Raw genomic sequence first — 72089 nt, forward strand, 5'->3', positions numbered from 1 at the left:
TATACACTTCAATTATCTTAGGCTTATTCTTTTTAAAAGATACATTTATTTGCTACCTTATTACAAAATAGGATGACTTATTCAAAATACAAATCTTCCTAGAGGAATCATTTAGACTCTCACCAAAACCTATATGCCTATGCTCTGAAACCAAAATGAAGCAAACTTTCAGTGGAAAATTATGTTGGAGAAATTACCTTAGTAATGACATAGTACAGTGCAGGGGTACACTAGCTGATATCAGAGGATGTGGGTTCAGATCTCACCTCTAACATTTACCATTCGTGTGATTTTTTAGTAAATCACTTTACCTCCTTAAGACAGTTCCCTCATTTTACAGATGAGGAGTTTGGATTTAATGTTCTCAGAGGTCCCTCCTACTTCTAATATGATAATCCTATAGTCCAAGGTATACCAGATGCATATTTTTGTGTGGCACAAATGTTTTATTTATGTATTTATTCTTACTATTCCTGATAGAAATTCTTGTAAATTGCATATTTAATAAAGTTTACCCACTTCGGGACTTTATTCAGTAGAAGGCACTAGAAGATACCACCTACCCCTTTCCTAACAGCTATCCTCATTAGGAAGAGCATCATGCTATCCTATATCTCAGTAACACCTGTAGGTTCCACTGCTTTCAGGGCTGTTTCTTTTAGTTGTTCTTGCTAGTTGTGACTTTTTACTGCTGTCACTCTGGCTGACTGACATTTCTCACTCCATCCCACTCCCACTCTCTGAAATTTTATTTCCTTTTTAATTTGCTGTTAAGAGTCTTCTACAGTCTGAGAAAAAACATCACCAAATTTATCAGAACTGTCTTCTAAAACATGAGCAAATTGGTTTTAATGAATGGCTTTTGAAGGGCTCTGAATAAAATGCACAAATCTAACAATGGTTTTGGCTGCTCAGAGACCCTTATTTCTTGTATTAGACTCCTGAGTTTCCCCTTTCTAGTCTATTTCTTCCTACTTAAAAAATAACAAGTCTCCAAGGAAAAGAGACAATATTGAAATTCAAACTATTTCAGGAGGCCTGAGTTTTCTGGCAAGTCCATAACAACAGAATCTGAACACTTGCCAGAACCTAAAGAATGTTATACTGAATCAGTAATCCTACACGGTCAAAACCAACCAAACAAGAAATCAATAACTATGTGGTCTTGGGCAATCACTTCCTCTGTCTGGGCCTCAATTTTCACATTTATACAAAATGAGAGAATTGGACTATACACTTGTCAGGGTCCATCCAGCTGACACATGCCTTCATTCCAAATATTTTTATTATATAACTGACATTAACTTTTTTTAAGAGGTGAGAGAACTCCCTCTGCTGGACATATATATATATATATATATATATATATATATATATATATATATATATATATATAAAAATAGCTTTTCAAGATTAAAATGAACTCCATTACAAAGGACACATTAAGAAAAATATATTTTACTAAAAAATGATAGATATAACAATTTAAAATACATCTTGAACCATTCATCTTTGCTTTCTCCTACTGTATCCTCTTTGCTTCCCTTTGTATATCTGAACAATTCCAGGATATTGTCTAAAAAGGTCAAAGGTGTCAAGGTGCTGAAAAGTTTCTTTTTAGAGTCCATTGAAAAAAATCAGTGTAGCCTTCAAAGTCAAAAAGTACATCCTAATTATCCCTCTAAAGGGAAAGTTTATTATCTTGGATTAAGAGGCTAATTGCCCAGCAAACAATTTTGTACAGACTCACTATGAATGAATCTGCTGACAGTCACCTAACAACTGGAACTTTGCTCAGAGATTCTGAGGCAGAAGCTGGTTTCCCTGACGCTGTTTTGGCAGAAGCTCCGTACCTAGGTGCCCGCTACACTTGCTCACAAGGATTGCTGGTGCTAGCTCCTACTGCTTTGCTTGAAGCCTGAGCTTCTGATGTTCGTGGAGTTTGTTTTGGAACCCGGATAGGGACATAAATGTTTGAAGCACTGTGCTCTTTAAGATATTCTCCCCCTTTTTCTTCATAATCTTTCCTGGTTATCCAGCCTTCTTCACGATTCATATGTTCAAGGGCCCAATCTCGAGCTCCATACCAGGCATCCAATATAGGATTAGAAGCAACCTGGACCTAAAATAGAAAAACATTCAATGTGAAAACTTCATTAATTAGCATTCTATCAGTGTAGAATATGTGATACAGTAAGTTTCATAATAATACATCTTATTATATATAACCAGATATATCACAAATAATGTCCCATGAAACTAACAATTACATAGTGAAATCTTGATTTAAAAAAAGAAAAAACAATCTCTCTCCCCCTCCCCCTTTCTATAGGTATACGCACACACCCCCTTACACCAACATTATAAAAGGAATCCACATTTGAAATAAATTTAGACCATATCTGAGGTAAAATTTATCTTAGCAAACTCTATGCAAATTAATAGAACAAAATAATTAATAAGCAAAGCTCATGCTTATATTTATATATATTTATGGCAACAGTTCTCAAACTTTTTGGTTTCAGGATCCCTTTACACTCTTAAAAAAAATACAAATGACCCCAAAGAGCTTTTGTTTATGTGGGTTCCATTTATTGATATTAACCATATTATAAATTAAAACTGATAAATTTTAAAATACTAATTTATTTTAATATAACAACAAACCCATTATATTTTAACATAAATATATCTTGTGAAAAATAACTGTTTTCTCAAAAAAAAAAAACTAACAAGAAGAATAGTACTGTTTTAGATATATTTACAAATCTTTTATGTATGGCTTAATTATAAGATAGTTGTAGTCTCATATCTGCTTCAGCATGCAATCTATTGGGATATATTATTTTGGATGAAATACAGGAAGAAAATTCAACCTCACACCGACATGTAGCTAGAAAAGGGAAGAATATTTTACTAAGCAAATATTACTATTATTATGAAAATAGTTCTGACTTTATGCACTTCTAAAAGGCTTTTGTGTAGTCAGAGATCATAGGACCATACTTTGAGGAACTGGTAACTAGGGAATAGAGTTTCAAAATACAGGAATACAAGGTTTGCCATTCTATCAATCCCATATCTCGTGTAGCTCAGTATTCTAATTAGTGTCATCATATATTTGCACACAAAAAATATCCCAAATGAGTGAGAAATCTGAGAAGACTTCTATGAAAAGATGCAGAGGGAAGTAAATAGAAGCAGGAGTACACCTGATACTATAACATCAATACTATAATAAATGAACAATTCTGAAAGACTTAAGAACTCTTAATTCACACTAACATCAACCAGAGGACCAATAATGAAAAATGTTGCCTCCTTCATAATAGAGAAGATAACAGGGGGAAAAAAACGCATTTTTGCATGTGGCCAATGTAAAAATTTGTATTGCCTGATTATATAATTTTTTAATACTGGAGTTTTGTAATTTTCCTCTTTCCTAAACTACAAGTGAGGAATGAAAATAAGAAGAATAATTGAGAATTGAAAAAATTAAAAATGTAATTTTTAAAAAAATGAATAGCTCCTACCAGGTTAACCTCACTTTTTTTTTACAGGATTATTATTACATTGATAATTCAGGGGTATGCTATAGATAAGTTGATCCAGATTTCAGCAATATGTTTGACAAAGTCTAACCTGAAATGGAGAGGAGTGAGTTAAAAAATAGTGCAATTAAGTGAATTCATCTGTAAAAAGGGGTCTATATTTGTACTGATCTCATAGAATTGCTGTAAAGATTGAGATAATATATAAAGAGCTTTGCAAGCCTTAAACTACTATAGAAAAGAGACACATGCAGACAGAAATCTATAATGTTTCCACACACACAAAAAAAGGTACCAATGGCCTTGTGCCTACATAATTCTTCTTTAGGGGAATGAGATAAAGTTAGGAACAATGAAAATTGAGGAAAGCATCAAAAGGCAATGTTTTGATTTTACCTTTATGCACCAACATAAAACTTTTTTTTTAACTAAAACTTTTTATTTTCAAATCATATGCATAGATAATCTTCAACATTCACCCCTGCAAAACCCTGTGCTCCAAATTTTCTCCCTCCTTTCACCCTACTCTCTCCCCCAGACAGCAAATAATCCAATATATTAACATAAAATTTTCCTAGTTTAAAGGTTTAGGTGTAGTTTTTGAAAATTATTATTATTTTAGAGACACATGTATATACTAATGATGACACTAGACTAAGAATCATTATATCTGGATTCTAATACTAGTTCTGATTTCAACAGATATATTCAAGAGAAAAAAATTATGCAATCTCAATTCTCCTAGTTTTACTGGGCCAATCACATATCCCTGCCTGTTTCTTCTTTCCACATGAATTCCAAACCCACCAGTCCCAGATGCTTAAGTTCAGCCAAGATCTTGATAATGGTAACCACAGAAATTTCAGAAAAGGAAGACAAAGATAATTTAGGCATGAATGAAATAGTTGGGTATAAAATAACATTTAAAAATGCATTTGTAAAAGTTATTTATAATTTCCCATCCAACCCTTAAGAGAATGTGGCAGATAAGGCAATCACAAAATCTGGCCATTCAGCAAAAAAGTATGATACACAGAATAACAAAACTAGAACAAGAATATAAGTGGGAGAGCAAAAGACTGGAGCGAAACAAGATTCAAATAAGATATCAACTGACAAGAATTGTGTTGGCATAATATTGACAACAGCAATATGTTTATAGTAATACTTATATACTCATAGGAAAAACTCATCAAGATCTTTAAAAAAGTAGAGAGATCTTAAAAATCAAAATCAATGAGCAGAAATGCAATGAGTTTTTCAACATAATTGCAATAATACAGGCTCAAAAATATTTTTTAACCATGTAATTGATACCTGAAAAGAAGACTGGAAGGGTCTCATTTCAAGCAATTCTTTCTCAATCCTGGATTTCATTCCAGGATACATCACATTTCCACCAGTGAGGAAAACATTTTGGACAAGGGCTTCCTGTATTTCTTTAGGATACCTGAAAACAAAGAGTGTGTTAATTCAGAAGTTCAAATACAATTCCTCCTAAATATATGAATACATTGATGTTCATACAATGCTAAAATATCAGAATGAAAAGTGAAAAATTTCACCACTCATATTTCATATACCTTGACTAAAACAATTTTCATCAACCAGACATTTTCATCCATCTTTATTAATGGAACTGTGTAGAGAATGTAAAATCCTTGAGAACAGGGATTGTCTCATTCTTTGTGCTTGTATTCCAGTGCCTGACACATAACACAAGCTTATTGAAAGTGATGCCTTGAGTATCACTGCAAAGTCATTTCAATCAATATTTGAGGGTCTACCATGTGTATTTAAATCAATTAATACAATTAGAAAAGGAGGACTCTTAAGTATTAATGTCATTAAATACTACAATTCTGCTGTAGTCATAAAGTAGAGTTTTAGATAAATTAAACCATGAGTACTTTGTTACTTCTATGCTAAAATGATTTCATTAAAATACTGTCCCCTATTATGGAGGCTTAGAACAGTGAAGGTCTAGTTAGTTTCTTTTTTTTTTAATATATTAAATTTAAAACAGAAAAAAATTCAGAATAGACTTGACTATTCTTGTTAATAGACTACTAATGATAGTGCCTATATTGCCATTAAAACTTTCCATATCTGTATTCCCTTCCTTTTCTAATCCCAGATAAATTTTTTTCCTAAAATCTTCATATTGCATTTCATTTAATTTTTTTTAAAAAGCTAAACAAATTATAAATGCATAAAAGATGTGAAAAATGTTTTAAAAATACTCATGATCCATCATTGCACACTATTCTTTTCTCAATTAAGTTGCAGATTTCTAAATTCAAACTCCCCTACACCCCTTCATATCTAATGTGTTTTTCTTCAAGATTTCAATATTTTCAAAGAATGACTCTCATAAACATCAAGAATTAAACATCTGAATAATATACACATTCCCAAATACAACACAGAGCATTAGCTATACTTTAACCTACTTCTTTATTCCCACAACTATTCTAAATTATTCATAGGGGCTTCTGGACAGAGCCTGTATAGTATGATAAATTGGTTGTGCACTTTAAAGATTTCAAAAATATTTTATATTTAAAATAAAATTTCAACAAAATCTTAAGGCAAATATGCTCATATCTAAAATTAATGTTTCAACAAAATGTTTTATAAGCTACACTCCACCAACATTAAAGATTTAAAAAATATGTCATCTCAGGAACAAATAATGATGAATGTTGGAGGGGATGTGGGGAAACTGGGACACTAATACATTGCTGGTGGAGTTGCGAAAGAATCCAGCCATTCTGGAGAGCAATCTGGAATTATGCCCAAAAGGTTATCAAACTGTGCATACCCTTTGACCCAGCAGCGCTACTACTGGGATTATATCCCAAAGAAATACTAAAGAGCGGAAAGAGACATATATGTGCCAAAATGTTTGTGGCAGCTCTTTTTGTTGTAGCTAGAAACTGGAAGATGAATGGATGTCCATCAGTTGGAGAATGGTTGGGTAAATTATGGTATATGAAGGTTATGGAATATTATTGCTCTGTAAGAAATGACCAGCAGGAGGAATACAGAGAGGCCTGGAGAGACTTAAATCAACTGATGCTGAGTGAAATGAGCAGAACCAGAAGATCACTGTACACTTCAACAACAATACTGTATGAGGATGTATTCTGATGGAAGTGGAAATCTTCAACATAAAGAAAAACCAACTCACTTCCAGTTGATCAATGATGGACAGAGGTAGCTACACCCAGAGAAGAAACACTGGCAAGTGAATGTAAATTGTTAGCACTAATATCTGTCTGCCCAGGTTACATGTACCTTCGGAATCTAATGTTTATTGTGCAACAAGAAAATGATATTCACACACATGTATTGTACCTAGACTATATTGTAACACATGTAAAATGTATGGGATTGCCTGTCATCGGGGGGAGGGAATAGAGGGAGGGGGGGATAATTTGGAAAAATGAATACAAGGGATAATATTATAAAAAATATATATATAATAAAAAATTATTAAGTTAAAAAAAAATAAAAAATAAAAAATATGTCATCTAATGTCATCATAAAAAAAGTGACATGTGTTGTATTGCATGCGGAAATGGTTTTGGATGTGAAACCAGAAGAAATGGATTTAAGTCTTGGCTTTGCTCTTTACTACCTGTGCAACTTTAAACAAATTGTAACATCTCTGACTTAAGTTTCCTCATTTATAAAAATTAGGGGATAAGACCAGATGATCTCAGAAGTTTTTTGGTTTTTTTTTAATTTTTTTAATCAGACTTAAATTTGAGCTGCCTTAAGTACTTCAAATTTTTATTGTGATTTCAACCACTATTCTACAATTATTTCTTTGTTGTTTTTTAGTCATTTCAATCATGTCTGAATCTTTATAACCTCATATGGTTATGGTTGGCAAAAACTCTAGAGTAGTTTGCCATTTCCTTCTCCATTTAGTTTTATCGATGAGGAACTGAGGCAAAGAGAGTTAAGTGACTTACCCAAAGTCACCAACTATCTCAGACACCCTAAGTGCCTCAGACTAGATTTGTACTCAAGAAAACAAGTCATCCTGACTCCAGACCCTGTATTCTATCCACTGTGCCACCTAGTTGGCTTACAATCATTCCTAAAAGGTAGCAAATTAATATTTATTAATGCAATAGATGGAAAACTGAGGCACAGAGAAGTTAGTACCTATCTTGGCCTTAAAACAAGTAAATGGTATATTAACAATATTCCTCAGATGGAATATTAATAATAATTTTGTCAAGTTTCTGTTTTAATACATACTCTTTTGTTGTACTTTGACATAAACAAGACCTCTATTAACAAAGAATTTTTATTATAAAACAGTTATTCCTCTAGCCCCAAAGTAAATGTGATCTGGATGTTACAATAAATGATATTCCTCACATGGGGAAAGAATGGAAGTTCTTATTAATCAAATATTCTGGTTGATATATTATAATATATAACAATCATTAATATCCCCTTTCAACCACATAGAATACAACAAAATACATTTAATAGCAAAATTACCCAGAGTCTAATTTGGTCATCTTTTGACACTTCCAAGACACTTGAAAATCTTGACAGTAGTTCCAAAGTCATCATTCCAACGTCACTTCTTACTGACAATGCTCAAAAATGCCAGGTAACAAAAGTTTTTGACTGGGATTGTGACAGATACCAGATTTTACTATATTTATCGCTATACTACAGGGAAAGTGCAAATCAGCAATATAAGAAAAAGAGAGAGCAGAGATAACTTTGATCTGGTATTTTTCCATCAGTTTCAGGAATGATAAGATCAAATTCTACCTGGGTTAGGGAGCAGAGAAAGAGGAAGAGAGGAAAGACAGTCTTATAGCAGTCAATTTCTCTCAGTTTGTTTTTTTTGGTTTCATTTATTTCAAAAGTTCTATGAATTCCCAGGTTGACCCTACCAATGTACAAACCAAAATAACAAGAGCAAATGAAATTGAATTTTGTATTATCTGTTGTTTTGAACGCCACATAAGAAATATTGTTGAACAAAGAAAATCAATGAAAAAGTCATCATGAGGTATATTTTAGAAGTTTCCCATATTTAGATCTATGTTTAACTAAATATATCTTAAAATATAGGCCTCTGGTAAATGGGACATGAAAAGGAAGACAAACAAAAATAGTTATCTCACCTGTCTAAAACATACTGAATAGTTTCTGCTATCCCAGCCTGTTCTTCTCCAATGAGAGATGGCTGGAAAATGATTTCTGGAGCTCGAATTCTTTCTGTACCAAGAAATAGCTGATGATATTCTGCTAAGTTAAACATGGGCTTTAAAGACAAAATATGACAAAGCGTGTTATGACAGATGCTTTTTCCAACTTTTCTTCACCCAAGAAATACTTTCTATGTATCTATAACACATAAGGCACCCCATTATCAGGAGTTCAAGAACAAGAATATTCATAAAAGTTCAAGAAAAAGTGAGACTTGAGTTAACTAACCTTTAAAGAACATAAGATATGGACACTTGGGGAACAAGGAACATTCAAAAGATAACCTGTTAGGAAGCAATTAGAACACTCCAGCAGAGTGATTAGCTTGAATTATAGCAATGGCAGAGGAAATAGAAAGGAAAGAATATATACAACAGACATTTTGAAAGAAAAAATAACAGTAATTACATTCCATGAATCTAATGAAATGGTAAAACCCAGCATGATTCTTAAATTTTGAGCCTGAATGACTAGAAGAATGGTCTCCACTGAGAGAAAGTGGAAAAACTAAAACTAGGAAGATTAAAAGGTTTATAATCATTAACTCATTCAAAAGAACTACTTGGGTGGCAGAGGCTGGATTTTCACCTTTTAAACTCAGGAGTTCTGAGCTGCAATGAGCTAAACAATTAACTAGATTAAACCTGACACCAAAGTGGTGGTGGCTGAGGGGTAAAGAGGAAACTAAGATACCTAAAAGGAACAAGCTTTCCTAGTCAGAAACAGAACAGGTCAAAGCTCCTTTGCTTGAGCAAGAGACAGGAAATAGCTTGTTACCAATGGGGGGGGGGGGGGGTGACTTCTGAATCAGTTATCTGTGTACTATCAAATTACTGCCTTACTCTAGAGCAAAGATTGTAACCAACGCCAGATAAAAAGATACTATCTTTTCTCTAGGGCCAAGATTGGTTATTACAGTTACTAAGCATACAGTTTTATTTTAATTTTCTTTTTATTTACATTACCAAATTGTTGTGTATATTGTTCTCCTAAATCTATTTACTTTACTCTGGGCCATTTCAAAAAGGATTCCCCACATTTCTTTGGAATCTTCGTGTTTAGTGTTTGTTTCAGGGCAATATTTGATTTCATTTGTAAGGTGAAATCCATTTTGCCATTTTCTAATCATAATGCATGCACTTTGTTTCAGTTTCTCAAAATCTTCTATGTGACAAGTCCTAGGGGAAAGGGATGGCAGAGAATGGAGGGAAAGGGAAGATTAAGAGGGGTCTATATCCCTCACCATTGCAAGATACCTACTGAAGCCTAATGCTGTCTGCTATCCCTACCTAACTAGTCCATCTACTTTTATGGTCACAGGCCTCTTTCTAATAACTGATATGCCATGTCGCTTGTGCAATTTTTCCTTGATAACATTGTAATACTCTTATGCCCACTATGAACCTCTCTCCCCATTCCCTCTTAGGTGACCCATAACTTGAAACTTCCTGCATAAAAACTCAGGTCAAATTCTCAAGGGCTTATGATTGTCATTTAGAAAGGAGAGTAATGTTCATAAGTTTGAAGCAACCAAACTCCATTATGATGCACTAGCTTAATGAAAACACATCAGGTAGACCTTGTTAACAAGCAATCTTTTCATTTGAGGTCCTGTGTTGTACATTATGACAAATACCTTTGGCAAGCCCTTTTATATGTATCACTTAATAAAATAATCATGTGGCCAAAATAATTTTGATTGTTAAATTTTTTCAAGGACTCCTTTATAATTTTACTACACACAAATACACATACACATACACACACACATTTAATGTGTGTATCTTATTAAGAGAAGTTCTAATTTTTTCCTATTGAATCAAATGCTTTTTTAAATCAATAGATATGAACAATAATAAAACAAAAAATTTTATATTCTCTATACCTTTCTGTCAGTTGAGTAGCTTCAAGGATATGATGTGCTATAGAATATCATTTGTAAAAACTCAACTATCTACTTCTGAACCTTTGATCAAAGATTCCTTTGATAGATGGATTGACTAATCTCATAAAAATTCTGCACAGATGAGAAAGTGAGAATATGGGCCAGAAGTAACTGATATCTTCTTGGTCAATTTGTGGTAAAAATACCTTATTTTCCAAAAATTAGGTATAGAGTCTTCTTTTAGATTTCTTGTAATTTGTTGCTTCATTATAAAAACTATCACCTCCAATACTTGGTCTAGTCCAAAAATACTTTCCATCTATGGTTTTTTATTGTTATTTTTACTTTCTAAAACAAAAAATATAGGGACTATGATGTCAGAACACAAATGTGAAAGTTCCATTTTCATTAATGAAATCTGTTACTAAAATGTTGATAAATCTTTGCCATCTTTCATCTATTCACTGTCCTCTAAGTTACATCCTTAAATACTCTCAGCATATTTGGTTTAATTAGGTTTTCTGTGAAGCTTTCCACAAAAATTTTTTTCCTTCTATTGCATCTATTTTATGAGGTGACACTACTTGAATTTTTCACCATCCTCCACTGTAAGATTTTACAAATGAGTTTATATTTTAAACTACTGGCTACATATCTCTTCACTTGGCAAGAAGATCAAATATCTCTTGGCTAAAATAATTTGCAGCCCACTCTTTTGGTCTCTTTCTTGTGGCAATAAATTTACACCAGTTAAAACTTAGTCAGGAAATGGTAATACTCCATGTCAATATCTGTTCTTTCATCCATTTCCAATTTTTTGGCAATAACAATTTAACCAGATCAAGTTCGAGTTGCCTCAGTTACAAAGCATACCTTTTTGTTTATATTATCTTTTAACCTGGCATTTATTACATTCCCTGCTCTAGAGTAAATCAATAATCCGATAATATACAGACAGCAAATTCAAAAGTGACTATCATATTGGTAATAAGCTATTTCTTGTCTGTCAAAGAACAATCATTTCATTTTGTGGAATGTCATTTGATGCTTACTATCTGCATGTTTACCATGAATCCCCATTCTTATTCTCTTAAGTCTTTCTCAAAAATACACATAACATTTTTATATAGTTTAGAAGTCTTTGGCATCTCCATCTCTTAGTCTTGAACCACATTTTCCAACACTTTTTTTTTTTTTTACCATCCTCCTAAAAGACTACTTAGGCATTTAAGTAAACAAATATTAAAATACATATTCATTTAATCTGAAGAGTTCTATCAAGTTCTTCTTAGAATTTCTCTAGTTCCTTAAACTGTAAATTATTAGAACTAAAGTTAGTTATCTTTGTGGCAGTCTCTTTATAAATGCTAATAATGAAGGGTGTAATAAGAGATGACCAATTTCCTATGAAATATCTGTTACCTCAGTCACACCAACTCAAGACAACTCATTTATTTGACTCTCCAAGGGAAGTCAGTAAGACATCTTTTCTTAGTGGGAACTTCTTTTTGTCGTCCAGGTTAACTTATAGTAAAAATGCCAAAGATCCCAACTTAGTTTCTTGGGTAATATAACATGTATATAACTCATATAACAATTTCATATTCAAAATACTACAGTTAAGTTTTATTTAGAAACAATCTAAAAACTATTTAATGTTTAGCCTTAATTCTCTTTTCCACTAACCTATTACAAATACAAAACCAGAAAAAAAGTCATGGGACTAAGGGCCATTTCTTGGTTGCCTCAGGGAACTAAGGATTCAAACTGTTGAGAACACTTTCTCAAGGATTAAGTACATAGCAGTCTGAGAGGGAGAGGGAAGTTTGCCTGGTGGATCATAATGGATAATACAAACAATGGGACTCTGCTTAACTGAAAGGTGTCCTCAATGTATATAGCCTTAATGAATATCCTTCTCTTACTCTGGCTAAGATTATCTTTTGTTAACTGTTAAATGACTTCTCATTTTGTTCCAATACTAAATCTAAACCACTAGGGGACTTACATGAGTAAGGCCCAGCCCAGCACAACTGGTACTCAAATAGTATAAAAGACATTGGAGACAAGTGTGCTTGGAAAAGGAGTAGGATTAGTCAAAAAGTAATAATGGAAAGGCTAAATATTCCATTGCTGCCCACAAAACAAACAAAAGTGAGTCAAAGAAAGTTCTCCATTGTAAGGATATCCACCTATAAAGGATTTATGGGAAGACAGACATGTAGAATAACACAGAATGAGTGCATAAAGATATAAGCTTTACTACTGGAAAGTACTACTTTGTACATGTTGATGTAATTATAGATTCATTACAGTATTGAAAACATATCCCATAAAATGACAATGGTTAGTAGAGTCAAACCTGCACAGTAGTAACTGGCTTCTCTACTTCAGGTGTTTCCTCAGAAAAAAGAGGTTCAAATTCATTCATGCTTTCAACATCTTCTAGAGTTTGTTCAAGCTGCTCCAAGTCAGGCGTCTAAAATGAAAGAGATTCTGTAACTTCTGTGAACAGCAAAGGTGTCAACTATAATTCCAGATGCACTTTTCAAAGTAAGAAATTTAATCCAATCTGAAGGTTTAAAAATTTACATAAATAATGTGGAAAAACTGCCCAGGCTTATAAAATGATCACACACTAATGGCTATCATAACAAAGGAATTTCAAGACTAAAAAATATGTCATAAAATTGTCTTGGTTTCAATCTCAGTTTACCTCCATCACTTATATAAATCTTATTCAAAATATTGGTTAAGATCCAACAAATCCCTTTCCTTTAAAAAAGATTTCTGTGACCACATTAACATTTCAGGAAATATTTTGTGTAAAGGAACCAGTTTGACATTAAAATAATATTGTCTACCAAACAGAAAATTTGTTGCTATTAAACCAGGTAAATAAAGGCAGCTAAATGATTTTTTTTAACCTAATAAGACAAGTTGAAAAGTTAGTTTTTGTTAATGCATATGGTATCTTTTACTGAATTATATCAGTAGCTCAAAAATAAAAAAAAAATAAAAAATCCAACAATGAAATAATTTCCGGGATAATACTTTAAAATGTAGTACTTTCTCCTCTCCTTTATGGAAAAAAAAAAAAAAATTAGAGCTCCTATTATGAGTAAAGCCTATATTAGGCACTATACAGAATTAGATTAAAAAGAAACCCTCCTTCTACTAGGAACAAAAATTGTGTGAGAAAAAGCAAGTAGGTAAGAAAGCACATATATCAATTGTGGCAAATTCTAGGTGTTTATAGAAATCAATGAAGCCCACAGTTCTTTCATATTATAAAGAATTAAAACCACTGAACAGTATGCTTATGACAATTTCCTAAACTAATATTTGATATTATTTTTAATGTATGAACTATAAACAGATTCATTTTAAAAGATTTAATTGACTGTGCCTTAAAACTTGCCATACATCTGTAGTCCATTACCATTTTGTTTAATCAGTATTAAACAAAATGGTAATGGACTACAGATGTATGGCAAGTTTTAAGGCACAGTCAATTTATTAATTTGCTATATGGGAGAAATCCATTGGGGACAGCTTAAGGGTCAACAGGGGACCCCCCCCAAAATATTAAAGAAGGTACAATCTTTTCAAAAAATTAAATCTTTTAAAATGAATCTGTTTATAGTTCATACATTAAAAATAATAAAGTTAAAAGGGGATTAAGATGGGTGGAAAGTACTTAACATTAGGGAGAAGATATAGAAGCTGATAAGAGAATATTGGGTAACAGGCAATTTTCAGAAGAAAAAATCAGTTACCAATAGTTCTGTGAAAAAATGCCCTAAGTCACTATTGATTAGAGAAATGCAAATTAAAACAACTTTTAGGTGTTATGTCACCTGTATCAAGTTGGGCTAACATGACAGAAAAGGAAAGATGCTAGAAGGAATTTTGAAAAAAAATAAATACATTAATGCATTGTGGGTGGAACTGTGAACTGGTTCAACCATTCTAGAGAACAATTTGAATACCCAAAGGCTAAAAATTGTGCATACCCTTTGAACCAAAAATACCATTACAAGGGCTTTATCCTAAAAAGATCAAAGAAAAGGAGAAAAGACGTATTGGAATAAAAATATTTAGAGCACTTGTTTTTTTTTTTGTATTGGCAAACAACTGGAAATTGAGGATTTCCATCAACTGGGGAATGGCTGAACAAACTGTGATATATGAATGTGACGGAATATTATTAATCTTTATAATAATTATACTATTAGTGCTATAAGAAAGTTAAGGGGGATGGTTTCAGAAAAATCTGGGAAGACCCATATGAACCGATGCAAAGTGAAGTGAACAGAACCCAAAGAACACTGTACAGAGTAATAGCAATATAAAAATTATCAACTGTGAAAGACTCTGATCAATCCAATGATTCAAGAAAATTCCAAAGGACTCATAACGAAAAATGCTGTCCACATCCAGACAAAGAATTGATGAAAGCTGAATACAAACTAAAACATAATGTTTCCCTTTATTTTTCTTGCTTTTTATTTTTGCCACATGGCTACTATGGAAATGTTTTGCATGATTTCCTATCTATAACTGACATCACTGCCTGTCTTCTCAATGGATGTAGGAGGAGCAGAAAGGAGAGCATTTAGAATGCTATTTTTTTTAAATGTTAAAAATAAATAATAATTTTTTAAAATAAATAACAAAACAAGATGAACAGAGCAGAAATAGGATCAATATTTTCAATGGGCTATCTTATAAATCACTTGGAAAGAAATAGAGAAAGAGTATGAGAATCAAATCACAAGTCAGGTACAAATACTAACAAAATGGGGGTAAGCAGAAGGCCGAGTACTAATTAGCTATGCTTCAATATTTCTTATTGTTTAATCATTTTTCAGTTATGTTCAATTCTTCCTGACCCCATTTGAAGTGTTCTTGATAAAGATATTGGAGTGGTTTGCCATTTTCTTCTCCAATTCATTTTACATATCAGGAAATTTAGGTAAAAAGAATTAAGTGACTTGCCCAGGGTCACAGAACTAATTTTTGAAGTTGGATTTGTGCTCAGGTGTTCCTGACTCCAGGACTGGTGCAGTGCACCACCTAGCTGCCCTTCAATATTTCAAACAATTGCAATTTTTAATAGTCTCTTCAATAATCTAGAATGACTTTGTGCCTGAGTGGATGAATGAGTTGTTTGGACAAAAAAAATGCCAAGTGCTTTACCTACTGATATATGAAATAAAAAAAGGAAGGACATTAGTTAATATCAATGTAGTGGCTATAGATCATATGCTAGAGTGAGCATGTTATTCTTCTATCTCATATATCTTCTTTCCTCCCTGATGATCTGATCCTATGTATTAAGAAGAGTGCAAGTAATCAATCTTGTCATTATTTGGTTCTAATGATTCCATACATTCTATAAGGAATGGATCCATCATCATCTTCCTGCTCTTGTCACTAGAGACAACAGCAATCCTATGCAAAGAGTCTAGGAGAGGGCTGCTTTACCAAAATGGGATTAAACAGAAAAAAATAAAGCTAGTCTCCGCTCTAAGAAGGTGTTAACTTATTCCTATTATAAAGCACTCTTTGACTAGAGAAAGGGCTAAAAAGCAACTCATTCACTACTTTCCTTGTCCTCTCAGGGGCCCTTCCATTACCTCTGGTTTGGTATCTACAACATCCACTTCAATATTGACTTCTGCCTGGAGAATTTTCTGCTTAGTCTGTTCCACTGACAAACTCAGTTTTTGTATGTAAGATTGTAGCTCTTCTGGAGAGTCCATGTTCAATTCTACCAGGGCTTTGTGAAACTGATCCATCTGACCATCTTCTAGAAGTTCCTATGAGATTATTTAGAATGTCAATTAATAAAGATTGATAATGTATACACTTAGGCAAAAAAATAAAAAAAGACAACAAAATTTTTAAAATTCTATGAGTTAGGCAAACAATTAAAAAAACCAAAAACAAATGGAAAGGACATCTAGCCCCTCATTTCAAAACACTGAATCTATATTATCCAAGGCACATGTATAAACTCATTCTCAGAGTCAAGAACATGTTATCACCTTAAATAATTACACATAGCATGTACTTCAATACTTCAAACATCTGTTATTTCACTGGTTTGGATACACTCTCCGCTGATATAATCCAAAATCCCTTTGTGCATTATTAGATGGTGGAACAAGTTGTTTGGCCAAAAAATCCATCACCTGCTGATCAACCTTCTGGTAATAAGTACTTGAACAGGCTTAACCTCAGATGGCAAACACATAGTGTAATCTGCTGCTGGGCATGATATATAGAACCTGCATATCAGCAAAATTATTTTGTTTGTGATTCAGGTTAATTGTTGATGTTATAATGGGGGTGTTGACCTAGTTCCCACTAGAACCCACTGGGGTTCAAACACAATGCCAAAAGTTCTTCTAATAAATTAATATAAACTACAATAAAATGCTATAGTGAAAAGAATTTGGGTCTATTTTTATAGATTCAACCTTAAAGAAGTATACATTTTAAAATTTCCATTAATCCACATAAGTCTTCCTTAATTTTCAATTCCTAGTTCATTATTGAAAGTAAATTTCATGTTAGCTTGGAGAGAGAAAACTGTAATGCTCTACTTTTAAAATGAAGATCCACTTACAATTCACCCATGACTTTAAAAATCTCTACTTTTAACCATGTTCTCCTGACTATGTCTTGTATTTTATTCTGAAAATTAAATGTTAGAACATAAGTCTTATTGGTCTAGGCTGGGAAGTTTGACAGAAGAAGCTGTAGCCTTATTCTGGTACACATACTAAATATTAATGTGCCATTACTTGTACAAAGAGAAGTCTATCCAGTCGTTCTTGATCAAGTTGTAGTTTTTCTTCTCGTCTTCGAGCATTAAGTTCCTGAAGCCGCCGCAGCTGCTGCTGCCGTCTTTCTTGCTTCTCTTCAGATGTCAAAGTGCTACCAAGCAGCTTGCTGGAGAAGGGGAGCTGCATCTTATGAACATTATTTTCATAATATTCAGGAGATCTCCACTTCTGTAGTTCTTTTTTTTTTAATTTTAGAAAATTATTAAAGAGAAACATTACTATGGATGAACACTATATTAAATACAGCAGTACTTATTAGAACATTAGATCAGAAGTTAGAAGTGGTAGGTCCTGATCCTAGCTATGTCACTAACTAGCTATGTGACTTTGGGTGAGTCACAATCTCTGAGGACCTGAGTTCCCTTAACAGCAAAATTAAATCAAATACCAACTAAAATAACATGTAATAGAAATTAATAGAGCAAAAGGAAACATTTAATCAGGCAACATTTCCCCACTCTATCACCTGATCAGTAATCTTCCTATATGCCTCAACTTGGAATTCCTCTATTCGATATATTTACCTCCAGAAAATTTAATTTGGATTTTAAAGCCCTCCATAACCTGGCCCTTTTCCAGTTCTATTGTACCTTACTCTCCACCATATATGGTCTCATTCTATGACTCCTCTTATCTCCTTGCTATTCCTCAAACAAGACATTCAATGTCCTAACTCAATTCATCTTCACTTTTTTCCCATGCCTAGAATGTGCCTACTCTTCCTTTCTGCTTTGTTTCCCTGATTTTCTTCAAGTATCAACTAAAAATCTATCTTCTGCAAGAAGTTTTTCCCAGTCCTCCTTAATGTCGGAGATTATCTCCATTTTGTTCTGTAATGAATATATAACATTTGTACATAGTTGTGTGCATCAGCACCATCCCCCTGATTGTGAGCTCCTTGAGGTAAGGGACATTTTTGTATTCCAAGATCTTAGCACAATTCTGGGATATTACAGGTAATTTAAAAATGTTTGTTGACTAGAATTGGTCTCCTTCCTTCCTATTATTCAACCTATTATGCTAGGCATTTGGAATATACAGAAAAAAATAAAAACATCCCATCCTCAAAGAGCTTCCATTCCACTGGAGCATAAAAACAAGTATACAGAGAAGTATATACAAAATGAATATAAAGTAATATTGAGGAAAGGTCCTATTAAAAGGGAGAGGTAAAGTCCCAGGTATTATCTCTGAGTCAAGCCTGAAGAGAATAAGAATTTTAAGAGAACAAGGCAAGAAATTCTAAGCATGGAGACAATCAGTTCAAAAGCAGAGATGGGAAATGAATTGTTATGTCCAGGGAATAGCTTGGCTAGAATTTGAAGTTTGTGAAGTAATGTAATATTCAATAATTCTAGAAATGTAGCTAATGTCAGATTATAAAGGATTTTAAGTATCATTTGTGTTAATATTTCAATCTTAAGGAAAAAAGGTAGCTACTTACAGCTTGAATAGGAGAGTGACAGGTTCAGTGACAAGATTTTTACTTGAAGAGAAGGTAAAAGGGCTCAAAGAACATTTCTCCAGTTTCCAGATTATGAAAAGAAATAAAATATTCTTTAAATAAATGGAAGGGTTTAAATATAAAAACAAAAACCAAAGAAGAGTCTTATTCAGTGTCAATAGATTGAAAAGTAGAGGAGAGGACAAAGGATAGAAGAGGAAAGGAAAAAGGACCACTAAATATCTGGAGGAAAATAATTAAAACACATGGAAAGAGCCATTGGTACTATAACTGTTCAGCTTTCATCCTGACAATTATTACCCACTTCTGGTTAGTCATGATACCATATATGATAATGCCAGAAGGAATTTAGAATGCATTGATGAGGATTAGGAAGTCTTAAGCAAAAAGCAAAGGGGTATACACAGAGTTTTCATTACTGCTACCAATTAAAGATAAGGGATTAAATTTAGATTAGATGATAAGGAAAATCTTCTAAATAATTAAAACTATTCAAAAGGAGAATTCACTTCCTTCAGAGGTAGTGAGTTTTCTCCTTCACTAGAAGCCTTTAACTAAAGAATGTGTGACTAGTCAAGAATTTCAAGGAAATTAATGAAAAATATTGCAAATGAAGGTGTTCCAGATCTAAAACTATATTATAAAGCAATGGTCATTAAAACCATTTGGTGAAGGCTAAGAAATAGAGTAGTTGATCAGTGAAAAAGGTTAGGTTCACAAGACATAATAAACTTTTTTCTTTCCTTTTTGATCTGACTTTTCTTGTACAGCATGATAATTATGTAAATACAAATTTAAAATTGTACATGTTTAATATATATATTGAATTGCTTGCTCTCTAAGGGAGAGGTGCAAGAAGTTAGGGAGAAAAGGGTGAATGTTGAAAACTACCTTTGCATATAATTTGAAAAAAAGAGCTATTATTTTAAAAGAAAAAGAATAGATAACTAGTTCTTACATATGATGTACAGGATACATACAGAACTGGAATGGTCCTTTCAGATATCATGTTTCTCAGATTCCTTATTTTACAAGTGAAAAATTGAAACCAAAAGAGATTAAATGACTTTTCCAAGGTCACACAGGTAGTATCAAAAGTGGGAGATTCCTGTTAAATTAGGTCTTGGATTAGATGGCTTATATAGTCCCTCTTAATTTATGATTTTATTTAAACAGACTTAATAAAACTACAGAGATAAATCAATCATGTTAACTAGAGAGAGCTAGTAAAGTATCTTTTATGTTATTGCTTGTACTACTTATGCAGAGAGCAAATTTTGCCCTCAATTAATCTCAAACTGCTGATTTCTGAAAATAAACTCATAGAAATGCCCATGGCAATTGGAATGATCTTTCCCTAAGGTTTTTTTAATAAAGGAAATATCCATTAGTGTTGGGTAATTTATATTCATAAAATATAGTAAATAACATCATTATAATTTTCTCTTTTATTATTATTATTATTATTATTTTTGCTGAGGCAATTAAGGTTAAGTGACATGTCCCTGGTCACACAGCTAGGAAGTTTTAAGTGTCTGAGGCCAGATTTGAACTGAGGTTCTCTTGACTTCAGGGCTGGTGCTCTATCCACTGTGGCAGTTAGCTGCCCCTTCTCTTTTATTATTTTATCACATATTAAGATAAGTGGGGGAAAAAATTACATATTTTAGCACCTACACTGCATTCACCTTTTAAGGTTTCTGTACCAAACAACAAAAAAGAAAAAGACAGAAGCAAAAAAATACACCCAATGGCTCCAATAAAAATAAGTTTTCATATAAATATTGTTTAAAATACTCTATAATACTCTCTTTAGTCAAATAACAGTAAGAACTAATACTGATACTTATCACTTTAAAAGAAGTTTCATATATTAGGATTATAGTTCCAAAGTAGTCCCTAAATTTCATTCAAAGGGTTTGTAAGAGAAGGCTTCTAACTAAGAGACCCGAAGCCAACTACAATTCCTAAAAGACTTTTCTAAGCAAGTAAAAAAAGTTATCTAAAAAAAGGTAAACTGGGAAAGACACTTTTAACTAGAAAAACATTATTTACAGAAATGAGATAGAGAAGGAACTAAACCAATTGTTTCTGCAAATAATTAAATAATAAACATGTTAAATCAAATAATTAATAGCCTTAGCTCCTAGAAATAAAGAATGCTTTAAAAAAAAAAAAAAAAAAAAAAGGAGAGAAAGAAGGGGTACTTATATTCTTTTATAATGTTATGTTAAAAAGCAGGAAATAAAACTTAGTGATCAGAATCTCTATCACGCTTTAGGATTCTGATTTTATTATTTTTTTAAAGTAAGCACTCCTGCAAAATTGCCAGAATCCACCTTTGTAACATACAGAAAATAAGCAAGATAGAATAAATCATAAAATCTACAATGACAAGGTTTACATCATTACCTTCCACATAATCTTCAGCTATGTAGCTATGCTCATGCAAGATTTCCTCCATTCGACTAAGAGTGATGGCTGCTAAATGTCCAGGGTATTTCAGTTGGAGAAGACGTTGTAGGTATGCAGCTGCTTGACTTCCTCCAAGATTGATTCGTTTACAGTTTTTGGCATCCAACCTATGGTCCAATCCACAGAAATAACACTGAGCTGTTCAACAACAAGGAATAGAAAAAAAACAATGCATCTTTGGGCAGGGGTAAGTAATTTTAAGACATTAACCCTAAGGTATTATGGGGAGCCTGTTTTCTTATTAAAGTAAGAAAGGCCTCAAAGGCTATCTTAGATCAGCCTTCTACCTAAAAAAAAAAAAAAAAAAAAAAAAAAGTTATAAAATTTCCCTCAGAGATGTTTAACCAAACCTTTGGAGAAACACAACCTACATAACATATGTGAGTAAAATCAATTAAATTATTCTACACTTTCTTCTGGGTTTTCAAATATTCAAAGATAACTCTACTGTCTGCTTTTGGTCTTCTCTTTGTAATGTTAACTATTCCCACTATTTAAAGTACTTCATATAACATGATTTCCAGAACCCTCATCATTCTGGTTCTTCTTCTCTGGTTATACCTAATTTAGCTATTCAATGTCCCCCTAAAATATAGTACCCATAAATGAACACAGTAGTTCAGATATCATAATTAATATACAGTAGAGTTTACCTATTTCTTCCCTTAATCTCTACAGTATTATTTCTATGACTGCCCCTTATATAGATGGCACTTTAAGATTTACAAAGCATTTTATAGACACAATGCATTTGAACCTCAAGTTTTTTCAATAGTATTTTATTTTTCAAATATATGTAAAGATAGTTTTCAACATTCATTTTTTTTTTTTTTTTTTTAGGCTGGGGTTAAGTGACTTGACCAGGGTCACACATTTAGGAAGTGTTAAGTGTCTGAGATCAGATTCGAACTAGGGTCCTCCTGAATTCAAGGCTGGTGCTCTATCCACTGCACCACCTAGCTGCCCCTCAACATTCATTTTTATAAAACTTTGTGATCTAAATTTTTTTCCCTCACTCATTTACCTCCCCCCTTCCCAAGACAATAAAAAATTTGATATAAGGTAAATATATGCAATCTTCTTAAACATATTTTCATATTTGTCATGTTGTGCAATAAAAATGAGATCAAAAGGGAAAAAAAACCCACAAGAAAGAACCAAAACGAACAAAAAGGTAAAAATATTATGTTTCAATCTACATTCAGTCTCCACAGTTCTCTCTCTGGATGTGATTGGCATTTTCCATCCCAAGTCTATTGGAATTGCCTTGAATCACCAAATTGTTGAAAAGAGCAAAGATCAATATAGTTTGATCCTCACATTTTTGAGGTTAAGAAACTAAGGCATCTAGGTATCAAGCACCCTTGTTCATAGTCACATGGCCAATACAGAGAGGTGCGGTTTAACCCCGGGTCTCTCAAGACCAGCACTCTTTTCACTATCTCACACTGTATCTTAATGAAGGAGGTCTAAAGCCTTTTTTTAAGCAGTTATATGGTGCCATAGAGACTTTGGAAGTTATCCTGCCTCAATTCTTTCCCTTTATACTTTTACAAAGAAAGGAACTGAATTAAATTACTTGATCCAAATAAAAAAAAAGTCACAAGTAGCAAATCTAAAATCTGAATCCAGTTGCTTTGATTCTAAGTTCAGTGCTTTTTCCTCTGCAGTATGCTACCCATCCATAAGCTCATTTTAAGTTTATGAGGCACTCAGATGATGAGATGCTACCAAACCAGATCTCCTACGCTTGAATAAATAATTTTTTTAAAAAACCTATATGCAGGATTTTACAAATTGATGACTAAGAAATAACACTTATATTGCCATACAAAAAGAGATTTTTAACTAGAATCTTTCAAATAAAAATAAAGTTGCAGAAGCCTGGAGATTTAATTTGTTATCTTAAGAGAAGTTTAGATTAAATGTTAAAACCTTCCATTTCAGAAAATTTAAAAATAATAATAAAAGTAAATACACTAAGATTTTTGAGATATCCAGAATTACTTTTCTCGAAAGCCTTTTTCATACTCCAGAAAAAGCCCCCTAGAAAGATGGGTGATAGGTTAAGGATAAAAAGGCTTTTCTTAGGGAAATGGTTAAGGGCAGTTCCCAGCTCTGATCTGGTTCACATCTTTGCTGCCTCACTTGCTTAAGGACCTGCAGCACTCCAATGTGAAAGAAAGAGAGGGAGTTGTGGTTTAGTTGTGTCCAGCTCTTTGTAACATTGGGCTTTCTTGGCAAAGAAACTGGAATGGTTTTGCTATTTCCTTCTCCATCTCCTTCTCTCATCTTACAAACAAGCAATTGAGGCAACAGAGTTAAGTAATTTTCCCAAAGTCACACAGTAAATATCTGGGGCCACATCTGAGCTGAGGAAGATGAGGCTTCCTGACTGTAGGCCCAGGACTCTATTCACAGCACCGAATAGTTGTCCTTTTTTGAAAGGGAGAGGTCCCTTTATGTATAAAAGTGAAGGGAGTAGTCTGGGAAGGAATGAGATACAGACTTAAGTTACTCCAGAAATTCTAGTACAAATCCACACAGTATTTTATCATATCTTTTCCTTTTTCAAGATGCCTATAAATGTTACCTCCAACTGTTATTGGGGGTGGGAGAAGGCAGGGAGGTTAGAGATTCATTTTGAAGGGCCCTGGGGACTATTCTAATAGGAATTCTCTCTAATAAAATTAGAAATGGCTTGGATATAAATTAAGGACAAATTAAATAAAATTGTTTCCTGGAAACAGATTAGATACAAAGGACAAAAAAGGGTACATCTATAGCAATCTAATCTTTGACAAACCCAAAGATACCAACATTAGGGATAAAAATTCATTATTCGGAAAAAACTGTTGGGAAAACTGGAAATTAGTATGGCAGAAATTAGATATGGATCCACACTTAACACCATATACCAAGATAAGATCAAAATGGGTCCGTGATTTAGGCATAAAGAGGGAGATAATAAATAGATTAGAGGAACAGAGGATAATCTACCTCTCAGACTTGTGGAGGAGGAAGGAATTTATGACCAGAGGAGAACTAGAGATCATTATTGATCACAAAATAGAAGATTTTGATTACATCAAACTAAAAAGTTTCTGTACAAATAATACTAATGCAAACAAGATTAGAAGGGAAGTAACAAATTGGGAAAATATTTTTAGAAACAAAGGTTCTGACAAAGGTCTCATTTCCAAAATATATAGAGAACTGACCCTAATTTATAAGAAACCGAACCATTCTCCAATTGATAAATGGTCAAAGGATATGAACAGACAATTCTCAGAGGAAGAAATTGAAACTATATCCACTCACATGAAAGAGTGTTCCAAATCACTACTGATCAGAGAAATGCAAATTAAGACCACTCTGAGATACCACTACACACCTGTCAGATTGGCTAAGATGACAGGAACAAATAATGACAAATGTTGGAGGGGATGTGGGGAAATTGGGACACTAATACATTGCTGGTGGAGTTGTGAAAGAATCCAGCCATTCTGGAGAGCAATCTGGAATTATGCCCAAAAAGTTATCAAACTGTGCATACCCTTTGACCCAGCAGCGCTACTACTGGGATTATATCCCAAAGAAATACTAAAGAGCGGAAAGAGACATATATGTGCCAAAATGTTTGTGGCAGCTCTTTTTGTTGTAGCTAGAAACTGGAAGATGAATGGATGTCCATCAGTTGGAGAATGGTTGGGTAAATTATGGTATATGAAGGTTATGGAATATTATTGCTCGGTAAGAAATGACCAGCAGGAGGAATATAGAGAGGCCTGGAAAGACTTAAATCAACTGATGCTGAGTGAAATGAGCAGAACCAGAAGATCACTGTACACTTCAACAACAATACTGTATGAGGATGTATTCTGATGGAAGTGGAAATTTTCAACATAAAGAAGATCCAACTCACTTCCAGTTGATCAATGATGGACAGAGGTAGCTACACCCAGAGAAGAAACACTGGGAGGGGAATGAAAATTGTTAGCACTAATATCTGTCTGCCCAGGTTACATGTACCTTCGGATTCTAATGTTTATTGTGCAACAAGAAAATGATATTCACACACATGTATTGTACCTAGACTATATTGTAACACATGTAAAATGTATGGTATTGCCTGTCGTCGGGGGGAGGGAATAGAGGGAGGGGGGGTAATTTGGAAAAATGAATACAAGGGATAATATTATAAAATATATATATATATATATAATAAAAAAAAAAAAAAATTGTTTCCTGGAGACTGACATACCTAAACACATTATAGTATTAGTACTAATTATTTTGTACATTTAAAAAATTAGTATCTTACAGAGCAGGTAGTAAAAAACAAATAATTACCCAGCATGTTATACCCCTCACTAGACTGTGTACTCCTTAAAGATATGGACTATTTTTGCCTTTCTTTGCATCCCTGGGACTTAGTACAGTGCCTGGCACATAAGAGGTACTTAATAAATGCTTGCTGACTTTATTTAAACTCTAACAGAAATAAGAGCTATTATTATTAAGATACGGCAGTTTATTCAACACAGAGTTAATGCAGATATGTGTAATCTTTGTGAAGCTAAAAGGCATCATATCCTAACCATCTCCATATATTCCCCCATTGCCTAGCACAAAGTTCAATACCAGGTATGTACTTAATATATAAATAATTATTAGCTGAATGAATGAAAAAAATGCTAATGAAAATTGACTGCAATATCATACTTTGCATTAGGCATCAGTATCTAATTCTTAATGTACAATATGAACATGTCAAGAATTAAAATACTCTCCTTTCTTTGCACTTCATATAGTGTAAGCTTTGACTGATGGTAAATTTTGCTGAACTTTTCCCACCTTCTCTCTTTGTATTTTTTAAAAATAATTGAAATTTCCTCTTATCAATTCTCTTGGTTTGAGATTCAGTATATTGCAATTACTGAAGGAATTTAGCGTGCATTATTTTTCAAAAATTTTCTTCAAAAAATCTAAAAGGGATTTAATAATCTGCCTTCATTTATATATGCAAAAGAATTAATAGATATCATCTGCCTTGGTAGGAAAAAACTACTAAGTATCTTATAAAGCCAAGAGAAAACAGCAGATTAATTAAAGCTTCTCTACTCTTTAAATAACTTAATCTGTGTTAACTAAAGAATACTGTAAACTCTATACAATAAATTAAAAACCTAGTTCTAATGTATGAAAATATTATAATTATGGGATCATCCAATTTTATCACTGGAAGGCTCATATAGTCCAACCCTCTTCATTTTATAAACCAGGAAAATAAATGAGATCCAAAAACATTTAATGACCTAGATCTAGTAACAGCACTGGGATGAAAGTCTGTGTTTCCTGGTTGCCTGATCTAATACTTTTCCTCCTTAAATATTTTATTCATGTATTTTCTTTAAAAATATCAGATACTACTAATGCATTATTGGAAGAGTTGTGAAATAATCCAACCATTCTGGAGAGCAATTTTGAACAATGCCTAAAGGACTATGCATACCCTTTGATCAAGAAGTGTTTCTACTGGGTCTATATCCCAAAGAGATCTTAAAGGAGGGAAAGGGACCCACATGTGCAAAAATGTTTGTAACAGCTCTTTTTGTAGTGACAACAACTTGAAAATTGAGTGGATGCCCATCAGTTTGGGAATGGCTGAAAAGGTTATGGTATAGTAATTCAATAGAATATTATTGTTCAATTGGGAAAATATTTTTAAAAGGAAAGGTTCTGACAAAGGTCTCATTTCCAAAATATATAGAGAACTGACCCTGATTTATAGGAAACCAAACCATTCTCCAATTGATAAATGGTCAAGGGATATGAACAGACAATTCTCAGATGATGAAATTGAAACTATTTCCACTCATATGAAAGAGTGTTCCAAATCACTACTGATCAGAGAAATGCAAATTAAGACAACTCTGAGATACCACTACACACCTGTCAGATTGGCTAAAATGACAGGAACAAATAATGATGAATGTTGGAGGAGATGTGGGAAAACTGGGACACTGATACATTGTTGGTGGAGTTGTGAAAGAATCCAGCCATTCTGGAGAGCAATTTGGAACTATGCCCAAAAAGTTGTCAAACTGTGCATACCCTTTGACCCAGCAGCGCTACTACTGGGATTATATCCCAAAGAAATACTAAAGAGCGGAAAGGGACCTGTATGTGCCAAAATGTTTGTGGCAGCTCTTTTTGTTGTAGCTAGAAACTGGAAGTTGAATGGATGTCCATCAATTGGAGAATGGTTGGGTAAATTGTGGTATATGAAGGTTATGGAATATTATTGCTCTGTAAGAAATGACCAGCAGGAGGAATACAGAGAGGCTTGGAGAGACTTAAATCAACTGTTGCTGAGTGAAATGAGCAGAACCAGAAGATCACTATACACTTCAACAACAATACTGTATGAGGATGTATTCTGATGGAAGTGGAAATCTTCAACATAAAGAAGATCCAACTCACTTCCAGTTGATCAATGATGGACAGAAATAACTACACCCAGAGAAGGAACACTGGGAAGTGAATGTAAATTGTTAGCACTACTGTCTATCTACCCAGGTTACTTATACCTTCAGAAGCTAATAATTAATGTGCAACAAGAAAATGGTATTTACACACATATATTGTATCTAGGTTGTATTGTAACACATGTAAAATGTATGGGATTACCTGCCATCGGGGGGAGGCAGTGGAGGGATGGAGGGGATAATTTGGAAAAATGAATTTAAAAAAATAATAATAATAATAATATTATTGTTCTATAAGAAATGATCAGCAGGATGATTTCAGAGAGGCCTGGAGAGACTTTCATGAACTGATGCTGAGTGAAATGAGCTGAACCAAGAAAACATTGTGCACAATAACAAGATTATATGATGATCAACTGTGATGGACTTGGCTCTTCTCACCAATAAAATGATTCAAAGCAATTCCAATAGGCTTGTGATGGAGAATGCCATCCATTCACATCTAGAAAGAACTATGGAGACTGAATGTGAATAAAAGCATAACATTGTCACTTGTTTTATTGTTTGTTTACTTGTTTTTTCCCCCTTGCAATTTTTTTTTTGGGGGGGGGCGCATCATGATGAGTATGAAAATATATTTAGAAGAATTTCCCACGTTTAACCTATATCAGATTGCTTGCTGTCTTGGGGAGGAAGGAGGGAAGAGGAGAGAGAAAAATATTTGGGTCACAAGATTTTGCAAAGGTGAATGTTGAGAGAGTTATCTTTGTGTATTTGGAAAAAAAAAAAGAATTATTTTAAAATATCAGTCACAAAGAAGTCTACATAAAGAAAACAAAACAACTTCTATATTTTTTTCTGCTGTAGTACACTGCTTTCCTCTTTTCAGAATTTTCTCCAAGTTATTTAAATGTGATAAGTATAACTCACCTTCCTTTTAAGACTGGTAAAATATGAGTACACTGGTATCCAGAAGAAACAATTAGACCACTGGAAAGTGAATTTTTTCTTTTATTGTGGTAGAAACTGTAGAGACTGTCAATTCCATAAGAAACTTTAGGAACTCCATAGCATTCAAAAAGGAGCTCTGACATCATCTGTCTTGAATATAGTGGATTGCACACAGCTTCTGTTAAAATTATTGGATGATCAACACAACCCTATGTGGAAATGAAAGTGATAACAAAAAAAAAAAAAAAAAAAATTAATAGTTTTTAAAAAGCAGAAATTAAATTCCTTAATTGTTATTTTATTTTATTTTTTTACTTTTGTTTATATTAATTCAATATTTTTATTTTCCCAGCTAATTTGCTTACATTTGTTTTTTAAAACTTGGGAATTCTAGGTTCTCTCCCTTATCCCTACCTCCAGCCCCCACTGAGAAAACACATGTGAAGTTGTATAAAACATTTCCATAAAAGTCATATTGTGAAAGAAAACATAGATTCCCTCCCCCCCAAAACTCAAGAAAAACAAAGAGAGAGAGAGAGAAGAAAAAAGAAAAGAGAGAGAAGAGGGGAGAGAGAATGAGGAGAAGAAAAGAGAAGAAAGAGGGAGAGACAGATGGGGGAAGGGAAAAGAAGAAAGGGAAGGAGGGAAGAAGGAAAGAGAAAGAGAGAAAGCTTCAATTTGTATTCAGAAATAATCAGTTCTTCCTCTGGGTATAGATAGGATTTTTCATCCTAAATCCTTTATAGTAATTGTGGATCATAGTATTGCTGAGAACAACAAAGTCATGCACAAATGATGGTTCCAGAATGTTGCTATTACTTTGTACATAATACATTTCATTTTGCTTGAGTTCATGGAGGACTTCTCAAGTTTTTCTTATGAGCATCCTGCTCATCATTTCCTACAGAACAATAATATTCCATCATAACCACATATCACAATTTACTCAGCTATTCCCCAAATGATAGGCATTCCCTAAGTTTCCAATTTTTAGCCCGGAGAAAAGAGCTGCTATGAATATTTGTTGTACATGTAGATCCTTTTCCTTTAAAAAGGAAAAAATAAAATCTCATTTGGGACACATGTGGTGTTGTTAGATTAAAGAATATGCATGATTATATATACCTTTGGATATAATTCATATCTTTTGTCATTTGTCAATTGGGGTACAGATCTTATTATTTATAAATTTAACTCAGTTCCTTTTATATTTAAAAAATGAGAACTTATCAGAGAAAAAAATTCTTTTCACAATTACCATTGCTAACTATTTCTCCCCATTTATTCTATTTTCTCTCACTTTCCACCCTGTCTCTACTCAAAAGTATTTTGCTACTGACCACTTCCTGCCCCAATATGCCCACTCTTCTGTCATCCTCTATCCCATTCCCCTCTTACTTTCCTGCAGGATAATACAGATTTCCAAACCCAGACTGAATACATATATTATTTCCTTTTTGAGCCAATTCTAATGAGGAGGGTTCACTCACTTCCTCTTTCCCTCCAATATAAAAACTTTTGCTTTCCTCTTTTTATGGCAGATAATTTTCACCATTCCACTTCTCCCTTTCCCTGTCTCCTAATACATTCTTCTCTCATCCCATAATTTCTTTTTTTTTTTTTTTTTTTAGTTATTCCTTCATATTCAATTCACACATGTTCCTTCTGTCTATATATTCTCCTTCTAACTGCCATAATGATAAAGTTCTAATGAGTTACATATGGGACCGCAAACAGATAAACCTTATTTAAGTCCCTTATTATATCACTTTCCTGATTACCTCCTTATGCTTCTACTGAGCCCTGTATTTGAAAATCAAATTTTTTCATTCAGTTCTGGTCTTTTCATCGCTAAGGCTTTGAAATTCCTTTATTTCAATTAACTTTCCCTTGAAGGATTACACTCAGTTTTCCTGGGTGATTCTGGGTTGTAGCTCCACTGCTCTCCAGAATATCATATTCCAAGCCCTCCAGTCTTTTAATGTAGAAGCTGCTAAATCTTATATGATCCTGACTGACTGTGGCTCTACTATATATGAATTGTTTCTTTCTGAATATTTTGCAATATTTTCTCCTTGACTAGGAGTTCTGGAATTTGGCTATAATATTTCTAGGAGTTTTGATTTTGAGATCTCTTTCAGGAGGTGATTGTTGGATTCTTTCAATTTCTATTTTACCCTTTAGTTCAAGAATATCAGGATAGTTTTCTTTGATAATTTCTTGAAAGGTGATGTCCAGGATCTTTTATTATGACTTTCAGGTAGACCAATAATTTTTCAATTATCTATTTTCTAAGTCAGATGTTTTTCCAATAAGATATTTCACATTTTTTATCTTTCTTTTTGGTTTTGTTTTATTGTATCTTGATTTCTCATAACGTCATTAATTTTCATTTGCTCAATTCTAATTTTTAAAGAATTATTAATCCCTGGGACACTAATGGTGGAGTTGTTTATCGATTCAACCATTCTGGATAGCAATTTGTAATTATACTCAAAGGGCTATAAAACTGTCCATACCTTTTGATCTAGTAGTGTTTCTACTAGGCCTGTATCCCAAAGAGATCATAAAAGAGGGAAAGGGACCCACATGAGCAAAAATGTTGGTGGCTCTTTTTAATAGTGGCAAGAAACTGGAACCTGAGTGGATGCCCATCAGTTGGAGAATGACTGAACAAGTTTTGGTATATGAATGTTATAGAATATTATTGCTGTAAAAAATGATCAGCAGGATGATTTCAGAGAAGCCTGGAGAGTCCCATGAACTGATGAACCATTTACACTCAGAGAGGACTGTGTGAACTGAGTGTGGATCACAAAATAACATTTTCACTGTTTTTGTTGTTTGCTTACATTTGTTTTCTTTCTCATTTTTTTCCCTTTTGATCTAATTTTTCTTATGCAAATTGATAATTATGGAAATATGTACAGAGGAACTGCACATGTTTAACATATATTGGATTACTTGCTGTTTAGGGGAGAAGATGAGGGGAAGGGAAGGGAAAAAAATTTGAGAAAACAAAAATTTGCAAGGTAAATGTTGAAAATAAAAAGCTTTAGTTTAAAAAAATTTATTTTCTTCAGTGAGGTTTTTTTAACCTCCTTTCCCATTTGGCCAATTTTGCTTTTAAAAAGCTTTAAAGGCACTCTCCTTGTTAGCTTTTTGTATTTCCTTTTGCACCTCTCAAATCTCTTCCTAATTTTCTCTCTCTCTCTTTTTCTCTCTCTCTCTCTCTCTCTCTCTCTCTCTCTCTCTCTCTCTGTCTCTCTGTCTCTCTCTCTCTCCTGATTTTCAAAATCCTTTCTGAGCTCTTCCTTATTCATAATATCAGTTATCTTTGGCTTTACCTCCCTTCATCCTCTTCATCCTTCACCAATTACCATGAACCTCAATTCCACCTCAGTACAATATCTCCAACCTTAAGAATCTGTTCCATCAGTCTCATCTTTATTTCCATAGCCACCATTCTATTCAGACTTTCACTGCCACTCCCCGCACAAATACAATGGACTCTCTATGGCCTTTCCTTTGCATCCCCTCCTAGTCTAATCAATCTCTTCTACTTATATTATTGTTAGAATAACCTTTCTTTAAGTAAGCTTAATCATTCCGCTCTTATAGCCCCAAAATTTTCAGTGGCTGCCTAATTAGTAAAGTTTGAGCTGATATTTCAGTCCCTCCACAACCTGGCTAAGAATGGAATGAATGAATTAATGAAAAAACATTAAGTACTTACTGTATGCAAATCACTAGCAAGAGCATCTCTATCCTCAAAAAGTATGACACAAGAATCATGTCAAGACAGTGAAGATAAAGAGTAAAAGGAAAATAATACATCTGACTTCCCTTTTGAGTTTTAATTTGCCAGCACTTGACACAACAATTTGTACGTAAGCACTTAAGTGCTTTTTTCTTTAATCCTACTCAAGTAGACTATTTCCTCATCCTCGTACATCTGGATAGCACAGTCATCCTCTATTTCTGTGAATTCTTTGATCAATCATTTAAATGGGCCAGACTCTGTGACCCCACTTAGGCTTTTCTTGGCAAAAATAAGGGAATGATTCGCTAAGCAAAAAGGACTAAGTGCAGTACTGGCCCAGGGTTTCAGGCCAGATTTGAGCTCAGTAAGATGCCTTCCAGGCTCCAGGCTCTGGGCTCCACCCAGCAGAATTCCCACCCATCCTTTAAAATCCACTCAATGCACTTTCTCCACAAAGCCTCCGAATGCCTCTCATGCTCCCCACAAACTGGATGCCTGGAGAATAGATATTTGCAGAACTGAAAGGAGAAGGCAAAGAAACTGCTGGAGTTTCCTTTATTTTATATAAGTATTCCTTATTATATATAATTTGTAAATATATGAGATATAATAAGAATGTGAAGACTAGAGTAGAAGGGTAGAAGAATCAGAATAAAGAATAGAGACAGAAGAGGAAATGTTCGAGAAATCCGTAAAAAGAACGACAAGAGGGGGTGGAAGGCCAGCAGACTCAGCAGGAGGGTAGGACACGGGGGAGGAAAGATCTGAGGAGAAAGAGGGGCTGGGTGTGGCCGGTAAGACGGGGTGAAGAGGGGGAGGAAAGAGAATTCCTCTGCCAGGGGCCAAGGTGCGTGAGAGGGGTACGAGGGCAGTTCTGTAAGAGTAAAGCCCGGAAGAAGCAGGGCAAACGGGAGTGAGGAGAGGAAACCACAGAGGGGCGGGGTGTGAGAGGAAGAGGAGGGCAGGGAATGTGAGGGGCGGATGGGGATGAGGAAAGGGGAATAGTAGGGTGTGAGGAAAATGGGGGGTTATTGGGGTTTGAAGGAGGGAGAATGGTGGGGCCTAAGAAAGTGGAAGGATGGAGGAACTTAAGGAAGCAAAACGAGGGCGGGGAGGAGGCGGAGCAAAACGATAGGAGGCGGGCAGACAGGACAGAGAACCAGTAAGGAGCCTGAGGGCTGTGGGCAAAGGAGGGGGGGGCGGAACCCGAAGGGCGCGTGACGGGGACCAGCAGCGCGTTCCCCCGCCGGACCGAAGGGCCCCCTCACCTGAGAGGCGACGCCGAGGCGCTGGAAGCTGTAGTCGAGCAGCAGCTCCTGTAACTCCAGGTTGACCGGCACATTGCGGTCGAAGGGCGAGCGGAGCAGCCAGCGCAGCGGCTCCAGGCTGCCCAGGTCGTTGCCCACCTGCGCTCCCCCGCCGCGCGCGGCCCCGCGGCTGCGCGCGCACACGGAGCGGAACAGCAGGCGCGGATCGGGCTCGGCCCCCGGGCACGCCCAACCCACGCGCGCTTGGAACGAGCCGTTGTCTATCACAAGCGGCACCGGGTGCGGCACTCGCACGGCCGGGGGAGGCTCCTGGACCGGGTCCGGTACTGCGCGAACGTCCCGGAAAGCGTAGACGTTAGAGGCCGCCGCCATCTTGCGATGATCCGACGGCGTCCGGGGCCGTCGCTTTTCCCTTCCCCTGGCGCTGCGGCCACCTCCACCCCAGCGCAGACGTTCCGGTCTCCGGGCGTCCGTAGTAGTACTGCGGCTGCGTGCTCCGGGACCCGCCATTGGAGGAAGAATACCGCGGGTCCTTTCGCTTATTGAAGCAAGCTCCACTAGGGGGCGAGAGAAGGGTTGAAGCGCTCTGCACTACCCCCTCCTGCCGCGCGCTGTGATGCACCCAACCGCTTACCCTTCCCTCCAGCCCTCCGGCGGTCTATGAGCAGGACTCCCCTTTGCTGGGTTCCGGGCGTTTTCTCTAGCTGTCCTTCTTGCCTGGAACGCTCCCCACTCTGTGAACCATTTGCTAACTCCCAGCCTCCTGTTACGTCCCAACTAAAAGTCCCCCTCTAAAGGAAGTCTCAGTTCTCAGTGCTGTTCCGGGCCCGCAGCAAATCCTTAATAAACGCTTATCGGGCTTAACTTTTACTAATCGATAGGTGCTGGCAATCCTTGTACGCCAGGTTTCTGGCAGGATTCCCCGCGGGGTTTTGGAAATGAAAACATATTTTAGCGTTGAATTGAATGACTTTTTGCCTGCTTTTCTCAGACCCCAAGCTCACCAGCACCATTATCTTAACTCAAATGTACATATTTATAACGTGCTCTAAGAAGGAGAAAGTGCTTTTCCTAGCTTGATCTCATTTGATCTAGGCATGAAAGAGTCAACCCATCAACTGCACTCACACATTTAGCTACTGTGGTCAAAAGTCTTGTTAAAGATCTGAATTTTTTCATATTTAGTCTCAGATGCTTTAATTTTGAGCAAGAAAACCTAGAGTGAGAGGGAGTAATTTTATTCAAGATCAGATAGCAAGTATTAGAATTGGAAGCGCTTGCCCCATGCACCTCGTGTTTGTGGAAGAATAAGAGTTTAACAAATAAGAGTGAGTGCCCATTAATGGATTCTTCCTTCAAAAAAGGAAGGTTTTTTTTAATCTGAACGATCATTTGTCAAACGTGTTTTCAGGTAGGGTTAACCTAGGTGACTTCCCAGGGTTTACTTTTTGAAAGGATCAAACACCATTCAGAAATGTACCAGATGCAGCTCCACCATATGTTAAAAGCCAGTCTCCCACCAATACTATAGTCACTTTGTGACAGTTTTGCATTTGTCATCAAGGAATTATGTAGTTAGTTAAGAGAGCTGCAAGAAGAAATAGACAGCAAAGCCATAATAGTGGGAGATCTCAACCTTGCATTCTCAGAATTAGACAAATCAAACCACAAAACAAATAAGAAAGAAATTAAAGAAGAAATTATATAGTTTAGAATTCGTAGACATAGCTGGAATTTTGGAGAAACTGAGGTTGTGACCCACCACCTTCTATTTAGTTCACGGACCTATATCACTCCATCAGCATGGCATTTTATCACTCTATATTTTACTTGCAAGTGAATTGCATTGAATGGAATCCATACAATTTTGTTCCTCCCAAGCTGCTGGTCTTTCATCTCTGTAAGCTTCTGAGTGGGGATTTCATTTGTGTTTGTATCCGCAGTCCCTAATAATGCCGGACTATACGGGAGCTTAATTGATTATAATCACATTATGAATTTTAAAGAGATTATTTGATTTGTTTCTTTTGAAAAAATATGATTTGCATATTGCTATCATGAATTCCATCTCATTACCCCTCAATGACACCTATGAGATCTATTTACTTCATATGTAACAATTCAATACAAAATAAATAAATTTTCTAAATTACTTTAGCTGGAACTGAAACTCTGCACTATCTTGTACTGTTTTGAGTGTCTGAAGATAGGGTTGAGACTTCTCTTCTTTGTGAATTATTCTATACCTCCCCCCACTTTTTTTGTATACTCATGTATTTTCCTTTATATTATCTTTTTTTTTTTCTTCAGTTTTATAAACTCCACTTAAACTGAGCCCATGTGCTCAGGTGAGAAATACTCTTTAAAAAATTTACATTCTGTGTGAGATGTATGCTATTTCTTGTTTTATATATAATTATAATGCAAGTATTTATCCCCATTTTATAAAGAAGGAAATGCAAAAAGATAAGCAGGTACCCTTTTTAGTAATTCTCTTTTACAGACAATATTGTTCTCTAGGAATTGAAATTGATTTTGTAAAATATCAATTCTCCTTTGTTGAAGAAAAGGTTAAACTTATACTTAAGCAATGTACAGATAATCAAATTTTCAAACACAGGGATACAGCTTTCAAACCTTGCTTAGTATGTACAAATTTCAATACTGGAAATTACGTCGTCTTCCCTCTTATTTTACAATTGGGGTAGGGGTCTTCAAATGGAAATCAATACCATTTCTTCCCTAACACACACACACACACACACACACACACACACACACACACTCTAGTTAGTTTCACTATGAGTCAAAGACCAAGATATTTTAACAATAGAGTCTGCTGAATATTCTTTTAGGATGAGCCAACACTTTCTAAACTCTCAAAAACAGCCATGTTAAATTGGCAGATTTGACTCAGGATTCATTTTCTCACCAGTTTCTTAGGGAGAAGGAAATCTTAGAATTGGATAAGAGGAAGGCCATTGTCAGCTTTCATCTGTCTTCCTCCCCAGTAGCTCTGGACCCTCAGCAGCAACCATGGCTCATGGTCTTGGCTGAAAAAGATCTTGATGTCATCTCAATGACCTTTCTTTGAAGCTGAGTGAGGGTGAGAGGAAGCTCCCATGCTCAGGATGCCACACTGAACAAGCAGGTTAGATGGGCTGTGAATTAGGGACTTAGAACCACTTCCTCCACTTAGAGTTACTATTGAGCAGAAAGATTTCAAAAAGTCTTCTCAAGTATCTAAATACAAAAGCAGCTAATAGATGTAAAATGCTTTTTCCTCACAATATCCTAGTAGAGACGTAGTTTTGGGGTCATTGGCCCCATTTTGCTGCAGTAGAGAGGGCCTCAGGTTTAATGGGGCATAGTAGATAGCAGATTAGGGTTAGAGACTGATTGGGAATCCTGCCTCAAACACTAAATTTCAGCCTCAGTATTTTAGCCTACAAAATGGGAATGATTATAGCACTTACTTCACAGAAGCTAGGTTTTGAAGAGGTACCTGTCCAGGAGTGATTCCTTTTCCTGAGTTTAATTCTGGCCTCAGCCTAACTGTGTGACCCTGGGCAAGTCACTTCACCCTGTTTCACCTTAGTTTCCTCATTTGAGCTGGAGATGAAAATGGCAAACCACTTCAGTATCTTTGTCAAGAAAACCTTAAATAGGGTCACAACTCACAGAGATGTTGAAAGAATCAACTGAGATTATCAATATCATTAATTAATAGTATTGTTATTATCAAATAAGATTATTATTAATATAAGCTCTTATTATTATCCAAAGTCATATTGATAGTGTGACTGAGATCTGTGATTTGAATCCAACCAATTCTTCTAATTTCTAGAATGTCCCCTATATTTGTAATACATTCCTTTCTTTTCTCTGCCTACAATCCCTGGTTTCTTTAAAAGCCCAGCTTAAGTGCTATTCCTATTACATGAGACCTTTCCTGATCCCTCAATCCTTTGTATTTATATTGTATTTACTTCTATGCATAAATGTTGTTTCCTGTCATAAAATGTAAGCTCCTTGACAGTACTTCAATAATTTTTTGTATACCCAGCTCATATAGAATTTAACAAATGCTTGTGGATTGATTGATTGATAAAATATAAAAGCTGATATTATGTGTAGCTGTGGAAGCCCAACAAAAGTCCTTTTAACATTTAAATTCCTGGATCTTTGGAAGCACATCTATCTAAAGGCTATATTTCTCCCTGCCCCTCTCCAAATAGTACTTTACTGAGGCCTCTAATGTTGATTTTTGTTGAATCAAAGCAAAGAAGTGGATGAAGAGACTTCTGCAACTGTATAGACTCATATCCAGTGGCCCTGGGGATTAATCACTAAATCAAATGATTTAGGCATAAAGAAGGAGATCACAAATAAATTATATATAATTATATTATATAATATAATATATTACGTATAATATATTAATATATTATGTATAATAATATATTAAAATTACAATAAATTATAAATAAATTATAAAATGGGGATTAATCAATAAATCACATGATTTAGGCATAAGAACAAGATCATAAATAAATTAGAGGAACATAGGATAGTTTACCTCTCAGACTTGTGGAGGAGGAAGGAATTTGTGACCAAAGGAGAACTAGAGATCATTATTGATCACAAAATAGAAAATTTGGATTACATCAAATTAAAAAGCTTTTGTACAAACAAAACTAATACAAACAAGATTAGAAGGGAAGTAACAAGTTGGGAAAATATTTTTACAGTTAAAAGTTCTGATAAAGGCCTCATCTCCAAAATATACAGAAAATTGGCTCAAATTTATAAGAAATTAAGCCATTCTCCAATTGATAAATGGTCAAAGGATATGAACAGACAGTTCTCAGATGATGAAATTGAAACTATTTCCACTCATATGAAAGAGTGTTCCAAATCACTACTGATCAGAGAGATACAAATTAAGACAACTCTGAGATACCATTATACACCTGTCAGATTGTCTAAGATGACAGGAACAAATAATGATGAATGTTGGAGGGGATGTGGAAAAACTGGGACATCGATACATTGTTGGTAGAGTTGTGAAAGAATCCGGCCATTCTGGAGAGCAATCTGGAATTATGCCCAAAAAGTTATCAAACTATACATACCCTTTGATCCAGCAGTTCTACTACTGGGCTTATATCCCAAGGAAATACTAAAGAAGGGAAAGGGACCTGTATGTGCCAAAATGTTTGTGGCAGCTCTTTTTGTAGTGTCTAGAAACTGGAAAATGAATGGATGTCCATCAATTGGAGAATGGTTGGGTAAATTATGGTATATGAATGTTATGGAATAGTATTGTTCCGTAAGAAATGACCAACAGGAGGAATACAGAGAGGCCTGGAGAGACTTACATCAACTGATGCTGAGTGAAACGAGCAGAACTAGGAGATCATTATACACTTCAACAATGATACTGTATGAGGATGTATTCTGATGGAAGTGGATATCTTCAACATAGAGAAGAGCTAATCCAATTCCAATTGATCAATGATGGACAGAATCAGCTACACCCAGAAAAGGAACACTGGGAAATGAGTGTAAACTGTTAGCATTTTTTGTTTTTCTCCCCAAATTATTTTTACCTTCCGAATCCAATTCTTCCTTTGAAACAACAAAATTCGGTTCTGCACATATATATTGTACCTAGGATATACTATACGATATTTAATATGTATGGGAATGCCTGCCATCTAGGGGAGGATGTAGAGGGAAGGAGGGGAAAAATTCGGAACAGAAGGGAGTACAAGGGATAATGTTGTAAAAAATTACCTATGCATATGTACTGTCAAAAAAATGTTATAATTATAAAATTAATAATAAAAAAAATTAAATTCCTGGATCTTTGGAAGCACATCTATCTAAAGGCTCCCTGTGCCTCTCCAAATAGTACTTTACTGAGGCCTCCAATATTGATTTTTGTTGAATCAAAGCAAACAGGTGGATGAAGAGACTTCTGCAACTGTATAGACTCACATTCAGTGGCCCTGTGGATTAATCAGTAAGGGCAACAATCGAGCCTTCTGGACACTTATGAAAGGTCATATTAGCATATTATAATGTCAGAGATGGAAGGGACTTTAAAAAACAATCAATTTTGCAGAAGAGGGCATTGAGATCAAGAGAGGGGAAGGTACTAACTCAGAGTCACACAGCAAATCAGAGACTAGATTAAAATTCAGGTTCCCAGACTCCTATCCCTATACATTCCACATATCAGGTGCTTTTTTTTTTTTTTTTTTTTTTTTTTTAATGAATGAGTGAATGAAGGAATGAATGTAAGATAATGTGCCTGCCAATTGGACCTGATCTTTTAGGAAGGTGATGCTACATTTATCTGTGAAATAAGTAAAATATGGTGATGGATTTTTAATCTTTTATATCCCAGAAAATAGCATACATCCTTACATATGCCATAGGCCTTTTTATCAGTGTTTGTTGAATTCAGCTCAACACTTAAAGAGACAACCTACTTACAGCTAAAATAGAATTTCCTGTGAGAACTGGGTTCTGGCACCAACATTTAACAACTTGCTGGACACTAAACCTCAGTGTCCCAATTTCTCTGTGACTCTAATCTCCAATTGCCTGTCTTTAATTGGATGGCCAGTAAACATCTTAACTTCAACACATCCAAAATCAAACTCATCATCTTCCTGCTTAAATCCTATCCTTATAATCCAAGACTTGTAGTTCAGATATCATCCTCAACTTCTTACTGTCTCTTTAACCTCTATATTCAATATGTTGCTAAAGTCTATAGATTTCCTCTTTGTGACATGTCTCTCCAGTATGCCCCCTTTTCTCCTAGGATACTGACATATCTCATACCTGTACCACTACAATAGCCTGCCTCAGGTCTCCTCATTCCAATTCTTTCTCTATTTAGCCACCAAAGAAATCTTCCTATATCCAAGGTCCAACCCTATTACTACTCCCCCTCTTCCCTTCTCCATGCCCAATAAACTGCATTGGCTCCCATTTGTCTTCAGGATCAAATACAAAATCCTTTGGCATTAAAAACCCTTCCTATCTATACTATTTATACTTCATTACTCGCCATATTCCATTCTGGCTGTTCCTCAGACAAAATACTCCATCTCTTGGCTCCTGGCATTTTCTCAGGCTGTCCTCCTTTTCCTCCAGATTCTGCCTACTTCCTTCCCTGGCTTCTGATAGGTCCCAATTAAAATTACATATTCTACAGGAAGCCTTTCCCAACCCCTCAATTCTATTGCCTTAACTCTGTTATTTTTTATTTATTCTTTATATAATTTGTATATATTTGTTTTGCTTTTCTTCCTCCTCATCTTGTGAGCTCATTGAGGATCTTTTGCCTCTTTGTATCCCCCATTGCCCCGAATTTTCTATACCTGTGGTTTAAACAATCCATCTCTGACTCCTGTAGAAAGTGGTAATTTCTCAGCTTCTGTCCACATAAATTCTCTGAACCATCCAAAAGTAGAGGATTGTAACCTGTTTAAATATGTGAGGCAAATGCCCAAGAGTAAGAAAATGTTTTGCTTATAGAACCTGATTGGGAAGCTGGACATGTAGAGCTGAAACCAGCAGGGCTCCAGAATCCTCAGCTTACACTGCGTCAGGAGGTGGGGAAAGGGTAGAGAGGCAGAAAGAGGACAGGGAGAAAGAAAGGAATTTCATTCAAAACATAAGAATCAGCTGGTTTCCTCGGTAGTCCTAGAATCCTTAGCCAAATGGGGAGGTCTGCTTTGGGAAGATAAGTATCATGAGGTGTAATGCAAAGATCTCTGGATTGGAAGGCAAGATGCCCAGTGTCTAGTTTTGCCCTGTCACTGTGTGTCTCTAGAAAAGTTATCAAATTTTTCTGACCTGCCATTCATTAATGGATTATATCAAACATTCTCCAAGGTCCTTTTCAGAGCTAAGTATTGCGCTCAAATATCTAACAAACCTTACTCCCAAAGTAAACAGAAATAAAAACTTGGTCTCTTAACTGAGGTTCTTCTCCCCACTTACCTGGAAAACCAAGAAATTGATTGGCTTCTATCCCATAGTTCCCATGGGGAGTTAAAATGGATGGAGAGAGGAGGAGAGTGGGTAGGAGGCCAGCCCAGATCTACATAACTCTTTCTCCCTCTGACTTCTACCTTAGGATCTCAGCTCTGGTGGTGAGAGGTAAAAAAAAAAAAAAAAAAAAAAAAAAAAAAAAAAAAAAAACTCAAGGTCTTAAAACACACCAGAATTTGCAAAACTGTGGTCTAGCCATGGAATGCACTGTGGGAGCTGGGTTAGAGAATGAATACCTCACATCCTTGCAGTGGCTGAAGAACATCACAGCCTCTAGTTTAGGGGAATGGGGAGCCTGGGAAGAAGGCATCTCTGCCAGTAGCTAAGGCAGTGTAGTAGGGCTGGGCTGGGAAGGAAGCAAAGTCCTGGCTTCCACAAAATTCTAACCTTCAGCCTGAGTTTTGCCTCCTCAGAGAAAGAACATATGAAGGACAGACTTATTTTAATCTTGTCTAAATAGTTGTCCTTATCAGAAGGCCTAAATTGGTTAAAGGGAATGAAACAGAGAGAGAGAGAGAGAGAGAGAGAGAGAGAGAGAGAGAGAGACAGACAGACAGACAGACAGACAGACAAAGACAGAGAGAGAAAGAGACAAAGACAGAGAGACAGAGACAGAGAGAGAGAGAAGAGACACACACAGAGAGAGAGAAAGAGAGAGAGAGAGACAGAGAGGCAGAGACAGACAGACAGACAGAGAGAGAGAGGAGACACAGAGAGAGAGAGAGAGAGAAGAGACAGAGAGAGAGAGAGAGAGAGAGAGAGAGAGAGAGAGAGAGAGAGAGAGAGAGAGAGAGAGAGAGAGAGAGAGAGAGAGAGCCTCTAGTACTGTCCATTCATTTCTCCGGCCTATGACTGCCTTGTCCTGAGCCCTTCAGGAAGAGCCCTCTAGGGGAGGCACGACCAGACTCCCAAATTGCTAAGGACATGGGCACAGCATAGGTTGGAGGAAGAAGTGAGGGAGAGCTTTTCTTAAGGCGCTGCTATCCTTGTCCCCAATTCCCCAGACTGTCCCCAGAACCAGGACGTCTCTGAGTCATCTTTGCATCTTTGCACCTGTGACTGACCTCTCCGGAATGGAGTTTCCTTGCATGCAGCCCAAGGCGACCCTCGGAACTGGGGGCTCTTTTCCAATCTGAAATCAGGAGCTACCGGGTTTCCTACTATCTGGACTTTGCATTAAGGAAGGAGGAATGGCCTCCTGGCAGTCTTCGGGTGTTAGGCCCCCCTCCACCACCACTGCTTCCCCCCAGCTGTGTTGGTTTCTGCCCACCCCCGCCTTTATCACCGCATTGCAGAATGTCTCGGGACTCTCGGAGGAGGCCTCACCTCAGACTGTGCTGAGATTTGGACATCCCAAAGACCCAATCAGACTGCACGATATGTCGGTGCGGGGGTGGGGGTGGGGTGGGGGAGAGACGGAAGTATACCAGCACAGACACACACACACACACACAAATAACCAGGACATTGTCTTCTGCAGTTAGTCACCCGAACTCAGAACGCACGGTGAGAGCAGCCCACCTTTCACTGACCCCTCTCCCCGCAGGAGGAATTCTCCTCCCTTCCCCCGCCCCATTCCGGCCACTGACCTTGAAAGAAAACTGGAGCGAGCACCGGCTGCGGGCCAGCTCTGCTAACAGACCGCGTGTTTTTGAGAAGGCAGCCAGTCGCTGTTTAAAGGGAGCTATTTGTGCCGGAATCGATCATCTTTATTGTTCCTATAGACTGCTAGATCTAAACCTCAAACCCAGGAGCTAGTGTCAAGTCTCTGACCTTCAGAAATAGTTCATGGAGGGGCAGGAAGAAAAAGCGGGGGAGAGAGAGAGACAGAGAAAAAGAAAAACAGATAGAGACCACAGAACAGAAAGGCATAACGGAAAGAAAGACAGAGAGACAGATCTAGGAAACAACGGGAGAGAGAATGAGAAAAACAGGTGAAGGAGGAAAAAAGCAGTTGCCTCCGAATAAAATTAAAATACCTGATTCCTCATCTTCCACAATGGAGATTCAATTTATATGCACTACTCTCTTTCCTTCATGTGCTTCTCTTTGAACATATAGATACAATAATGTACAATAAAATGTGCATTGTGTACAACCAAACGGAACTATTTATCTCCTATTCCTGGCCTGCCCTCTCTTCTTTCTTCCTCTTTATTTCCTAAACTGCCCGAAGCGGACCCTTTCTTCCCGTCGGTGGAAGCTTCTCTTCTTTTCGGCTCAGATGCACTCCTTCCTAGAATCTCTAGGACCTCATTCTATCCTAGATGACAGAGATTGCTCCATCTTCAGAATGCTTGTATACTCAACCCTGACTTTCCCTTACCCTAACTCTCCTTCCTTAACTGGGGCGGGAGAAGAGGAAGAGAGGGAGCGAAGCACAGAGGGGAGACCCAGGGGCGGGGGTGGACGGTCTCTGAGATTGGAAGCTCCTGGAAAGCAGAAGTACTGTCTGATTCCACAGCGAATAGTAATACCTGCTTCATCAGCGAAACTCAACAAGAGGAAGAGATAGGAGCAGAAACAGAAGCGTACTGGAAGGGCTGAGCCGGGATTCTCTCATTTACTTAGAATCTACTAGGAGTAAAAAAGACTAAGAAATCGCTTCAAACCAACCTCTCAGATGAGGCACCAAAGCAGTTAAGCAGTCGGGGAGAACTGTCGGGCCGGGAGGAATTCACGGAAGCAATTCAGAAAACGCCTCCCCAGGGGCGGACTTTGGTCCCTTACCCAGAGAGCTGTAGCGAGCTCTCCGAGCCGCCCTAGCGCCCACCCTTCTTTCACTCCGTTTCTCATGTTCTCATCACAGTACGCCTTAAAAAAAAAAAAAAAAAAAAAAAAAAAAAAAAAATCTAAAACGGTCTCAAGAGTCCCTGAGAGCAAAGGGCGGTGAAAGGTGAAATCGAGATTTCCCTCCACAGTTTGAGAAGGCGGAGCTTAGAGCCAGTGAGCTGGGAACCGAGAGACAATTAAAAGAGTGGGGTTTCTGAATCTGTCTACACAGGTAAAGAAAAGTGCATTGGTTATCTAGATAAACCCGGCAAACCGCTCCCTATCTCCACTCTAAAGGAAAAAAAAAAAAAAGTGGGGAAGGGGGTTTCTAATCAGAAACATGTAGGTTGGTTTTCTATACAGACCAAATTTCCTTCCCTTCCTTTTGACCAAGTAGACTCGGTGCGGGGGGTGCGGGAGCGGGGTAAGAAGCTCACCACTCCATTCTGGCCTGGCCACCTCTCAAAAGTCCAAGGAGGAATTTCAGCGTGGACATATATAATAAGCGCGAATGGCTGACTGCGTCATAGAGCGTATTTAAGCTAGAAGAGAACTGAGGTCAACTATTCTTCCACTCCTTAGGAGAAAATGATTTGGACCTGATCACTCAACTAGTAAGCGGAAGGCCGGATTCAAACCCACAGCTTTTCTCGGATTCCCGTATTACGTAATTCTTTCAGCCACGTCACATAGCCCCAGGAATGAGTGAGCGGAATTAAGCAGAAAAGGCAAATCATCGAAACTGCACTTTCAAATCCTGGAGGGTTTCTGCCAAGGCTACGAGAGTCTTTAATCATTCGTCAACAAACATTTAAGTGTGCAAAGTAATGTGCCTAAGCGCTGAGGGGAAGGAAAAGTTTAGGAAAGACAATCCTTTTCTTCTTGGAGCTCCTCATCTAGAAGGCAATTTTCTTTCTGCCCACCTTTCTCCATTACTTTCTCTTGAGGAGCCAGTCATCTTTCCTATTGGTCTTTTAGTCAGAACCTAAATGATTCGTTAGTTGACTTAAGCCTGGTGTCCTACGCTAAGCAAGTGTTTAATAAATGTTTCTTGAATGAACGACGAATGAACTAATTTTTAATTGAAGTGGATCCCACTTTACTTGTTTCTAGCTGCAGGATCAGGCAATAATGAAGAAATCAGGTTTGGGATCAAAAACAAAAATCTCAAGTCACGGGATCATTGTTTCCTCTTTATTTGTGGATATAGCTATGAACCACATCTTATGATAAAGATAGATTTTTTTTTTCTGATATACATTTTCATCTCATTTACCACAATTACACCACACACACACATTTGAACAGCTCCACAATCTGATAGGTTGCACAGAATGGGGTGGGTTTTGTTTCCTGAAATCCAACAAGTTGCAGTTTATGTTCACCTCCCTCCCCCCAAAAGAAAAAAAAAAAAAAAAGAAATTCCAGTTTGTGTTTTCAGCTGAAGGCAAAATGTCCTCAGAAATGGGAAGCTTGCTGGGGATGGGGGAAATGGAAGATTCTGGGCATATTTGTTGATTGGGACTCCATCCCTAGTCAAAGTCCAACATCCTTGGCCAGTTTCTCCCTCCCTGGGCGCCCCTATAATAATGTGCTGCACTTCCTAGAACAGCCTACAATGTGCAAAATGCGCTTGGGAGATGAACCCGCCTATACTGCTCTGGGATCGGGGCCGAGGTGTGGGGAGAAGGGGACTCAGATTGGCTAGCCTGGGCCTTGTCCATTGCATAAAGAGTCCCCGTGATGCAGTGCTGGACCCAATCCCAGGAAGGGGGTTTTAGTGGGACGAAATTCCATTAAACATTGACACGGATTTCCCAGCCCTCCCAAGCCCCACTCAACTCCCAGCTTTATTTTTAAATAAATAAACGAATCCAAATTCAAACAAAATAAAGACTTTGATTTAGAATTATTCTATTTCCCTCCTGAATAACTAAAAGCAAGAAAATAGAGATTTAAATTTAAAGCTAAACCAAAAGTCGAGGTAGGGGAAGGGAGGGGGAGAGAGAGAGAAATGGAGGGGCTAAGAGCCAGTGGTGACACAGCCCAAAGGCCTAGACGTGTTAGATAAGCAACGTAGATTGTGCCTACCCAAACGGACCGGACTGGACGGGAAGGACCACAAACAGCGGAACTGGACTGGGCGAGACCCGGGCAGGGCAAGATGGGGCGGACTCTATAGAGTGTGGGGTCTGCACAGGGTGCGGTGGCCTTTGGACCACTCACCCTAGCCACCCAGTCCCAGGACTGGAAGGGCTTGAGTAAGAAAGGATGCAAAGATGGAGCCTCGGGGACCTGGAAGAATGGGATTGGATGGGATGGATAGAATGGAACTAGGCAGCGAGCAGCGGAGGAACCCGCGGGACCAGAGAGAAAAGGTTGGGAGAATGCGGTGTCCATGGGAGAGGAAGTTGCCAGAGGACCCAGCCCGCCCGCCAGCCTTTTTGCCGCTGCCCCGGGATCTAGTCTTCTGAATTGGTTCGGTAAGCCTCGATGAGCCCCTCCAGGGAGTGCACGAAACCAGACACGCTGCAGATGCCTCCGATGAGGAAAATGGCCGCGTCGAAGAAGACGTGGTGCCAGAGTAACTTCCGCCAGAGCAGCTTGAGGTGGAAGAGACTGGGCAGCAGGAAGCAGAGGCCCGCGCCGGTCAGGCTCCCAGTGAGGCCCATGAGCAGCGCGAAGTGCGGCACGTAAATGGCCATGAGCAGCGTGAACACCACGAGAGCGCAGCGCAGCGTCAGCCCCCAGGGTTTCAGCCGCCCGTCGCCCCCGTAGCAGTTGGGGAGGAAGGTGCGGCTGCCTTCCTGGAAGAGCGACTTCTCCAGGACTTCCACAGCGGCAAAGAACGGCAGCGGGTAGGAGAGCAGCGCCTTGGCCACCAGGAAGATGTTGACCACGGCGCGGATGGTAGATGGCAGGTTGTCGGTGATCACCTCTTTAGTCTCGTCCGCCCAGGTCAGGTAGGCCACGAGCGCAAAGAGGCCCTTGAGCACGCAGGCCGCGATGTGCGTCCAGTTCATCATGCAGTGGAACTCCTTGGGCTTCTGCATGTTGCCTTCCAAGGACGGGAGGAAGATCTGGGACGTGTAGCTAAAGACGATGATCCCTATAGAGATGGGGAACTTCTTCACATCGATGTAAAACTTGACCTTCTCCCAAGCCCAGTCCCGAGCCCGGGACAGGCAGTAGGCTATGACTAGGATGTTGATAACGAAGTGGGCCAAGGTGCAGAGCAAGCTGAATTTGGAGACGGCTTTCAGGTTTTTCAAAAAGGCGCAGGGCAGTAGCGCCGCAGTGGCGATGATAGACCAGGACTTCTGAGAGACCGGCAAGCTGGGAAAGCTGTTGTACATCAGGTTGCCACTGACCACGACATAGAGGATGCACGTCATGACCAACTCGATAATCTGGGCCACATTGACTATCCTCCCCCCCAGCTTGGGGAACCTGGGCGAGCAGCAGGCGTTGGCAATGTCCACGTACGAGTCCCTCACCCGAACTATCTCCCCGTCTTCATTCTCCTCGTAGAGGCACGCGATGAGGATCTTGCCAGTGTAGCAGCAAACCACGGCGGCGAAAATAATTAAAAACAGTCCTAAATATCCTCCGTGCAGAATCGCATAGGGTAGGCCCAGGACAAACATTCCCTACAAGAGACAAAACGGAAACGAAATGTCTCGGTGGGCCTGAGCGTAGTTTTGGCTCGGGAGGGGAGGGAGGGGAGAAGTGGAGGGAGAAAAGAAGGGTGTGTGTGTGTGTGTGTGTGTGTGTGGTGTGTGTGTGTGTGTGTAGTACAGCGAACCGTCATCGGAGCTGTAACGTCCCAAGCCCTTCTCCCCAGAAGAGTTCTAGCTTCGGGGCTTTCGGAAATTGCGGGATTTGGAAAAGGAAGGAAACGAAATTGAGAGGAACTAAGGTCCTCGAGTTTTGCCCTTCTCATAATGAGTCCCCTAGTCCACCCCCTAACTGCTAGACTCGTCCTCAAACCCCGAATTCAGAGCCTTTCTCTTTTCCCCCTCGGGGAGGAAGTGCTCAAGTGAGCCGCAGCGGAAACAGCCCGGGTTTGGAGAGACCTCTCGGCGGGAAGGGGGCAACCTAACCTGTCAGAGAGAGGCTGGGTGAAGACTCAGTCTCCAGATGCCGCCAACCTCAGAGCGCCGCGCGAACTGCATACTGGCTAATCTACAGCGAGGTCTCCGTAGTGGGAGGTCCTCCGTAAAGCCAAGTGCGCCAAAGGCACCAGGGTGCCGGAGCCGCGACCTACGCGCTTCTCTTGGGTCCACTGGCCTTGAATACAGGCTTCACCAGGGACTCGAGTTCTGCTCTCATCTGGTGACTGAAAAAACCTTCAGTAGGACAGTCATTAAAAAGCCTGACAGCACCTCCTTCCCGTCTTCTGTCCTGTCACCAGAGCCATAAGGGGAAGAAGGACAGAACCCAACCTGCGGCGTAAGCCAGACCTCCTTCTCTCGGGTCAGGCGGTTGGAAAGCTCTCTGCTCCGCCCCCTCTCTGAGCCCCCGCCTCTCCTCCCTAGGCCCCCAGACCGCCCCTAAAGGCCCGACTCAGAATTCACAATCTAGAATCTTAGAAGGGACTTTGCCCTACCCGGCTCTGTAAAGATATTTAATTAAGTTTTTATTTTATTTTATTATGTATGTATTTATTTATTTATTTTTGCCGCTCTTCTCCGCTTATTTTTGCGTCCGAGCCGGGATTTACAGTGGAAGAAAGGAGGGATGGAAGCTGGTACGAGATTGCGGGCGTGCGGGACCTGTGCTTGGTCAGAGCTGTCCGTGCCACGCTCACTTGCACACACACGCATATCTGTACGTCCGTCGTGGGATATCGGTGCACGGAGGTTTTGTCTGTAGGCCCGGATCCATGCCTGACAGTGTATGTTAATAGCCGTTTGCGGTTGTATTTGTCACTTGGGTGCTTTCTGAGCTCTGCGTGGGAGAAGCGCAGACAGCCAGGGGGTGGGGAGTGGAATGCGGACTGGGGAGACTGAAAGGAGTTCCTAGATCAGATATTTTTTTTACAGTTTTGCCCTGAAAGTGGATCCATTCCGGAACCATTGACAATCCCATGATTTCTCATCCTTGTTTCTCTCTCTTCTTTCTGTTTCTCTTAGCTTCCCTCCATCTCATTTCCTCTCCTTTCCCCTCTCACTATCTCTTCCTAGGTTCAGTTTCTGAGTTTTATGTCTCTGATTCTTTTTCACTCTGTCTGTTTCTACGTTCCTGGTAGACTGTGTCTGCTTCCGGGGTCCTCCGTGTCTTGTCTTTGTCCTCTTTCTGGATCTCTCTACATCTCTGTCTCTGTCTCTCTTTATCTGTCTCTGTCTCTATCTGCCTCTTCCTTCGTCCTGTGGGTCCTCTGCCATTATGTCTCTGTCCTTGTTGGTGTATGTGTCAAAGCCTCAGGACGTTCTGCCTCATTTTGTTCGCCCCCTCCCCGTTCCCTATATATTTTACCTCCCTTTCTCGCCGTCTCTGTTTCTGCATGTGCTCCGTCTCTGTCCCCCCTCCGCCCCGGTATCTCAGTGTAGCCCCTCCACCCAGGTATGCTTCGCTGCCTCAGCCTCCGCCGCAGTGTCCCTGGAGGGGAGGGAGGGTGGCGCTTACCTGGATGGCGTTGGTCACATTCCAGCCCGCTTCCCACGCGGTGATCTTGGGCTTGTCCTGGCCGCCCCCGAACTCAGAGCACATGCCCTGCTCCTTGGAACCCGAGGGTGGCAGGGGCCCGGAGCCGTCCCTCTGGTAGTGGAAGTCGCCCTCGACGGGCGGCTCGGCGCCCTCCTCACTGGGCTCCGACTTGAGGATGTCCATTTGCAGTCCCTGCCGATGTTCCATGTCCAGATCATCGCAATGGGCGAAGCCCACAGCCTCCTCGTCAGTGGCCGCCTGGAAGCCCATCCTGGCGAACATGCCGCTCACCTTCGCCTGGGACTTGTTGGACACAGAGGTGGCCACGTTGGACAGTTTGCTGCGAATCAAGGTGGCCATGGCTGCGACCTGGGCCCGACCCACTCTACGAACAGCTAAGGAGGCTGGAGGTCACCCGGGCAGCCTCCGGGCGCTGGCGATGCGCGGGCTCTAGCGAGGTCTGGGGAAGCCGCTATCTCCACTTTCCCCCCGCGTTCTTCCTTCTCCACCCGCTGGCACCCTGGATCATGACCTCCCCGGCGCTTGGGGATCAGGAGGTGGCGGGTCTGGGGGCCAGGCCCCGGCGGGCTGGCGGGTAGAGACCGGAGGGAGGCGGCGCCGTCAGCAGCGGCGGTGCTAGTGCACTGCGGAGAAGCCGAAGGGGCGCGGGAGGGGATGGGGAGCACGAACAGCAGCGTCAGATCTCCAACGCAAGCCTGGCGCGGCGCGCTCCGCGTCCGCGGCCCAATGCGATCATCTGTCAAACGGGAGGAGGAAAAAAAAAAAAAACCACGGAGGCGGGAGGGGGAGAAAGGGGAGTAGGAGGGAGAAGGAGAGAAGAGGGGAGGGGAGGGGAGGGAAAGGGAATAAAAAAGAGAAGAGAGGAGAGAAAAGGAGTCGAGAGGAGAAAAATCGGAAGAAGGAAAGAGGGAGATAGGAGAGAAGACAGGAAGAAAAGAGAAAGGGAGATGGTAGAAGAGGAGGCGAAAGGTGGGGGAGAAGAGAGAAGGAGACTGGAGGAAAGAAGGGGGGAGGGGAGCGGAGGGAAGAGAAAGTGCTGCATTTCTGGGGGAGGTTCTTCAGTGCCTTAGCCGATCCCTTAGCCCTTCCTACCACTGACAGACCCCAGAATGGGGATGGGCTTGAGTATTTTGGTTTCTTCCAAGTTTCTAATGTTCATCCTCTTCTGACTGATTAGCTCCTGGACCAAGTGGGGAAGCTTTGGAGCTTCGGAGTGGCCCTAAAGAAGTACGCAAGAATGGGCCTGGAGGATTCAAGAAGAAAAGTAGCGTCCAGCGCTCATCACCGTTCTCTCTGTCTCTCTCTGTCTCTGGGTCTCTGTTTCTCGTCTCTTTCTGTCTCTCAGTCACAGACACAAACACACAGATGCACAGTTTGGTCACACGTCCGGGAAAGTGCATGGTTCCTTGCCATGCAGTCTCTGTCAGAAGACTGTTATTTATTTCAATGGGGAAAGGGAACTGGGGATGTCTGTAGGACTGAAGGATCACTGTGCATGGGTGGTGGGTTTCTGTCAGTGAGGAAAATGGTCCAATCTCAGGCCTAGATACCTCTCGCCCCTTCGGACGGAAGTTTTATGGCGAGACCTATTTCCAGAAGCGGCAGTAAAGGGAGGAGATTGGAGACACACCCCTCCCTCATCCCCAACTCTCCAGCCCCAAAGCAGCACAGATTTAGGATCCCAAATCCCCTTCCTGCTCCGCATGTACCCATTTTGTATCTACTTGTCTATCTATGTTTGTCCACGTGAGTCCGTGTGGATCTTTATGTGTCCTTCTGTGTCAGTGCAATCAACAAGGAATTCGGGGTTACCCTGAGACGCAGAGGAAGGGACTAAGGAGGGAGGCAAGGAGGAGGAGAATTTGGGGGGAGGGAAGTCCTCACAGAAATCTCTAGAAGCTGAAAGAGCAGACTGGAAGGATTCAGCATAAAATGATTTTGGGGAAGACCGCCCCGCTTGAGGTATCCCCTGCTGCGGACACTGATCTTAAGAGCCGCAAAGGACTGTTGGGGAAGCAGTTATTCGGACTCCTAATCCGATGGTTCAGACCGTTAACTATTCTCTCCAAAATATCTGGATCTTTCAGGAAAAATGTTTTCTCATCTCTTGGGGAAGGGTGAAAGAGGGAGGTTCGGGTGTCCAAAATAAAGATATTAAGTCAAACTCTCTGCTTTCAATTATGTGTATAGATAGGTCTCCTATGCCCAGAAACTGAGAGGAGAGAATTATTCGGAACCAATGGGATTAGAGCTCAGTAAAGAAAGGGCTACCTTGTGATTGTCTGATCCCTGTAAAGATCACAATCCCTGTCACGTAGGCCTGAGCTGGGGGTTTGATCCCCCAAGTTTGGCGAAGGAGGAAGGCTGGGGGCGAGGGGAGGGAAGCTGAGAGCCTGTATGTTATGTTCTCATGTGTACGTGTTTCTATCACTATACGTGTGCCCCTATCTGTGAATGCGTCTGTATTCTAGAGTCTTTGTCGTGGGAATGTAATTTGTGGGCGTTTGTCTGTATGCGTGCGTTTGTCACTGTGTGCAAGTGGTTCTGGGAGGTGCATTTACCATTATGTGCGTCCCATCATCTCTGCATGAACGGAATGTGTTCTTGGTGGGAGGTGACATACGGGCCCAGTTTACCTCCCCAAACCCCTGCGACTCAAAAGCCTTATCCCCGAACGGAGCAAATTCCAGCTATGGCAACCAGTCATTGTCCCAAACCTGCCAAAACTGAGATTATTCATTGGAAGGCAGTGAAGATGGGGTCGATACTGTGTTGTTCCCTAGGGATCCATTTCTCTTTGGGAATTCTTCCCACAGCTTTCAATAACCCTGCACTTTGAGATCTTCCAAGGAAGGGTCGGGCGGGAGCCGAAAGAAGCTAGAGGGCTCTCTTTACCCTCCCCTTTCTAAATCTTCCCCCCAGGCGCTTAAGGAATTAGCTCTAGTCACTGGGCAAAGAGGTCAAAGACAGCGGTAGAACACCGGAAGCGTTCTCTGCTCAGGACAGAAAGCCTTAAGGGAGACAGCTTTTGCCCCATCCAAAACTCACACCCATCTAATCACCCGCACGATCCCACTCCTAGTCCCTACGCACACAAACCACTAAGAGAGACCATATTCAGAAAAATACATAGAAATCCAGTATAGAGGCACACACTCTGAGATCCCTCCACATCTCCCATCTATCCTTCTCACCGAGAACCCTGTCCCCTCACTTCTGGTTTTCCAACAGAAATCCCGGCACAGATCTACAAAAGAAGTCCCTCGAGACAATTCACAAATATTCTCATATGCAGAGAACCCGTCCTGCAAGAAATCCAAAAGATACCTGACACATCAACTTTTTAAATAGAATTCTCTCAGAAAACTGGATTGGACTGGAATCCGTACCTTGTAGAAGCCTTTTCCTTTTAACATATTCCCGGATGGTGTTTATCTCTAACAAAGTAATCAATGATTTGCATACGTTTGTGGATTCAACTGAATTCCTTATGCTCCTACCTCTTCTGTCTAGGTTCTTCTAATGGCTTCCTACTTTCTGCACCGGACGCTCTCACTCACCTCACTCATCTGGAATTTGAAGCTGAGCAGGAAAGGTAGAGAAAAGAGATGAAGAATATGTATATGTGGAGAGGAAGTCTTTCATTCATTCAACAAACATTTATTAAGCAAATTAAACTTGTGCACTTTACTGTGCTTGGCACTGTAAGCAATAAGAGATGATGGTCCGTGTTCTTGGGGATCTTACAATTGTGTCGAAAGACATTCAGAATCCAATTCTCTCTGTTTAAACAGTACAGGCACATGTCAATATAAAAGTAAGAATGTCAGCATAAATGAGTGCTGTAGCTCAAAGTGAGAGTGAATAGGTCAATGCGAATGAGTTGCACGTGTGAAGGTGAGTGAAAATGCTATTAAAATAAAAGAAAAAGAAGAATGGGAGGAGAGAACAAAGGAAAAAAGAGAATGGAACATGAAACGGATAAAAAAAAAAAGGAAGAGTGAGAGGAAGAGGTCAATGAAAAAGGAAAGGGGCTGAGATAGAGAATCCCCTTTCGCAAGTCTATCCCTTGCCCAGATGTTATGATCTCCTGAGTACCTGTGCAAGGCTGTGTAGACACTGAGATCGGGAAGCGGTGAATTTACAAGCCCAGGGTAACTTTCAGGCTCTGTTCACTAGGGTCAGAATGAGATCTCCCAGCAGAAACTGAATGACCACTTGTCCAAGATGTTGGCTATGAATTGGATATTTTGGTAGTATCCCTTATGGCTCTGAGATTTGAGAATTTCAGGATCCACCCCAAATCCACACCAAAGTTTACTGAATTCCACGGGATAGAGAGGTATGAGTATGAATGTGTGGACCTCTGGCTTCTCACAATAGAGCCTAGAGGCAGAGGCAAGTTAATGAGGCCGCGGAGAAGGACCAGAAGCAGAAATAGTGTTATTATGCGAAACATACCTGTCCATATTAAATATTCCCCTTTCCTAACTTTGCACCATCACCAGAATCTGTTTGCAATCCTAAACCAACTATCCAAAGTCAGCGTTTCTCCCCACCTCCCCCAGGCATTGTAATCCTCAGCATAAGGACAAATTTGACACTGGCACTGGGAGGCCACCTTCTGATGACAAATGGCACACAGAGGGTTAATTGTTTGCCGTGGGTTGGGGAGCAATCTATTTAAATGGAATGAATAGGGTTAAAGAGGCTGAGCTTATCTCCGTTTTACAGAGCCTGCTCAGGCGGGCTGAGCTCCGGAATTAACAGCCTGGAAAACGCGAACATCAGGACCATCATCGAGGGGCAGAGAGAGAGCATGGCGATGGGGCGTCCCGGTAAAGCCTCCAGGGAATTTTCTGGAGACTTCCATCTTCTGAGCAGCGGAGAGTGACAGCTCCCCTCAGGCAGGTGGGGCGATGGAGGAGGAGAGAGTCTTCCAGCTGGGAAACGTAAAGAGTCCTCCAGAATGGTGGAGGGTTGAGGAAGGGGGTTGGGAGAGTTGGGGGGGGCTGCGGCTATAGACTCTCCTGTCTGCTGGGATTTGTGCCCACTCAGAACCAAAAGAAGAAAGCTTGTTTCTTTTTGAACCCCAAGGTGTTTCGGGCATTTCAACCAGCAAAGAAGATCATCAGGCAAGATAATTGCAGAAAAGAGTGATTAAGAAGGCAGATATAATTGTTGTTAGTAAGAATTCACATTCCTTTAGTGCTTTTAAGGTTTACAAAGCACTTTCCTTGCGAGAACCCTGTGAGGTCGGTAGTTCAACTTTAAGGCTCAATTGAAGAGCCATCTCTTACGTGCTCCCTAAGAGGAGTCTCTCCCTATCTCATGGTAGTTACTTTGTGAGCATCAAGCTTACCTCATCCAAGAATGTGTCGTAGCTCTCTCCTTGCTACTTAATGGGAGGAGGGAGGGGAGGGAGAGGCTCCTTAAAAGCTCCTGAGGTCTCATTTCTGTATTTACTTTGCTAGTACCCAGCGCAATGCCTGACATGTGGCCCGAAATTAGTCAATTGATTAATTGAGATGGTAGCATTATTTTATTTCCATTTTATAGAAGTGGAAACTGAGGCTCATGGAGAGTAACTCATCTGCCCATAAGCACACAGGTAGGAAATATCGGATTTAGGATTTGAACCCAGGTCTCCTAATTCCAATCTCATTGTTCTTTTCGCTACCATTAGGGGGACCCACATAGGTTAATTTCTTTGGAAAATAGAACTAACCATTGCTTCAGGCAAATATCTTGGCTTATCTACATAATTCATTATCAGTCATTGAAAGTGTTCATTCAAACAGTATTCTGGAGACTTTTTACTACCCTATCCCCAGGCGACGGTAGATTCCTTCACCGGAGAAAGGTGGGAACAGAAGTGACCTCTGAGATCCCTTCCAGCTACAAGATTTGAAGACACTTTTTCCCCGTTCTATCCTGGTATTACGGAGACCTCTTTGCAACCACAAAGAGCTCTTGAAACAGAAATGATTACTTAATTGTTCTAGGAGATCCTATTGACTATTAAGAGAAAAGCAGGAGACTGGAGCGTTAACCGGAAACCGTCTCTCCCCAATTCAAGCAGTTCTCCATTTCAGTTTTGAGGGTGTGGGCTTAGCAAAAAGAAAAAAGAAAAAAGAGAATGAGGAGAGGAATCCCTAAAAACGCTGATTTCTATATAGAATGAGGCACTGACTCCCAGTCTGCCTAGCAAAACTAAGAGTTTTAGAATTACAGTGTATTAAAACTGAAGGAACCTCATTTTATAAAAGGACTCAGAGAAAAAGGACACATTATAGGATTTATAAAGGCCTTCAAAAGTCATCTGGTCTAACTCTCTCATTTCATAGATAAGGAAGCTGAGGTACATCATCATCATCATCATTATCATCATCGGTAGCAAAGCTGGGAGAGGAATAAGGAATTTGATTCCAAATCCAGTGCTCTTTCCATTATCAGGCATTCTGGGGACTATGACTAAATTTCAGGAGGATTGGTGAACTTGGATGGGAAAAATAACATCTTTACTTTTTTATCAATCTTTAACTGAAGTTTCTTTCAACTACTTTAGATGTTCTTCTGAGAAAAGGTCCATAAGCTTCATCACACTGCTAGAGGGATCCATAACCAAAAAGGTTGGGAATTCCTGAAGTACATCATGCTGGCTGATATCAGATCACACAGAGCAAGTGGTAATTTGAAAGCAGCCACCTCCCTTCTAATATCACACGTTTTCTTTGAAGACTTTGGATAAATCCTTTGTCTGTTTCCTGAGAAACTCAGGTTGCAATGGTCAGACTTCATCCCACTTCTTGTCATATCTATGTAGTACCAATAAGACAGTTAATTCAGTTTCTTTTTTTTAGCCAGTGTCATCAAGCACATTTTTCTTTTAGACCAAAGGGTTTTACAGTGCTCTCTCTCTCACTCCTCTTGCTAGTCCATGTTCATGCTAAGGCACAGGGTGAATTTCACTGTGGATCCTATCTGTTTTGAAGGCATAATGGTCAGAATGCTGAACAACAGATTCAGGATTTCCTGAGTTCCAATCCTACCTCAAAGCTGTGTGGCTCTGGACAATCCCTTAGCCTCTCTGAACTTTCACTTACTTATCCATAAAATGGGGATAGTCATAACAAATGAACTTCTCCCATCAAATGCATTAATGTATATACTGTGCCTTGCAAGACTTTAAAAAAAAAGTATATGTGTTAATATGCATGAATATACAAAGCTATAATCATTTTCCTTCTATTTTTTGGGGGGGTATCAGTAACTTATAGGATTTGATATCTGTGTATGTAGAAAGGGAAACAAGTCATCTTCCCATGCTTTATGGTGACTGAAGCAGAAGTCAATCCTATAATGCCCTCCTAGAGAGTGACCTTTCTGAGACCTGGGAAAAGCTATCCATTGAACTAATGTATATCAGTCTCCTGATTTCAGATTAGAATCTTTTGTTGCTGAGAAAATGGAACAAAACTTTCTTTTATGATTAAGTTATTGCTCATTGTTAGGACCAGGATTCAATGACTATCTTATACCTCTTGAATAAAATTCATACTTCTTTGCATGGGATTAAGATTTTATACTCTTTCCAGTTTTATCTAATATTAACCTCTTCCATATACCAAAATTCAACCAAATTGGACTATTTTCTACCCCAACCCACATCTTTTACCCCATTTGCTCTGTCTTTTCCCACCTTTGGGTTTTTGTTCACACTGCCCCTTATCTCAGATTGTCTTTCCCTGTCCCTAGTTTCTTGCTGAATTTCTATCTTTTAAAGCAATTCAAATGTCAGTCATGCATGAAGTCTCTCTAATGTGCTTATCATATTGTAGAATAATCATTGCCTGTGTTTATATCTTGTATTTTTACTAAATCATAAGATACACAAGAGCAAAGATCCTGTGTCTTTTCTAACATCTAACATAGTTTTCTATGCACAGTCATTGTGTAAATGAATGAATGTCATGGTTAATAAATGCTCTTTGGCCAAGGAGAAAATACCCTTTCCTGTGTCTTCATTGTCCTTAAATATATATTTTGCAGGCCCTCATTCAGTTCTAGTCAGGTGGACATTTCAGAGCCTCAGTCTGGAGTTCCCCTTCTCCCCCTCAGCTGCCTTGGAGGGAAAATATGACAGGGTAATGAACAGCAGTACAAAGCTCTATAAAAAGGCAATTAGGTGAACTATTGGATTGGGACAAGTCTGTGTGACCTGGTTAATAGCTCTGAACAGAGTTGGGAATTTCCAGGGGAAGAGGAAGGAAATGTTTTGTGATAGCAGGAGGGTGACAGGCTTTTTGTGAGTCACCAGTACAGGGGACAGGAGCTCCATAATGAGGAGTTTGAACATTCCTGGCCATCGTGTGTGATTACACTTGGTCGAAAAGCTGCCTACCTCCTCCTCTTCTGTTTCAGCCTTCAAAGGCCCAGCTGTGAACTGTTGGAGACATTTGGAGGAACACAAAGACCTCGGTATGATTTAGCCCATTAGGCAGGAAACTCACTGAACACTCAGAAATGACTGATTTCCAATCCTGGAAAATGGAATGCCCCCCCCCACACACACCATCCCTGTATACAAGGGTCCTATAGACAAAAAAGTCTCAGCCCTCCATACCTGGAACCCTCTGAGCTGGGATATCCTTTCCACCCAGAGAACAGCCAGCACTCACAAAGCTTTAGCTACCTGAACCCAAGAAAGCTTTCTGTTCCCTAGACACATAGACAGCTGTGCATATGCAAAGTCCCAGCCTTCTCTACATGGGACATCCTGAACTTGTGTGTGTGTGTGTGGGGAGGAGGTACTGGACACAGACAGAGCCCTGGCTCCCTGTAACCCAGGCCACTTTGCCAGAGCAATCCTGGATCAGACTTGAAATCAGCTATTGCACAGGGCTTCCTGACCCGCCCCATTTCCTTCTTTTCTCCCCGCAGCTCTCGCTCCAGATGGAACAATCCGATACAATAGAGCAATCAGGAGTCATTAACAGCTCAGCTTGGGGCTTTCAACGCACACTCAATTATAGTACTGGCAGCAGAAACTAGTCGGCCCAGCAGTCCCCATGTTTCTAGCTCTGGGATTGGTTGATTGAAGAGGGCCCTACCCAGCTCTGTGCTTCCTCCCTCCCCACCCCTTGCAAGTGGAAAAGGATGTGTGCAGAATGCATACTAATAACCTTGAGCTACCAGCTCTGGGCTTTCCCTTGGATGGAGAGAAAAACTTCTTCCTTTCATTCATCTGGTATAGAGAAAGCGGGTAAACCTTTTGTTGAGACCTGTCTTGCTCTTCATGATCCCAGGGGGCACTTTCTTGGAAGAAATATTTCTTTCTCCAGATCATTTTACAGATGAGGGAATTGAGGCAAACAGGGTAAAGTGACCTGCCCGGGTCACACAGTTAGGAAGTATCTGAGGCCAAATTTGAACTCAATTCCTCTTGACTTCAGAGTTAATTCTATCTACTGAGCAACCTAGCTGACCTTACTTGTATAGATGAATCTTTCATGGGGGGGGGGGGGCGCGGAAGTTGGGCAATATGCCATATGAATAACAGATTCCTAGCACCACAATCATCTGTGAGATGTGTAAATGAAATAAAATTAAAAGGTTTGGTTGAGACAGTTTCAATAGACTTGGGATAAAAAGAGCCATTTGTATCCAGAGAGAAGTATGGAGACTGAATGTGGATCAAAGCATAGTTTTTTCCATTTTTTTTTGTTATTGTTATTGTTTGCTTGTTTTTTTTTTCCTCATATTTTTTCCCCTTTTGATCTTATTTTTCTAGTATGGCATGACTAAAAAGATGGACTTGATTGGTGATATAAAGAAAAGTCAAGTACATGATGAAAACACAGCCTCATCCCTTCACCTGGTTGTACTATTTCTGGACTTCTCTGATTTCTTCACCAGTTTCTTCACTATTGGAACAATCATTCTGCAAGATAAACCAGCCTTGGCACTCACAGCCCAAGACTGTTTTGCCTCTGGTGAACCAAGAAACTCCAAAAATCTCTAATTAAGGAAGGGCTTCAGGACAGAAGCTCATTCTTCACCTGACTGAACTACTTTGGGATTTCTCTTACTTTCCTACCTTGTTGTCTAATTAGACACCTCCTTTCATCATCACCTCCTTTTCACCTTTCTCTTTTTGTGTTGTTGATTCCCTTTAGATTGTAAATTCTTTGCGATTCTCCCCCACATATTTGTATCCCTAGCGTCTTGCACCTAGGGAGCTTTAAAATTTTTATTCACTGGAAAAATAGATGGTGGAATCAGAATTCAAACCCCGGTATTCTTTCTTCCAGGCCAGTGTTCCTCACGAGTAAGAAGGTGCAGGTCACTTTGAGACTGCTGTCTACATTACTGACAACCACTTTCTTTTTTAAAATAGTATTTTATTTTTCCAAATACAAGTAAAGATAGTTTTCAACATTCATTTTTGTAAAATTTTGTGTGCCAAATTTTTCTCCCTCAGTCTCTTATCTCCCCCTCCTCAAGATAGCAAACAATCTGATATTGGTTAAATATGTACAATTCTTTTAAATATATTTGTCATGTTGTGCAAGAAAAATAAGATCAAAAGGGAAAAACTAAGCAAATAAATAACAACTTTAAAAAGATGAAAATATTATGTTTCAATCTATATTCACTCTCCATAGTTCTCTCTCTGGATGAGAGTGGTGTTTTCCATCCCAAGTCTATTGGAATTGTTTTGAATCCAGGCATTCCAATGGCCTTCTAATGACTACTTTCTCCCTAGTCCTTAGCAATGGTCCTAGGAAATGTCATAATCCTAGAACCAAAGAATTAGAGGTGACTTTAAGGGACCAAATTTTCCAATCCACAGAAAAAACAAAATCCCCTTAGAGCTGGAAGCAGTCTTACACAGAATCTAGTATAATTCTCTCATTTTAATAATGAGGAAAATGAGGCTTAGAAATATCAAATGAGTTGCTCAAAGTCATGTAGGTAAGGATTAGCCAAGGTTCAAAGCTAGGTTCTCAGACTACACATCCAATGCTCTTTTAGCACCTCATGTTCAAGTTCAGTTATTTTTAGTCATCTCCCTCTCCATGACCCTATTTGGGATTTTCTGGGGAGAAATACTGAAGTAGCTTGCCATTCCTTCTCTAGCTCATTTTACAGCTCATCTCCACTGAGACACCTACTTGTCCCTAATGACTTGCCCAGGGTTACATAATATGTGTTAAAGATCACACTTGAGATCTCAGGTCTCAATGGCTCCAAAACCAGCTTTTTATTCACTACGTGGGGCTACCTAGTGCATAGTAGTCATTTAACTAATTTTTATTGAGTGTTGGTTGACTCCAGCTGCTAACAGCTAATGGACTAGTTAATTGAAATGGAAAATTCTGGGGAAGAATATGAAATGACTGGAAAGATAGGCAGGAATCAGACTGTGATGGACTCTAAATGAAGATTTTTATATTTTACTTCATTTTTTGGTAAATAGTATGTTATTTTTTTCAATTACATGTAAGAACAGTTTTCATATTTCATAATTAATGGGGAAAACCACACACACACACACACACACACAAACAAACAAACAAAAAATATATGGAAAAGTATGATTTAATCTGAATTCAGACTCCATAGTTCTTTTCTAGTGGGTAGCATTTTTAATTTTTTTTTAATTTTCCATTTCTTTTTTAAAAATAGCTTTTTGTTGACAAAACATATGAATGGGTAATTCATCTTTATTTTTTAATAGAGAACAACTTGATAATTTTGGAGGAGGGATTAGATGATTACATTTGTGTTTTTAAGGAATGCTCATTTGACCTCAATATAGAATAAAGAAGAAGCCAAAGAAAAAGAAACCACTTAAGAATCTAGTACAACAGTACAGGTAAGAGGAAGTGAAAGTATCCAGGGTAGAAATTATGTGAAAGAAGAGAAGGGGATGATAAGAAAGATGTTGAGGACTGACATAGGATCAATAAGACTTGGCAGCTGATTAGCTATAGGGATGGAGGAAGAGTGAAGTATCAGGAATGATTCTGAGATTAGGAACATGAGTGACTGAAAGAATAGTGATGCCATCAACAGGAAAGAAGCTTAGAGGAAGCAATGTAATGAGTTTTAGGAGAAATGTAACGAGTTCTGTTTTGGACATGTTACAATTGAGAAGCCTTTCAGACATCTAGGTGGAGATGCCTATCAAACAGTTGCTAATGTGGGATGCAGTTCAGGAGAAAGTTTGGAGAGGTATACATAAATTCAAGAGCCATTTATATAAAGAAGATAATTGAGCCCATGTAAGGTTAATGAGGTCATTAAAGGATAAAAGGAAGAAGAACAAGAAGAACAAGGGGCAGCTAAGTGGTACAGTGGATAGAGCGTCAGCCCTAAAGTCCAGGAGGACTTGAGTTCAAATCTGACCTCAGACACTTAAAACCTTCCTAGCTGGTGTGACCCTGCGCAAGCCAATTGCTTCAGGGGGAAAAAGAGGAGGAGGAGAAGAATGATGGGAATCAGAGAAACTCACATTTGATGAGCAGGAGAAGGAGAAGAATGAACCTGAGAAAAAATCTGAAATGAATGGTATCACAGAGACCAAAGGAGAGAAGTGCATCAAGTAAAAATTTTAGAAAAATGAAGACTAAAGGGAACCCCCCCACACTATTGGGTTTAGCAATTAAAAGATCATATTTGTAATGAGGAAACCAAATTATCACTCTTTGTAGTTGATATGATGGTATATTTAGAGAACCCCAGAGAATCAACTAAAAACTATTAGAAGTAACACACAATTTTAGCAAAGTTTCAGGATACAATAAATCCACATAAATCATCAGCATTTTTATACATCACTAACAAAATCCAACAGCAAGAGATACAAAGAGAAATTCCATTTAAAATTACTGTCGATAGTATAAAATATTTGGGAATCTATTTGCCAAGGGCAAGTCAGGAACTATATGATAAAACTACAAAAAAACTTTCAGATCTAAACAATTGGAAAAATATTAAGTGCTCTTGGATAGGCCAAGTCTATATAATAAAGATTGACAATACTACTTAAACTAATCTATTTAGTGCTATACCAATCAGACATAAAGGCCTTATTTCAAAATTATATAGAGAATTGACTCAAATTTATAATAGTTCAAGCCATTCTCCAATTGATAAATGGTCAAAGGATATGAACAGACAATTTTCAGATGAAGAAATGGAAACTATTTCTAGTCATATGAAAAGGTGCTCCAAATCAGTATTGTTCAGAGAAATGCAAACTAAGACAACTCTGAGATACCATTATAGACCTCTCAGATTGGCTAAGATGACAGGAACAAATAATGATGAATGTTGGAAGGAATGTGGGAAAACTGGGATACTGATGCATTGTTGGTAGAGTTGTAACTAATCTAACCATTCTGGAGAGCAATCTGGAACTATGCTCAAAAAGTTATCTGTAATGGGCCAGAATTCTATACTTGAAACAAGGATTCTTACAAGATGTTAACTCAGTGGAATTGATAAGACAATGGTTATCTAGTTTAGCATGTAAGTTCTCTAGTTCAGTATGATTGAATTACTCTTACAAGAAATAATGGTTCCCTAGTGATATAATGATTGGCTTATTCTCAGTGTGATGAATAGATTTAATTGTAATAGAGTATTTAAGAGGCCAGAATCAGACCCAGAGGGGGACTGGAACAGACTAGGGGAAGACAGAGGACTGGAGATTGGAGCACAAGATCCCAGACTCAGGGAGACTTCAAGACAGAGATGGTCCTGGTGGTCCTCCTGCCTCCCCCACAGAAACCATAACACATTTCAGAGGACTTCCAGAAAGCTGGCCTGGGCCCCAGGCAAAGAGACAAAACTTCAAAGGAGACAATAAAGAATTTGGGTTTTATCCCTGGCTATTCTTGTGGTGATTGCTCTGCTGAAACAAAGGCTTGTCCAGAGACTTCCAGGAAACTAACCAGAACATTACATTTATCAAACCGTGCACACCCTTTCCCAAAGAAATACTAAAGAAGGGAAAGGGACCTATATGTGCAAGAATGTTTGTGGCAGCTCTTTTTATAGTGGCTAGAAACTGGAAAATGAACGGATGCCCATCAATTGGAGAATGACTGAATAAATTTTTTTCTTGTTCAACAAGATAACTGTATAAACATGTATACATATATTGGATTTAACATATACTTTAACATATTTAACATGCATTAGACTACCTGCCATCTAGGGGAGGGAGTGGAGGGAAGAAGGAGGAAAATTGGAACAGAAGGTTTTGCAAGTATCAATGTTGAAAAAATTATCCATGCATGTTTTGTAAATAGAAAGCTATAATAATTATAATAAATGAATAAATAAAGATCATTTGTAAGTTTAGAGAAGTGATAGAAGCAGAAGCCTATTTGCCAGGGACTGAAAAATGTGTGGGAGGAAAAAAAATGAAAACAATAGTTTTAGATAATTCTTTCTAGGAGTTTGGTTTTGGATATTTGAATGGGAAAAGCAGATTGTTTAATAGTTTGAGGAAATGAGATAGTTAACTGAAGGATTTTTAAAAAAAAATGTATCGGTGCCTTTCCATTACTACTCAAATAGATTCATGATCTAATATATTTTTACACATCTTATTTTATTTAATGTTTATAGCAACTCTATGACATAGGTGCTATAATTATTTTTCCCATTTTAGATATAAGAAAACTGAAGTTGACAGATTACAAGTTTCTATCACTGTCCAGGAATATTGTGAAGCATAAATACAAAGAACTTTGCAATCCATAAAACACTATCTAAATACTATTTATAAATATTGTTGTTAAAAGGCTTGGCAATTGTCAGTGCTATAAAATTACCCATGAATATATCTTGTAAATAAAAAGCTATAATAAAAAAATTTGATTATGATTTCATTTCCTGAACCTTCTGCTTCATGGCTGAGCTCAAGCAATATTTTTTTTCAATCAAAAATTAACAAGCATTTATTAAGTGCTGGAGATTCGATTTAGCACTAGAGATACAAAGAAAAACAAAAATAATTTCTGCCTTCAAGGAGAATTTTTTAAATAGCATCACATCAAAAGGGGAAAAAACATGAGAAAAAACCAAATCAAGCAAACAAACAATAAGCAAACAACTGAAAATACTATGCTTTGTTCCACATTTAGTCACCATAATTCTTTCTCTGGATGTGAATGGCATTTTTCATCACAACTCTGTTGGAATGGCTCAAGTAATCTTTACATATTTACAGAGCAGTACATGAGAATGTTGATTCTGGGAATAAGCAGGCACACACATTTTAAAATTTAATCTCCATCATTAATATTGTTTTATGTCCAAACAATCAACAAAACAAAAAATCCAGCCATGATTTGTAGCTGATTTTTGAGGTGTAGATATATACCCCGTAAATTTAACAATTTGCTTTTGCAAGCATTTAGAGTTAATTCCAGCATGCTCCTGTCTAGCAAGGGTTACAAAGCTAGGTGTGTCTGAGGCAGAATTTGAACTCTGGCCTTCCTGATTCCAATTCCAAGCCCTATGCAGTATACTACCTTCAATCTTACCTAATCACTTTATAAGTTTTGTCCTGCAATGCAGACTACAATTCAACACAACTCTGACTCATGCCTTCCTTTAAATTCACCATAAAGGACCTACCAACATGCTGAAAGCCTTCCCCCATTTCTTGGAAGATCACTAATGGAGCATTGTCTGATTACCTTTAATTCTTCACTCTTGCCATATAAATACCTCATCTTCTCTTTTTATCATAGGAATCCTTGATTGCATTTTATACTCCTATTCTCTTCTGGAGTTCCTTACTTGTTGAATGTTATGCTTGCTCACAACCTATCCATCAGCACTTGAAGACTTCCAGCCATGGGAAGTACACCTTTCCTGAATAACACATTTTACTTTTAGACAGCTCTGAGGTTAATAATAAGTAGATATATTCCCACACATACTCCATGGGATAGCCACTTATGCAAAGCTGAAATCTGTCTTCCTACAATTTTTACCAATTACTCCTATGTCTTCCTTGTGAGACAATCTAATACCTCTTCCTTTCAAGTATTTTAAGAGAATGATTATGATCATCTCACTCCCTTCCCCAATTCTTCTCTTTTCTTTGTTAAACATCCAAAGTCTCTCATGTGGCAGAGTCTCCAGTTTACTTATCATCCTGTTTATCCTCCTCTGGCTAATGTCCCAATTTTTTAATGTCCTTCATCAAAAATGAAAGAGAGAAAAATGGGGGATGTCATTTGGGACCTGACAGTTTTCTCCTTGGGTTTGAATCCAAAACAACATAAGAATAAGTTGAAAAATACTTGAAAGGAAGCCTTTTTAACCTTTTGGATGTTTCTGACACAGATTAAGGCTTTATTTATCAGAGTCAAAATAATGGAAGAGTTAACAAATCTCCTACTTGGAAAAATCTATAAAACAAGTAAATGGGCTTGGGTGGAATTGTGAGCCCAAGATTATTCTCCTTTGATGTGGGGAGAACAAACATGATCTGCTTGATTGAGAATTACAGTTTTTCATTTGCAGAGGCAGAAAGAAGCCCTCTGGGGGCTTGGAAAGTCACTTGGCTTTGAACCCACGTACTCTACCCTGTGGAAAAATCATTGTTGGAAGATTTAGAATTTAGAAATCCAAAAAGTCAGTGGTTTCTGGGTAATATATAAAGTGGTGGAAATGAGCAGCCATTTTCATGGAGAGTGTGGACTCTTCTGAGATAAGGAAAAAAACTTCCACCATTGCTCCTTTCTTTCCACTCATAGAAGCACTAAATCTCTCAGAGCCTCATTATCTCTTGCTTGCACTATTTCAACAGCCTCCTGACTGGACTGTCTATGTTGTCTTTGCCTATTCTAATATATCCTCCAAAAAACTACCAAAAGAATTTTTAAAAAATTCAGGTCTGAACATATCACTCACCTAATTAAATCGACTTCAGTAGCTCCCTATTATCTTTAGGAGCAAATATAAATCTCCCTGTGTATATTAACATTGTGTTCTGTTGTATTTTTATTTATTTACATTTTATTGTATTTAAAGCAGTAAATAGAAATATCCTTAGAGTACAGATTCGACACCTTTGATTTAAAATCCTTTACCACCCAACTTCTTACTTTCTGGAGTTTCTTATCTATCACTTCTTTTCATGCATTCTCTATTTAGTTGAACTGTTTCAGTCTCTAGGCTTTATTTGTATCTCCATTGCTAAAGACAGCACCTGGCACATGGTCAGCCTTTAATTAATTCTTGCTGACTGGCTGATGACTCTCTGTGTTTTTACATAAACTATTTCTATGCCTGGAGTGCAGTCCCTCTTCACCTACCTCTAAGAATCTCTGGTTTTTTAAATTAAATTTTATTTTCTAATGAAAATTTACTTTCTCTCCTTCCCATCTCCATTCTACCCTTCTACTCCTTGAGATATCAAGAAAAAAATGACTGTTATAAACATTTTAAATAAAGCAAATTCAGGGGAAGCTGTTTCTATAACAACTAAATGACAGATTTTTGATGTAATAAAATAAATAAAAAGATCTCTGTGACCTATATTCCACTTTGTCTTTTGACCACACTTGGTAGGAAGACTCAGACAGAAGCTCTAGCTTTCATAAAGGCTTTGAAGGAGCTGCCATCCATCATACCTTCTTCTTGCTCCAGTATCCCTATGAAAGTTTTGCTTAACTGAGCATTGGTACTCAGTTTTTAGCATCAACTTTATTTTTACATGTCTGCATCAAAGTGGTATCATGATATGAGAGAAAGAGAGCTGGCCAAGAAGAACTGGGTTCAAGTATTACCTCTGGCATATAATAGTTAATATAACCCTGAGCAAGTCATCAAGTCATCTCAGAAGGCTTCAAGTTGCAGAAAAGATGCTAATTTGAATTGGTAGAAACTTTTCTCAAATAATTTTGTATAGCAGCAAAACTACTGGTCCTATCTCTATTACCTATTTTAGCAATGATATTTCTATTTACTTCCCAGAATCAATATGAACCAAGAACTTTCTAATCCTTAAAGAAGTAGATAAATTTGAGCTATTAAATTTATCTTTATTTTTGCAGAGATAAGTCCTTTTTCCTCTCCCTGTAGTTTCTAAATTTTGTTCCTTGATGCTTGGCTTTTTACAATCAGTACAATCTGTAGGGATTATTAACAAAGATGATTATTATCATTTTACAGATGGGGAAACTGAGGCATAGAAAAATAGGTCACTTGCTGAAGATTATAGCAAACTAGTACCAGACCTGGGACTGAGCTAACATCTCTTGTTTTAGGGTCTTTCTTACACTATTCTTTTGCTATGTTCCTCTGTAGAGTAAACAGATTCAATGCCAGCCATTGGGATAGGAGAAAGGTGGGCCTCTAGCCAATACAAGTGTCAGTCATCTTTAGACATAATCCTATATCCTTTGTGCAACAGATATCATTGACATGAATTTTACATTGATAAATTTTACATATAAATGTTATGAATTTGTATATTATTTTGCATATAATTGCTACATCATTATTACTAGATTTTATTGGTATGAGGAGCTCCTGGAAGAGGAAATTCTAGCAATGTAGGTCAACTTGTTGTTCCAGTTGTGTCCAACTCTTCATGACCTCTTTTGGAGTTTTCTTGGCAAATATGCTGAAGTGATTTGTCATTTCCTTCATTTTACAGATGAGGAAACCAAGGCAAACAGGGTGAAGTGATTTACCCACACAGCTAGTAAGTGTCTGAGGTCATATTTGAACTTGAGTTTTCTTGACTCCAGACCCAGCATTCTTACCCCTGTACCATCTGGCTACGCAGGTAGGTTAGCATCTTCTTTGAAATATAGTCTTAGAGAGTTTCTCAAAGTATTGAGAACTTCAAAGACTTACCTAGTGTCATAGATCCAGCATGTATCAGAAAGGACTTGAACCCAGGACTTCCTGCTTTGGAAGGTGACTTTCTATCTGCTACTTATTGCCACCTGGCACATGGTGCTGTCTTCCCATTACTTTTCTTTTTCTGAGGCTGGGGGTAAGTGACTTGCCCAGGGTCACACAGCTAGGAAGTGTTAAGTGTCTGAGACTAGATTTGAACTCGGGTCCTCCTGAATCCAGGGCTGGTGCTCTATCCACTGAGCCATCCAGCTGCCCCTTTTCCCATTACTTTTAATTAAATATCCACAACACATGAAAATTTACAAGATGGTTTTCTCATTATAACCTTATGAAATAGTTATTACAAATTCTATGATACTTGCTTTATAGAAACATCAAGATTCATAGGGAATAGATAACTATGCCTGGAGGTAGGGGAAATCTGGGATTCAGATACTTACTTAGCTGTGTGATCCTAGAAAAGCCACTCACCCTCTCTGTTCTCTGTCTCCCCATAAATGTAAAATGAGAGAGATAATAATAGCATTTGCCTCATAAAATGAAATAATTTTTAAAGCACCTTGTAAACCTAAAAGTACAACATAAATGCTAGCTATTATTATTATAAGGAATGAAGAATGAGACTTGGAAGGGTGAAATAACTGAATGATATGGTGGGAAAAGAATGTGAGATTTATAATTGGGGGACCTGGCTTTGCTAATTCCTGTTTGTATAATCTTGACTATATCATTTTAACTCGCCTCCCTGACCCTCCTTTTCTTCAACTGTAAGATAAAAGGACAAGACTAGATGATAGAACTTGCTGGATCTAATCCCTATTGTCCTGTGCCCCAAACTTGAATCTGTTTCCTGATCTGAGATTCACTGTTCTTGACACTGCTTAACCTATTAGTTCCAGGAGCTAAGAAAACCTGATCACTAGGCACACACATGATGGAAAAACATCCTGAGTTTAGCACTTTGCTCAGGGGTCCTGAGCACAGTGAGGGTCCTTTCTCTCCTGCTGGCTGGAAGATAACTTATTACCACCATACATTGTCTGCAGCAGAGAAAAGGCTGCCAGAGAAGCTCCAGTGACCTTATGGAGCATCTCTGAATTAAGATAGAGGAGATTAGGAGGTCAGAGAGGAGATATAGGGACAGAGGGAAGAAAGAACAGGGAGAGATCATTTCTCCATCAGTAGTATCTTATTCTTTTTAAATGAACTCATTGGCTCACTCTTTCTTTTCCTGACCCTCCCTCAGTCTGTTTTCCCCGAGCTCATCTTTCACTCGGTTGTGTGATTCCCCTGGGCCAAATGAAGTCTGTTTCATTCCTCCTTTTCATTACACACTCGGCTGATCTGAGGGGGACAGGAGCCAGGATTCCAGTAAGATGGTAATTAATAGACTTTCTACCCTCGTTGCTATGCACCAAAGGGCCCTCTTCAGCCCCAGTTGATTAGCTGTGAAAGGCACATTTAGGGAGGGGGTCACCTGCTGACATCTCTTCTTCCAGGCAGGCCTGTGTATGGGAGGTGGGGCTGGAATTCCCAGGTTCTAGTGAGATAGTCACTGGGCTCTAGTGCTGCTTGTTGACAAAGCAAAGGTATTATAACTGTAACAATAATAATACTATTGCCTAGCACTTAAAGATTTACAAATCAAGACATTATCTCAATTTGTCTTGACAGCCTCATGAAGTAAGAGCTATTTTTGTTCCCATTTTTGAGATATAGAAACTGAAAGATTGATTTGTCCATCACACAAATAAGTTATATTTAGATTTAGGACTTCTCTGACTCCAGGTCCTGAATTCTATCCACTATGAAACCAGCTACTCTACTACAGAGATAGCCTGATTGCAGGGCTTGCAAGGTCACTTTCCATTTTCTTGGATAAGCATAATATAGAAGATTTGCAAGGGGAAAAAGCCCTGGAAAGGCTGTCCTAACAGAAAATAATTATAAGACAGCTAAGCTTCATAAATTGTGGGTCATACATAACCTTTATGATCATGTAACTGAATGTAGGGGGATCATGGAATTATGATTTATTGTAAATAAATGCTGATTTGTATAGCTATTTTATATTTATTTTTATGCCTATATACCCAGGGTCATATAAAAATTTCTCAGGTGAAAAGGGGAAAAAGTTTAAAAAGCCCTGTAATACAGTGGGATTGGTGACTGATAATGTATCTGAAATGTGGTTTAGAAGAAAAGGCACTGGATTTGAACTTAGAGAAACTGAGTTGATTATAAAAATGCTTATATTTATATAGCAAGTTTAAGTTAGCAAAATGCTTTAATTTTATTAGTCAATAAGCATTTATTAAACACCTTCTATGTGCCAGGAACTATACAAAGTACTACATACACAAAGAATGAAACTTTTCTAGAAGCTTATATTCTAAAAGAAGAACTCCATGTATTTCTAAGTATATCCAGAATAAATATAAAAGAATAAACACAAATGTAAAAATGAGGTTAAAATGAACTACCTCATTGTAGTATGGATAACTTAACTGGATGAGAATGTGTTTCAATCAATCAATCTCTCTGAGTTCTTAGATTAAGTACTAAAAGGACTTTTGCCTGAGGAAATATGCTATGATTCAGTGATCACTTATAAATTATCAAGAGAGTTAGAAATAACCTAATGATTAGTAGAAATAGGAGTAGGTCCAGTTTTCTAACTCCCTTGCAAAAAGGAGATGAAATAGGAAA

General features: G+C 38.4%; 2 protein-coding genes across 2 annotated transcripts; both read right to left on the reverse strand.

Moving 5' to 3' along the window:
* Window positions 1-1444: 1444 nt before the first annotated feature.
* ACTR5 (actin related protein 5) lies at window positions 1445-35638 on the reverse strand. Its single transcript, XM_074292664.1, has 9 exons — window positions 33957-35638; window positions 28905-29134; window positions 21421-21590; window positions 17502-17719; window positions 16329-16511; window positions 13049-13165; window positions 8717-8856; window positions 4869-5001; window positions 1445-2122 (listed from the first exon to the last, which is right to left on the reverse strand). Exons 1-9 carry the CDS (start codon window positions 34464-34466, stop codon window positions 1865-1867), a joined length of 1959 nt encoding a protein of 652 aa, XP_074148765.1. The 5' UTR covers window positions 34467-35638; the 3' UTR covers window positions 1445-1864.
* Window positions 35639-45984: 10346 nt separating this feature from the next.
* Window positions 45985-51626, reverse strand: SLC32A1 (solute carrier family 32 member 1). The gene is made up of 2 exons (XM_074292665.1): window positions 50433-51626; window positions 45985-48454 (listed from the first exon to the last, which is right to left on the reverse strand). Exons 1-2 carry the CDS (start codon window positions 50811-50813, stop codon window positions 47267-47269), a joined length of 1569 nt encoding a protein of 522 aa, XP_074148766.1. The 5' UTR covers window positions 50814-51626; the 3' UTR covers window positions 45985-47266.
* Window positions 51627-72089: the final 20463 nt, after the last annotated feature.

Source organism: Sminthopsis crassicaudata, chromosome 2 (genome assembly GCF_048593235.1).
Source record: "Sminthopsis crassicaudata isolate SCR6 chromosome 2, ASM4859323v1, whole genome shotgun sequence".
NCBI classification, from domain to species: domain Eukaryota; kingdom Metazoa; phylum Chordata; class Mammalia; order Dasyuromorphia; family Dasyuridae; genus Sminthopsis; species Sminthopsis crassicaudata.

What these genes read in the sequence shown, in the direction of transcription:
- ACTR5 (XM_074292664.1), bottom strand. Translation starts at nt 34,466, where the DNA reads ATGGCGGGTCCCGGAGCACGCAGCCGCAGTACTACTACGGACGCCCGG. An exon ending in AGCTGAAGATTATGTGGAAG is followed by an intron (nt 17,720 to 21,420) that starts GTAATGATGTAA and finishes TAAAAAAAAAAG; the next exon opens with AACTACAGAAGTGGAGATCT. An exon ending in ATAGACTTCTCTTTGTACAA is followed by an intron (nt 16,512 to 17,501) that starts GTAATGGCACAT and finishes ATAATCTCATAG; the next exon opens with GAACTTCTAGAAGATGGTCA.
- SLC32A1 (XM_074292665.1), bottom strand. Translation starts at nt 50,813, where the DNA reads ATGGCCACCTTGATTCGCAGCAAACTGTCCAACGTGGCCACCTCTGTG. An exon ending in ATGTGACCAACGCCATCCAG is followed by an intron (nt 48,455 to 50,432) that starts GTAAGCGCCACC and finishes TGTCTCTTGTAG; the next exon opens with GGAATGTTTGTCCTGGGCCT.